At 31.7% G+C, this 72,089-nt stretch overlaps 4 protein-coding genes across 4 annotated transcripts; 3 read left to right on the plus strand and 1 right to left on the minus strand.

Moving 5' to 3' along the window:
• The first annotated feature begins 3,543 nt into the window (after window positions 1–3,543).
• On the plus strand, window positions 3,544–7,897 carry LOC25500781 (BAG family molecular chaperone regulator 6). The gene is made up of 3 exons (XM_013589272.3): window positions 3,544–3,724; window positions 4,315–6,071; window positions 6,208–7,897. The coding sequence occupies exons 2-3, from the start codon at window positions 4,395–4,397 to the stop codon at window positions 7,774–7,776; spliced, it is 3,246 nt and encodes a 1,081-aa protein (XP_013444726.1). The 5' UTR covers window positions 3,544–3,724; window positions 4,315–4,394; the 3' UTR covers window positions 7,777–7,897.
• Window positions 7,898–34,788: 26,891 nt separating this feature from the next.
• LOC112417309 (L10-interacting MYB domain-containing protein-like) lies at window positions 34,789–37,591 on the minus strand. Its single transcript, XM_039828509.1, has 4 exons — window positions 37,446–37,591; window positions 36,556–36,722; window positions 35,808–36,131; window positions 34,789–35,580 (listed from the first exon to the last, which is right to left on the minus strand). Exons 2-4 carry the CDS (start codon window positions 36,700–36,702, stop codon window positions 35,332–35,334), a joined length of 720 nt encoding a protein of 239 aa, XP_039684443.1. The 5' UTR covers window positions 36,703–36,722; window positions 37,446–37,591; the 3' UTR covers window positions 34,789–35,331.
• Window positions 37,592–46,158: 8,567 nt separating this feature from the next.
• Window positions 46,159–50,299, plus strand: LOC112417211 (uncharacterized). The gene is made up of 3 exons (XM_024772470.2): window positions 46,159–46,565; window positions 49,005–49,355; window positions 49,450–50,299. The coding sequence occupies exons 2-3, from the start codon at window positions 49,005–49,007 to the stop codon at window positions 50,089–50,091; spliced, it is 993 nt and encodes a 330-aa protein (XP_024628238.2). The 5' UTR covers window positions 46,159–46,565; the 3' UTR covers window positions 50,092–50,299.
• On the plus strand, window positions 47,052–48,803 carry LOC112417210 (protein ANTAGONIST OF LIKE HETEROCHROMATIN PROTEIN 1-like). The gene is made up of 2 exons (XM_024772469.2): window positions 47,052–48,265; window positions 48,347–48,803. Exons 1-2 carry the CDS (start codon window positions 47,482–47,484, stop codon window positions 48,796–48,798), a joined length of 1,236 nt encoding a protein of 411 aa, XP_024628237.2. The 5' UTR covers window positions 47,052–47,481; the 3' UTR covers window positions 48,799–48,803.
• Window positions 50,300–72,089: the final 21,790 nt, after the last annotated feature.

Genomic DNA, 72,089 nt, shown 5'->3' on the forward strand with positions numbered 1-72,089 from the left:
TCAGCTGCACTTAGCTTAGTTAATTGTTAAAAGAAAAATTGGTGGTTGACGAAAGAAGAAAAGGAAAGGGAGAATTTTTGTCCAAAAGAAAAAATAATTTAAAATTCGTAAACTTTGCTATCAAATCATATTTTTTATAATATACAAAATCAGCCAAAAGCTTTTGTGACCAACTTGTTTAATCTTTTCGAGTCTCTTCATTTTGACATTTATGTACTCCCTTGAGTTATATATTGCATGTATCAATCAAATTTTGTCTATATTTGAGTCGGAATCGGAATGTGTTTATATACACAAGATTGACCCATTTACAACTCTACAGGGATAAGTAATATTGTAGTTGGTGACATTAATGACATTAGCCAACCACAATGTCATAAATGTATAAAAATAAATAAAAAAAACTTGTGAAAGAAAAAGAAAAAATTATTTGTAACGTTGTGTTAACCAATATCATCAATATCACTAACCATAATGTCACCCAATGCTACCTATTGGTAAGTTATTACCTACTTTTAAAGAGTAAGTTATTAGGTACATATATACTTGTAGTTGTAGTATAAAAAATGTGTAAGGAGCTATAAATAGTTGTAACAATTAATTTTGCCGGTTGAATATAACCTAAGAGAGTAATGATATTTGAACAATTTTTTCGCTACAATTTTTGGGACAACTTTGTTGTGCTATTTTTTCATTTCTCAAAAACAATGGAGAGAAAAAAAGAAAGAGAAATAATAAGAAGATAATGTGAATATAAAAGAGAAAGTTGTACAAAAGTTATATAAAAATAGTTGTACAAATATCATTTCTCAACCCAAAAAGAGTAGTAGAAGAGAGGTGGTAATTGGGTAGTGATACATAAATAACAATCTCATATACCACTTGTACACCCACATATAATTGTGACATGTGTCCATGTGGTCTCTACACACACAAGAAACTCATCTTTTGTGTCTCTCAAACACTCTCATATGAAAGTGGTACAATGTGTGTATAAAAAAAAGGGTGTTCATGATTATCCGTGGTAATTATAGATGAGATGATGAGAAGGTATTAACTATTAGAGTTGTGTTATTTGAACAACCATTTGATTGACAACTTTTGGGACATGACACAAAAACCAAAGCAATAGAGAGAGAAAGTAAAAACATAATATAAATATGAGAGAGAAAGTTGTCACAAAAGTTATCAAAAAATGATTGTAAAGATATCATTTCTTTAACTATTAACGTAAGCGAAAGAGTGGGGCTGGGGGCTGTTTGCATTGCTCTACAGATGAGTAAATTAATGCAGAGTTCCAGCGCCGTTGCGTCAGACATGAAATCACAATCCCATCTGTTCCATGCAAATGTTACGTAATCCATTGTTTTCGTGTATATTTCTTATTGGTTTACACCACTTCCATTTTATGTAATTACTCCATATTTCAATCAATCACACCGTGTTCTGCGCTCACTTCTCATCAACCACCACTTTACACAAACACTACCCTCAATCCTCATTGCCAACCAACATACAGCTCTATCTGTTACTCTTCCTGCCCCCTCCTCTTATCTCTTTTTTCACCATTCAGATTTGAGTCCTTTCCATTTTCCTAATTCCCTCCTTTCCATAATCAGCTTTTCTTTGGTTTCACGTTTTGCAACACATACAAAAACACATTTGTACATTTTTTAATATGTTTTTACCGCGATTTTTACAAGCTCTAAATACTAACTTCTTTATTAACATAGTTTTTTTTTTATCGTGATTTCAATCAAACTTCGTTTTGCAAAAGCTGTACCATATAAACACTCAATAAATATGCAACTCCCTTGAAACTACTGTTTGGATTTAAAATATAAACAATTTTTTTTTCTTTCACATTTATTGAATAACTCTCCGATTTCAAATATAAATGAAATTCTTTTTTCACATTTATTAATAATTTGTGTACTATAAATTAAATATATCAATTATTCAATGAATTTAAAAAAAAACATTGCTTATGTTTTGACAAAATTAGGACGAGTCCATTGTTTGGATAATAATTTGAAGAATTTTCAAAATGATTAAACTTTATGAAATATTTTGTTCAAGTTAAATTTAGAGAATTTCAAATAACACCTAAGAGTTAAGAATTTTAAAATTCTTCATTGTTATAATTTTTCAAATTTTACATTTTGGTCCTATTTTTTATTTATTTTCAATTTGACCCCAATAATTTTCAAAAAAATTGCAAATTGACCCCTCATTTTTTTTCAAAAAATTATAATTTGACCCCTAATTTTTTTTGAAATTTACAAATCAACCCCTAATTTCAATTTTTAAATTTGGCCCAAAATAATTAAATTTATAAAATTTGCCCAAAAATGATGACAATGAATTTTTTTTATTACTCCATCCAAACAAAAGTATTAAAAAATGAAAGTAATTTAATTGAATCATTTAAATTGCCTAGAATTTTAAATTTTTAAAATTTCTCAATTACCTCATCCAAACACACTCAAATGAAGTCTTATTCTTGTTTATGAATTTTTCAACCATCAAATAGAGCCAAAGTAGGAAGGCTTCTGTGGGTCTCATAACCAAAAACAAAGATCAAATTTACCATTCAAGCTTTTCCTCGATTACTTAGAGCATACAAATTTATTTTGCTAATCAAACCCTAAGAAATTCATTTCATCAAGGACAGAAACAATCCTAAACTTCAAGAAAAACAAAACGAGACATGTTGTCACTTACTTGTCGGATTTTAGAACAAATGTGTCAACAAATATGATTTCTTTGACGTTGATTTGTTAAAGATAAAGGAATGAATGAATAAATAAATGAGTTTTTTTTTCTTCCAATAATCAAGTTTGACAACTTTCAAACCAACAAATATTGTAACCAAAAAAAAAAAAAACCAACAAATACGAATATGCTCTGCCATTCTGTTTAGGCGTAAAAATGTTACGGATCCCAAGTTATCTCCCAAAATTGACCGAACTAGAGTTATCTCCCAAAACCTATTGATTCGTAACTCTGATTTACCTTTTTTTTTTTTGGTCAAGTAACTTAGTGGCTAGAGCTGACATAATTTAATTGTGGAGAAGTGGAGTGTACGGGGTTCGAACCCCGGCTCCTGCATATAAAATGCAATATCCCTACCAACTAAACTAAGCTCACGGGGGATAATGGAAATTTTAGAGGGCCTACATGAGTAATAAAAGGGTTAAAAGAGCAATTTTTCAAATAATAAAAGGGAAGATATTATTAACTATTCCAAGCCCAAAACTATACGTTTATTTTTATTTTTTTTTGAAAAATACATGGGCTACAAAAAATAAATTTCAAAGTGTTCCAATTTATTTATTTTTCTAAAGAAAGAACACAAAGAACATTCTGAGATGTATGCCTTTAACACGTGGCTGAATATGTGGGCCATATATTACCTGTTACGAAACATCTAGACAGAATTAGATTGATCTGCGTACTACTAGACAACCCGCGAAGCATCTCGAACACAAAGATTTTTAGTCATAACTTTGTTTTTGAAACATGTATATAAGGAACATGTTTTCAAACAAATTTCATTCAACATAAACATAAAGTTAAACGACAAAGCCTACAACTAAAGCACACAACTACACTTTTATTTAATCTCTTCTTGGGTTGGTGGTTTGATTTTGCATCGATAAATTTTCTTTTGGATTGTGTGGTAGGATCTTTGGCTGGATTTTTGTGTACCTGTTTTGTTAATGTAAGTCATGCTTTTCCTTGGCTATGTTATATCGTGTATAGTATAGATAATAGAATATAGGAAAGGTTTTTGTATGTTAAATTCCCTGTATAATAGCAGTACAACTTTGTGAACCAGGAATGTGTTGAATTTTGAAATTTTGATGTAGTATAATAGTGAGAAGCTCTAGAGATATTACCAAATTGTTTTGCCTATGTAATAAAAAAGATCCTCAGATGTGTTTGCTTCATATTGTTTGAATTGGAGGAAATGATGTGCTTGATGTATGCCTTATTGTTGTAACCAAAAAAATGCAGTTTTTTATGCCAAAGATGATAGGATATTAGGATCTATAGGACCAAGAAGAATTTATTGTTTTAATGTTGATTGTTTCTCTTTTCTATCTTTCTTGGTTTTTCTGTTATTGCTAACCAATAAAGAGAATCCGTGCAAAAATTCGTCAAAATCTGTCTTAGTTAATATAATTTATTTGTGTTTGGTCATTGAGCAGCAACGATATTTAACTGCAATTCACGTATATGCATTAGATATATACCAATGTTGCAATTGACATCAATCTTGTTATTAATGGTGCATTTTTTTGGATGCAGAGTTTGTGCTATAATAACTTTCCAAGATCAGCCAGTGAAAATCTAGTTCTGTCTGTTCTTGGTAACCTTTCCAAACAAACATGATTCCTGGATACAGAAACATGGACTCATACCCATTTCAAAGAAACCAAATACCATTCCCTTATTATCACCATCCAAGCATGGAACCTGTTCCTCCTCAAATGACCAAATCACCCTTCCCTTATGAACAACCTTGGCCTTATGCTAGCAATTATAACCACCCTATACCACCACATTTCTGCTATGGCCACAATAATTACCCTTGTTACAATAGTCACATACCTTCTTATCCTCCTCATGTTCCCTCTCCATCACCAATGTACTACTCTGGAGGTTGTCCTTCATTCTTTGGCCCTTATTATCCACAATCACATTATAACATGGAGCTTCCGAGATACGAGTATGATAAATATATGCCAAGGGAACATCATTGTTGTGGCTGTTCTAATCATTCATGCAGCCAAAAGGAAGACAAATCTGTGAAGGTGGAAGAGCAAAAACCTGATGTTGGTAAGAAAGAGAATGATGCTATGGTTCCAATTCAGTTTAGGAATTTTCCATACCCTTTGGCTTGGATTCAACCAGAGTATTATGGTAACAAACAACCGGAAAGTTTTAAGGTGGATGAGCAGGATAAATTGTTACATGATAAAAGGCCAAATGCTGATGTGCAGCCAAAAGTTGAGCCAAGAATGTGGAGTGGATGGTTGCCCTTTGATGTGAAGGGTGATCCGAACATGTTTCGTGATGGAGATGGAATAAGAAGCCTTGAGAAGGAAACTGATAGCAAAAAAGAGGAGGCTGAAAATGGAAGAATGGAACAGAAACATCAGAGTGATCAAAAGAGATCCGAGTTTCCATTTCCGTTCTTTCTGTTTCCTTACTACAATAATCAAGAGGAAGGAGGAAAGGCCAAATCAGATGATGTTAAATTCACAGACAGAAGTGTTTCGGATATTACCGAGAAAGCGAATAACCAGAGAAGCATTCCTGTGAAGCAGATAGAGTCAAATCATGAGAAAAATGACTTACATGGAAGTGGGAAGAGAGAAATGAATGATGCCAAAGAGAATGTGACAAAAAAAGACTCTAACTCGATGAGTAAACGACGACCAACATCTCCGCCTAAGGGATCCAAGTTACCTCCTGTTTGTCTGAGAGTTGATCCATTGCCAAGGAAGAAAAATGGAAATGGGAGTTCAAGGTCTCCAAGTCCACCTGCTTCAAAAGAACACTTGAAAGCAACATCTTTTGGATCAAAGAACATTCCTTTGAGAGACATCAAAGACAGGACTGAACCAAATTCAGATAGTAAGAGTGCACCAAAGGCTAGTGAGGAGGTTGCACCAGAGATGAAAACTACTCAAGCGTGCCAAAACAAGACAAATGATAAGAAGGAAGAGAAAGGGGCGGAAAATATTACAGGGGAGTCTTCAGAACACTCTACAGAAGATAGAAACACAACAACTAATGAAGGTGGTAAAAGTGGAAGACGAGTTCTGTCGGATGCAGATGCTGCTGTTTTGATACAAGCTGTTTATCGCGGTTATCTAGTAAGAAAATGGGAGCCTTTAAAGAAATTGAGGCAGATAGGTGAAGTCAGTAAGGAGGTGACCGATGTTAGGGCACATGTTCAAGCTTTTGAAGGTCATTCTGATTTTCAAAATGATAACAAGCAAAAAATTGCAATTGGTGAAACTATAATGAGACTGTTGCTGAAGTTAGATACTATACAGGTATGTGGGAGCGAACAAGCTTTACTCCAGATAGCATAAATTTATTTTGCATATGATGTTTGATATGGTTTTTCTTCCTTATTGTTTTTTACTCAACATAATGTTATACTAAATGCTACTCGACATGTATTTTCAGGGTTTGCATCCAAGTTTGAGGGAAATCAGAAAGTCCCTGGCAAGAGAGCTTGTGACTTTGCAGGAAAAGCTTGATTCTATAACGGTTAAGAATCCTTGCCAGCAGCCCCATGAAGATGCTAAAGATCCTGTTGAAGTCACTTCATTGAATGTTCAGAATGAAAAACTTAATCAAGAGCAACAAGAAGAGAAAGTGGCATCAGAAAAAGATTCATCTGAAGGTACTAGTGATGGAAGTCCCAAGGAACAGTTCTGTATGAAGGATGATGATGGTAGAAGTGAATCTCGGTCGCATGTTGATTCTGCATCAAGTGAGAGAACAAAGCCGCATGTTGATTCTGCATTAAGTGAGAGAACAAAGACCACAATGCTACCAAATGGATTAATCAATGAGGATAGCAGTCCTGTAATGGCTGCTGATGCATCGGATTCCACAAGTGATCTTGTTGACAAAACGGATTTGGAATGCAAATCAAAGTCAGAGGTCATCGACATTCCTATTGTGGTTGATAAACTTGATACCACTGCTTTGAAAGACTCACCTGTGGGAGCTAACGATGATAATATCAGTGACAATTCTGCAAGTGAAGGGTTAGATTCTGATATGCATGCATTGAAGGAGCTTCCAGTTGGAGTGCTTGATGAAGACACGGCTACATTTGAAGGGACTAATACATCTGGAAATGTACAAAGTGAAGTACATGCTGAAAACGAGGTATTCATTGAAGAACTCCCAGTCGGAGTGCTCGATGAAGAGACGGCTATATCTAAAGAGACAAATACCTCTGAGACTGAAGTACAAGCCGGAAATGAGGTATTCATTGAAGAACTTCCAGTCGGAGTGCTCGATGAAGACACAGCTACATCTGAAGAGACTAATACCTCTGAAAATGAAGTACAAGCTGGAAATGAGGTATTCATTAAAGAACTCCCGGTAGGACTGCTTGTCGAGGATCCGGAGAAATTTGAAGTAGAAATATCTAAACATGATGCAAAAGATACTCAATTAGAGCAACCACGGGTCGAAGAAAAAGAAGATGTTAAGTCTAGTGAGGAATCAGATGGTTGGGTAAAGATTGAGTTCCAGAAAGAAGATGATGGACACATAGCAGATACACCAATAGACACAGAAGAATCAGGAATTGGAATTGACTCTAAGTTACCACCTCTTGAAATTTCTGATCATGGGAATCAAGAAGCGAATGATCTAGATATCATAATGATGAATGAAAAGGAACCAGAAGAAAAGCTTGCACAGCAAGAAACAAAAGCTGATGTTCAAGACACTGCTGACAGAGAACCAACCGGTACAAAAACGAAAGTATCTGCAGATTTGAATGGTGACATGAGATTACTGGAAGAGAATGAGAAGCTAAGGAAGCTGATGAAGGAGTTGCTTGAAGCTGGGAATGAACAGATAAGTGTAATATCAACTTTGACTGGGAGAGTAAAAGATTTGGAGAAGAAACTAGCCAAAACTAAAAGGAGTAAGAAAGTGAGGACAAAGAGACATAAACCAGTAACTCCCAAAATGTCTTGGTCAATGTCTTGTTCAAACTCTTCTGAGTAATCATGTGAATGTGGATTTTGTATGTAATGGCGGCATGGTATGAGTCTTGTTGTATTGATAATGATGTATAATTGTAATATTTGTGGTATGAATAAATGAATGTTAGTTTTATTGCTATAAATATAATTTAGAGAACGGTTAAGGAATAGTAAAGTGATCGTGATCAGTAAGTAGTCAATAGCAAATAAATTGTTTTGACACAAATAGGAATTGCAAATGATTAGGTCTTTTGCATCTCTTCTTCTTCACAACCTGATAATTATGTTCAAAAATCACAATTGTTTGTTTATATTATGATGAATTAACAAAATAGTTGAAATTAATTTTTTTTGTTTCAAACCCTTTTCAATGATCACAACTTTCTAATGTCTTAGGTGAACTCATGATCCTTCAAAATTTGATCGAACGTTAATTCTCAGAATTACAGTCATGTAATTTCATATTTCTGAAGCCATTATTGATTGAACAATTATATAGATCGAGTTTCAAAAGTTACGTTTAATAATCATTTGTATTTTAAATCAATTCACAAATTTGATATAGTTCAAGTAAATCTAAAGAAGTTCATCTAGTGACATAATCTAATAAAATAAGGTGCTCAGGATAGAAATAGACATAACAAATAAATTGGAACAAGTATACAGAGATCAATGATGAACAAGGGCATTTAAGCTTGTTTCCAAGGTGAATTATGAGCACGCTTCTTTAACTGAGTTAAATGTCTTTCTCCGTCTCTTCCGTTTTGAGAGATAAAAACAAGTAAAATATAATTTAATGATGTTGGGACTTAGTAGTAGGATCTACAATTTTTTTTGTGTGTCTTATCTCTTTAACTCTGTGCATTATGAATGTGAAAAAAACACAACAAAAAAAAAAAGAGGCTTGAATTATATTTGACGCTTTCAAAACTCTTTTAAAAACATAAAATAACACAAAGTAAAATGATAAGATAAATAGACAAACACATAATTTATCCTGATTTACCGCACAATCTGAGTAATCCGTCTCGTTGTACTTCTAAGAAATTTTTCCACTATAATCAAATCCTACTTACAACAACAATACTAAGACAACCTTGTCCTAGATTTCCTTGTCTCAACCCAGAGGACTTCTAAATCTCATTCCAGAGATTTACAATAATAGGTTGTTTTACAAAAGATAATGTTTACACAAACTCTAAAAGTAGTAAACAGATATTAAGCATGATACACTAAGAGCGTATCCCTTATAGATGTTTCTTTTGACTTTTGCAAGATAAAGTATATATGATCATGTTAGACTTTATATATACTTTGATTATATATAATCTGATTTGTATGTAATCTGATTTGTCGATCTACCTTTACTTTAATGCAATGCAATTTACCTTTACTTTAAGTTTATGTGTTTTAAACTTTTAGCTTTTACTTGCATTTAGTGTGTTTTCTTTTGTTTTATCCTTTTTTCTGTCGAAAGATACCACACAGATTCATCTTGTTCATAAAGTAACCTATGAATTTGATGAAAGCTCGCTCATTTTATGGAAAAACATTACACAACATGTCCTACGATTTCTGCTATGATCATGCTTGTAATAACCAAAAACCAGCACTTCTTGTTTACCAAAAACATCGGTAAACAATATCTTAAACAAATATAGTATGTGCATCATTCGTTCAATTTCTTCAATGATGCCAATTAAGGAGCTTTATTCCCTTGCTTCAATCATAACAAACTTTCCTTAAAATTTAGGGACCAACACCACTATTAATTAATTAATAATAAGGTATATAAAAGAAGTTAATATCTCTTGCTAGTGCTGTTCCAGCTGCAGCAAGTGATGTTCCAGCTGCTGCCCAGCCGCGGTGGCAGCCTCCCGAGCATGGCCGTATGAAATGCAACGTTGATGCGGCGTTCTCCAGTCAACATATCAAAACAGGCGTAGGCATTTGCATTCGTGACGAAGATGGAGTCTTTGTTTTGGCTAGAACAGTCACCTTTATTGGTGTATATCCGGTTGACATAGGTGAAGCTTTAGGCCTTTACCATGCGCTTCAATGGGCGAGTGATATGCACTTAGATAATATTGATTTTGAAGTTGACTCCAAAACCACAAAAGACACTCTTTGCTCAGGTCGGGAAGACATAACTGAATTTGGCAACATCATCACGACTTTCCGGTCTTTGCTCTCGTCCAAGTTTACCAACTCTCAGGTGGAGTTTGTTCGGCGACAAGCTAATGTGGTGGCTCACACTCTCGCAGGGGAAGCCACATTTCTCGCTAGTCCCACTATTTATCTTCATATACCCAATTATATTGAAACTTTGATTACTAATGAAATGCTATAAGCACTTTTCTCTAAAAAAAGAAAAAGAAGTTAATATCTTTTAAAGAAAACGAACTTAATAAAAAAAAAAAAAAATTGCTATGTTTTTTTAACAAGGTAAAGTTGAATATATTAACTAAACAAAAAGTTCTATCTAACACAAGAAGTGCACGGTACAATATGATAGTTCATAAAATCAAATACAAAATAATGTCACATCTTCCCTCAAAATAAAATAAAAAAATAATGTCACATCTCACATCAACAAAAAATTTATAACTTAAGAAACAATGCCCAAACCCATAAAAGGGTTCAACCACCAATGATAAAGATCAAAAGTTGTAACTGAGTTTTTTTCTTTCTTTCTAAAATAAACTCATAATAAAAGAGACAAAGTGATATTAAAAGAGGGAATTCTCATTGAATAAATAATCCACATCCTTTCTTTATTTAATAATTACAGGGGAAATATTGCATTCATATAAATATATGCGTATAACTTAGATAAACCACACCACCCTTCTTCAAATGATTTATAGTTATCCGCGTGAGCTTAATTCAGTTGGTATGGACAATGCATAATATATGCAAGATTCGGGATTCAAACCCCGGCCACAACCAAAAAAATGATTTCTAGTTAGGATGAGAGGGGGTCCTTTTTTGTTTTATGATGGTCCTCAAATTCATTGTTTTGCTTAACAATTAGTGTAGGATGATTTTATTTGTGAGTCGAGTAACTCTTATACTTATGTCAATACTCATCGTATTTTTTTCCCTATCTTCTAATAAATTCATTTGATCTTAAAAAAATCCACATTATTAACTTTTTTTAGGGGACCTTTTATTAACTATTTTTACTAACTTATTAAATTATATACTATAAGTAACAAACTATATATTCCCCTCTTGAGAAATGAGACCCCTTGTCACTTAGGACTTATGAGGCTTCTAGATGCACAATATCCACCTGGTTGACCGTACTATAGTGATGCTTCTATGAGGCCAACGACAAACCTAACACATCACATCTAGACACAACAATTGAAAAACTACAACACAAGAAAAGGACAACATGAAAATCACACGTAGGTTTTTAATTATTCAATACGGAAGAAATGGAGGCACCACCCTTCTCTTCCTCATATGCTCACCACGTAGGGTTTTGATGATAAATGCCACAACATGAATAAGAAACCATATTGTATATGTAATGCATTTCAATGATTCTCCCCAAGTGTGATTTGGTAGCAACATTAACACCAAAGAAATCAATGAAAGTGAACCAAAAATTTCCATAAGAGTGTTAACTCGTATAGCAAACTTAAGCCTAACCCAAAAGAGCAAGCAATAAGCAAGAAAGCTAGCAATGGATACAATAGTGGTGTTAGAATGGATTTGAAATGGGGTGGGATTTTGAGGGTATTTTAATTGGAGGAAACCAATGAGTACAAAGTAGGTAAAAGGAACAAGGGTATGATGAGGACATTGAGGAGTATTGTTTTCTACAACCATGGTAAATAGTTGTACATTGTTTAGGACATTGAAAACCACTTCATGCGGTCTTGGTCTCACTAAACCAGCCATATTGTTGAATTAAAAATTTGTAGCATTTCTTGTTGGTAACTCAGGGTGGAAGCTAGTTTATATACAGACCGACCAAGTGAGATAAGACACATGAATTGAGCTACGACGAGGAGGTATATTCTATGTATGTACGTGGATCTCCAACAGCCTCTATAGTCGTAATGCTAACTAAAGGTAAGACGTATTATTTTGTTTTCTATTCAGGTGGATATAGACTAGAGAGCCACATAGTAAATGTAGTGATATATTGAATATAAACTACTTTCGTTATATAAAAGAGAAAATTGAATTAAAAAAAAAATTAGTATTTCAACTTTTGTTGATTTCACTCTCTCTCTATCTATCTATCTTTGAAATTGGAGTTTAATATTGAAAAAATAATGTATATTATTGACATATTTAATGCAAAAACAATTTTTCTTAATTCTTATGTTTTTTTTTATCAAATGAGTCTTATATTATATATGCACGGAGCTGCTCCATCCAAAATGATTTATAAGTGAAATTGGTAGTTAAAAAGTCAATGAATATAACTAAATATTTAGTTCAAATACGTCAACTTTTGAACTACCCTTATAGTTTATATTTCATTCCAAAAGGAGCTAATATTTGAGTTGGATTGATTATTTAAACCGACATTCTTACTAGTATTATAGGTTTGCTGCTACCACTAGCGGATCTCTATAGAGACCCATATGTGCCACAGTATCCCTCTCAATTTTTTTTATTTTGATTTTTTGTATTTAGTACATTATAATATTATAGTTAATTATAATATTATAGTCAATTATAATATTATAGTTAATAATTACAGCTCCCCTTATATTTGAAACAAGATGTTTGATGTCTTGAAATTTTGTTTGAGCTTCTTAAATCTACACCGTTACAACTTCAGAATTGATGTAAGTAAAGTAGTTCCGAGGTAATATATTACGTGGGCAACTTGGAACAAGACAGAAATTTTGCACAAGAGTAGGTAACATGGTGAATGGATATGCCAAGTTGTGTGGTGTGGGAACATATAGTCAAAGACGCGCACAAATTGAGTCTTACGTTTGGTGTAAGAATACAAGTCATTTTATTTTTTTGAATAATTAAACAACGTGTCTAAATTAAGACATATTATAATTTTTATTTACAAAGGAGGTCTTGCATTGTTAAAAAGAAATTATGGAGAAGTAGACTTGTAAAGGAAAATAATAAAGAAATAGAACCAAGCATGGAGTTACTTATCGGGACAGGTCCCAGAAGGCTACAACTAAAGCAAGAACTTTAGATCTTTAAAAATTTTAGGTTTTGTATTAGGTCCTAAAAATACTTCCTTAAGTCTAATTATGTAAAGATGCTCGTTTCTAACTCATGTTATAGGTTGATCTCAAGACTTGTTATTTAATTGGTTATATGTACTTTAAACTCTTTGTTTTTTCTTTTCATAATTTATATTAATTTGATATTTTTTGTTGAAAATATATTAAGACAGGTAGTGTGCAATCAAAGTTTGCAAAAGTATAAAAGTAATTTATATAATAATATTATTTCTATTTTAAGGTCTAACAATTGATAAATAATGTCTATAATAAAATTTTAACATGTATTATAAAAAATAGTTCTTGCACTAATGGAATTGAGTCTTAGCAAAAAGGGGTAAACTCTCATAATGTAATAAACCTAGGTTCAAATTTTGATTGAGATATTCATATTAAATGTACGATACACCTCAAATAAAATTACTTTCAACCAAGAAACCTATTGAAAAAAGTATTAAATATTAAGTTATTCGTGCACGACATACTTAAAAGATCTCAATTTTAAACCCATTTGGAATGCCATGGTGGTGTTGGCTTGAGGATCTTGGAGTTTGTTCCTTTCAAGATCTCAGATTCGATTCTCCGTGACGTCAATTTTAGTAGACTAGTTTATCTTCTTCTTAGCTTCCGCTTGGTTTGGCGTTTAAATCACAATTCTCGCATCCCAATGCCATTTTAACGTGACTTTTATGAAGTTGAAAATTCTAATTTTAGTCTGGACGTGCTTTTTTTGGCTGCCCACCGCTATTCCAAACACTTCATTATTCTTCTTAAAAAAGAGGGCTCAATTTTGAATTCTCTTTAGGTCTACACACATATTAGTCTGACCCTGATACTTCCTTAGGCTTTGTTTGAGAGTTTGGAGAGGAGGGGAAGAGAAGACTTTGAGAATGGGAAATATATGAGAAAGTCGAAAAATCTTCTACATTCTTTTTGAAATAGTATTTTTTTTAAGGAGAAATAGTATTTTTTTTTTAGAGAATGATAAATTATTATTTATGATTAATATATTTTTAATTTTAGGTATATTAAAAGAACGTACAATAAATTTAAAGAATTCATATAAACTCTCGAAAACCCTCATCCAATACAATATTTGAGTTCCTCCAAATTAAGAAGATTTTGTATTATGAAGAAATATGAACTTGTCAAAGTCTTCCCTTCATAGTATCTTCTATTTCTTCCACTTGTTCCTTAATTTTTTTTTTTAAAACCATCACTTCCCCATCCCTTTCAAACTCAAAAACAAAGCCTAAGCAACAAAAGAAGGGAGTGTAGGTGGTATGAACTTTCTTCACCATATTGAAGATAAAAAGAGTGGGTAAAAAAAAACAAGGGTTAAATATGTTTTTATTCTCTATAAATATACAAACTTTTTCTTTTAGTCCCTCTAAAAATTTTCTTTGACTTTTAGTCCCCTAAATGTTTTTTATTTTCACTTTTGTTCTCTCCTTTTAAATAAACTCATATGTAGAATTCATATTTTTGAATCAAATTTTGCAGAAAAGTTTATAATATTTTAAGAATCTCTAAAAAATAAGAATTTTTTAACAAAAAATGAATTTTTAAAAATTCATATTTAATTCATGTTTTGTTAAAAAATTCTAATTTTTTGGGAGAGATTTTTACAATATATTACACATTTCTAGACAAATTTATTAAAAAAATACATGACCCCTAATTTTTTGGTAAATTATAAATCTACATCTCAATTTTTTTCAAAAATTATAAAGTGACCCATCAAATTTTCTGAAATTTGCAAATTGACCCTAATTTCAATTTTCAAATTTGGCCAAAAATAATTGAAATTTATAAAAGTTGACCAAAAATGACGACAATGATTTTTTTATTATTTCATGCAAACACGAATATTTAAAAATTAAGGTAATTTAATTGAATCATTTGAATTGACTAAAATTCTAAATTCTTCAAAAAAAATTAATTACCTCATCCAAACACACTTTTAAGTCTTGAGTATGATTCATTTCCAAGATGTTGCTGATAATGGTACCTAACTGAGCTTGTAAGTATTAGAAGAAAACACTTTAGATTTATGCAAGTTAATTTTATGGCTTGAAGCAATATTAGAGAAATCCCCTCCATCATATAGTTTTCTTTATCATGATAGCTTGATCAATGGAGGCTTCCTCTATGATCACAAGGTCAACTGTAAGAAAAAACTATGAGAAACATTGTAACATCCCATTATCCAAAATCAATTAAAGTTAGTGAATAATTCATACATCAGAGTAAATTCCAAACGGGCATGTCACACTATATATTCAAAATTATGTTAAATAGAATATAAAAATTATTTAAATAAACATCCCTCGTAAATTAACAACAATTTTGCAGCGGAAATATTTTCTCAACCTTAAATAACCACAACATCCAACATATTAATTCTCCAATAAAATACATCTTGGCATAAAAGCTTTATCAACATAAATTCAATAACCAACCAAAGGGCTACATCATCAAGTTCCAAAAATTGATACATAAGGAATGAAAAACAATAAATAAATCCCATCCCGTACGTATCAGAGCCCTAGACACTTGAGCCACCACCTACTACTCAGGATCACCTGCAAGTTACCCATAGGAAGGGCAACATTTTCAAGCAGAAGGGGTGAGATTCACAACAATAAATATAGATAAATAATTCATCAATTTGAATCTAACACCCTATCATAATAATAATCCATCAACATATATATAATATCATCATTATCAGCATCAACATCAACAATAAATGGTAAATAAGACCAACACCATCGACTCATGCAACCCACAACCGCTCCACTAAGACCCTTCTACAACACTCATGCATGTGGTACCATAATCAGGGCCGGAGCCCTCACCGCTAATTGAATGGTTAAAGCATTCTTTTTCAGGACATAAGTCCTCACCGCTAAACACCGCGTTGAACAACAAGGTGTTCCACCGCTTTGAACGACAAGGCGTTCCAGGGCCAGAGCCCTCCCGCTTTTATGCTTATGCAACTGACTCCACTTGTGTATATCTACATACAACTCCGACAAATGCATATGTATTTATATGACTCACCACTCCATAATGCCACATCATGTATGACTTAATTAAATAGAAGCATACATCCCAGTCAACAACAAATCATTATAATCAATCCAACAATTTGTATAATTTATTTAAGTGTAATTATACATAAATCAACAACTAGTCATGCTCTTGGTAAATAATATAATCATATATAATCATTAGCACTACCAAAGGAATCAAACAAACAATGCGTACAACTGGGTATACATAACTCCAAAATATGGTTCAGTTCTGGGCACTTTCGCCAGGCGAACTACTAAACTCGCCAGGCGAAATCAACAAAAATGGCTTCTCGCCATGGCGAATGGCTACTGGGCACTTTCGCCAGGGCGAACGAAAGGCGAAGGAATGGCGAACTAAGTCAGTGTTCTCTGGAATTCCTACTGGGCAACTTCGCCAGGGCGAGCAAAAGGCGAAATTTCGCCAGGCGAAAATATTCTTCCGCCAGGCGGATCATAACAGATTCAGAATCGTGAATTTGCAGTTTTTTCACCAAAAGTCCCAATTTTCCCCAATTCAAACCCAAAACGGTTTACAGTAATGTTATGCAATCCTAAAATCGCCCGGAACATAATTCTAACACTAAAACAATGGTTCCTACACTCATTCCATCCAGAATTCGAAGAATCAAAACCTAGACCCCAAATTCCGAATTTCTACCAGAACTAGGTTAAACTCAAAATCAGAATTATAATCCATACTATTGAAAGTAAACCTCACCCTTACCTTAGTTTTGCAGAAAGAAAAGCTCTCAAGATCAAAATCTCCCTTCTTGGTTCTCCCCTTAGCTTTCTCTGGTTTTTCTCCCAAAACTTGATTGTACGTGAAAACTGTTTCTCTGACTTCTCTTTCTTTTCTTAACTCCCCACAATGCAACTTCCCTATATTTCATTAAACCCCCCTTAATTCTATTAAATTCTATTAACTCCTCAACCTCCAAAATAATATTAAATTCCCACTTATTATTATTATTATAAAATAAACTATATAATAAAATATAATACACCACATAAATCACAAATATTAATTAAAATAATTTAAAAGACTCTAAATAATTAAAATAAATAAATTAACGGCTAGGGCGTTACAAACATGAGGAACATTTTCTCTACCAAAATGGAGGGGATTTCCATGTACCATTATCCACCAAGTCTTTAATTTTGTGATTGGGGTCTCTCAATGACAAGAACGAAAAGGTAAGTGTACGTAGGCATGGCAACGAGGCGGGTTTAAGTATCCCCGTCTCTGCCCCTGCTTTTATGCACCCATCCCCAAACCATATTGAAGGTAAAAATTGAACATCCAACGGGACAGGTCTCCCAGCCCCGCCTCCACCGCGAAAACTCTATTTTTTATAAAATATTTAAAAATGCATATATTTTCATTTTTTTTCATAGAAACAAAAAACAATAATTATATTAATAATTAAAATCTAATAAACTTTTTTCAAAAGAGCAAAATAATTATAATAAATATGTTTCTAAAGTGTAATAATATACTCAAATAGGTTGGTGCTTATGGAAATAAGATTATAAAATTTAATAAAGTAAATTTTAAAAAGCGGGTGCGGGCGGGGGTGGGTGCGGGGCGGGTATAAGCATCCCCCAACCCCGCACTAAAAACCAAAATTTCCCCCACACCCGCACTCAATTAAATCGGCTTTTCCTCGTTAAATTCGGGACGAAGCGGTTGGGTTTAGACGGGGGCGGGGCTTGTTGCCATGTCTAGGTAAGTGGAGATAAGACCGCCTTGACAAATTCCTCTAGAGGCTTGGAATGGAAAGAAATACTATGAGACTCATTAGCATTGATACACATACTAGTCGATTAGTTGTATAAATGGTAGCGGATATCTAAATCTACTTTTAACATACTTTACCAAATATATCTCATATTTACCTAAGCCATGTTATAACCCAAAAGACTTAAAAGTGTGTGTTATTGTATTGAATTTGACTGATCGTTTAAAATCTTTCAATATATGGTAAAATGATCTTAATATGCCGATTGAGTGGTTATCCAACACACTTTCTACAGAGAATTGGTGAGAGTGTGAATAGAGAATTAGATGTGGTTGAATCTTTTGAGTTATCTCTCTGCGTGTGTTGCGATTGAAGTCTTGGAGAATGGACGTGATAGATTAGTTAAAAGGTGAAAGTGAGACAAGTAGATGATGTAAGCACCGAGGTAGACTAAAGTTGGAGAGGTATGTTACTCTACATATTGTACTTTGAGTATGGTTGTTTTTTTCACTTGAAGACGAGCAATATTTTAAATTTCAGGGCTGTGCTAACTCATCACTATAGCATGTATTTTAGTGGTTTAAATAGTCTTTTTTTTCATTTTATTTTAGTTTTTTTGAGGATTCTAGTGAGTTACTCATAGTTTAGGAAATAGTATGTAATATATTGATGAAAGTCATTGGTAATCTTGTATTTCTCTAACCAAACAACTTTATAGAGTTTCAGTCTTTTTGGTATAAAATAGTAGTTTGATCTGATTAGAAGGAATAATTCTTAGGTAGACACATACTAAGCATGAAACATATGCCACATTAGAATAAAAAAACGCTCCCTACGCGTGAAATTATGCACGCCGCACACATGATGAGTAAGTAAGTCTATACATTGAATTTTTTTTGTTGCAAAAAGCAAAGGTTTCGAATTTTGATGATCAATAGGCTTAGAGTACGATGTCATCGACCTAAGGTTGTGATTTTCAACCCTTGGGAACAAGATTGAAGGCTTATATCATCCTAGTTGCATGCATTGTTTTTATCACCTTTGATTATGTTTTTATTCACTGTGAGTGGCTAAAGTTTTTAAATTTGGATTGAATGATGAACCTCTATGATATTGTTTGAACCATATAATCTATGAATTCTCTATTAATGTAATTTGAGCTATGTTTATTATTATACCTTGTGTTTAATGCTTTCCAAGTTATTATTTGCTATTAACACTAGGTTTTGTAACCGAAACAAAATATATAATGTTCTCGAATAAATTTATGTAGACTTAGGAAATTAAATAGTGTGGCTTATATTTTAACGACCAATCAAACTTTTGACAATATCAGTTTGACCTAGACATTATTGTTCTATATTAGATAAACAAAACCTTGAGCCCAAAAATTGATCTTAGTCTAATTTTGTTAAAATGTCTAGTTATCAAATTATTATTATTATTGTCTAGGACCTAACATTACCAAACAAGAACACGGATGGGATTTAGACAATCCTAATCGCATGACGTCATTATTCTAAATCAAGTTTTATTTAATTTAATTTAATTTGTTTAACCAAATCTTATAAGTGATTATCGCTCAATTCTTGATTCTTGAAGGTATCACAAGGAAATACTGAGATCTAGGCCAAAATTCAAGAAAAAGACAACAAGAATAAATAAGCATGTATGAAGAAATTGGACACGCATATAAGCATATTAGACAACTCTCCACAGTCTTTATGAGTTTAGCTTAGCTGATAGAAACAATGCATAATATATAATAATACTCATGGCTACGCTGGATTCACATATAATAATACTCATGACAACCTAAGAGTGACCCCTTTGTGGTCATTCAGTTGAGGAGTATTGGAAAATGAAAGTGAAGAAACAACATTAGAGGATTCATTCTATCCGCCGTTTATCTTTGCACTTTTAGAGGAGAAACAAAAAGTGGACAGGTCCGTTATTATATTTTAATCTCTCTTCTTTGTTTCTCACATGCCTCAAATAGTAGAAATTGCACGTTTCTCTGATTCCATTTTTACTGATTAATAATAGAGACTATAGTTTAAAAATATATTCTGAATGATACATTAATATGTTAGAATTCAACATATAGTTGAACACAAGTTGAAGGATAACTTAAACATGGTTATTAACGGAAAAGACGGCTATGCAAATTTGTTTAACTTTCATAAAAGTACGATCACTTGTATTATTAATTAAGAAAATGATAACTTAATAATAAGAGACAAATAGAGGAAAGATTGCATACATCCTCTACATACATATACACACCATATATCTTATATCTATATATATATAGGTGGAGTTTAACATGCCTACCATGGGAAGTGTGTTTTTTGACCTTAGATATAATAATAAAAAAATTCAATGGTTGGGATCTTTTATTTGCTACCCTTTTGCAACTTTTTGGTTTTTTACTTCAAACAAAAATTGGGACCCCACAACATATAAAATAATGTTAAGTGAAAGGGTTTTTTTTACTGAGTGGGCCGATTCTCATTGTGTATGAGATGTTATGTTCTTTAATTCCTTTCAAACAAATTATGTTTTTTAATTAAATTTGTATAAAAAATAATTAATTCAATTTACCGATCAATTTGCATTCTCTCTAAAAAAAAGTTTTAATTAATTTGCTAAGTAGCATATCGTTTATAAGAATTTATCCAATTTGCCAAGCAGCAAGTCATATCTAAATTTATAGGAAATAAATCTATTCAATTTGTTGTATTTACTGTTTATTGTATTTAATATTCATTATAAATAATTTATGTCCACAATATTTTCTGTCGTTATTATCAAGTATATGATATGATTTAAAAGGAGAGACCAAAAGAGCGGATGAAAAAATTTACGAAGATTAAAAATTGATGAAATGTTTTAGGGAACTTAAAACGAAAATTTTAAAATATTTAAATGGATCAAAACATATTTGATATAAATGTTCATTGCCATTGCAAGAAAAAAAATAAGTTACATCATATCAATAATTTCATACTCACTCTTATCAAAAAGAAAAATATAAATTCATTTATTTGCAAACATTAATTGCAAACGTCCCTAAAACATTGCAAATGTGGTCAAAACCAGTAAATTAATCCCTTACCATAAAAAAAAAGTTTGTCAAATTTAAAAAAAAAAGTTAGATAACAACGTGAAAAATCATTTAGGTGAAAAATCATTTATTTTTAAATAGGTGAGGTGCATATATAATTTCATAAAAACAAGGGGTGTATTAGTAAACTAGTTAATACTATTAAATATTAGCTTTTTTAATCTTTGAAAAAACAAACAAAATAAAAGCAACTTGTTTGACCTATACATGGAGGTAAAAAGCTAACTTTCCCATGGTGGGAAGGTTATGTGAACACATACCATATATATAAGCTATAAGTTAACCAACTATATATTTCCTTCTTCAGAAATGTGACACTTTTGTCACTTAGGCTTCCAGCTGCACAATCAACTTGATCTAACTGGTATGAAAGGTCGACAAAGAGACAAAACCTAATACATCAGATTTTGACACACCAATTATAAAACTACAATACAACGTTCCATATATTCTTTCCCTCTTCCTTGCTTTTTAATGCTTTTGCGCAATTTCCCCACAACTACCAGTATTGTGACACTTTTATATATATATATATATATATATATATATATATATATAAGATTTTTATTAAGGGTATATATAGGATTGCTAACAACACGCATTTTTTAATACATTCTCTTTTATTAGTTATAATTCAGATGGATCTCAACAAATAATGTGGTCTCATATAAATTATGATTCATGAATTTCAATTAATATAAAAGAGAACGAGCCGAAAAAAGTGTTGTTAACATAATTTTCATATATACGGAACTCATTGAGCCATGGCCCTACCACTGATAATTCAGGACATCAAACTTTTTCAATTTAATAGGTAAATATTGGTAATTAGTTATGTTACTATTTTTTTTACACCATGATTTGAACCCATGATTTTTAATTTATCAACTCTTTCAATCTTTAGATCAAATCAATTGAGCTACCTAATTGGAACCTCGAATTGTAATTTTGCAATTTGTTGTGCGTAGTTGTGATATGTTATAGGTTTGTTTTTCAAAGAAAAATGACTTACAAATGACAACTAGTACATAATATTTACTTAGTGCATGTTTGCAATTTCGATGAGTTTGACAAAATTACTTATGCAAAAGTGTAATTTTTGTCAAAACTACAATGGCATACCATTATTTTAACAAATTCATCGTTAATCGAAACCTCTACACATAATTCAATACGGCAAGGGAGGAGGCATCACCCTCCTCGCACGTAGGGTTTTGATGATAAAGGCTACGACATGGCTAAGCAACCATATTGTGTATGCAATATATTTCAATGGTTCCCCCCAATAAGTGTGATTTGGTAACAACATTAGGACCATGGAAATAAATGAAAGCGACCCAAAGACTTCTAAAAGAGTGGTAATTCGGTGTATAGCAAACTTAACCCTAATCCAGAAGAGGAAACAATAGGCAAGAGAACTAGCAATGGAGACAAAAATGGTTTTGGGATGGATTTGAAATATGGTTGGATTTTGAGAGTATTTTAATTGAAGAAAACCAAAGAGTAAAGAGAAGACAAAAGGAACAAGGGTATGATTGTTTTCTACTGACATGGTAGTACATAGTTGGACATTATAGTTTAGGACATTTAAAACCACTTCAGGAGTTGATGATGATCTCCGAAAATGATTTCTTGCTCTCACAGCATCATCCATATTGAAAATAAACTTTGGAAAACTCAATAAAACAAGAGAAAATTTTAATGGGAAATTTAGGTAAACCGGGAGGAACAAGTAATGGTGAGCACTATATTTATAGTAGAGGGACCAAGGGGAGATGCATGAGAAACTGATCTACGTACGTTGACCTTCAACAGTCTCTATACTTTGGCTTCTTAAATGGGGCAAATAAAATAATGCTTGATATCATGACATGTGGACGGATTCAGACGTGTCACCCATGGACTCAACTCCCTCCCTCGTGCATACATTTTTTTTTGGTATATCTCAACCCATACTTAGGGTGAATCTCTTTGGAGACCTATGGGAACCATCCCCTATATTTTATTCAAAAAAGCATTCCTGTATGGACTTGAATCAGCTCACCCACATTAAAATCAAAATAAAGTGATCACTTTATCTAGTAATCGCTTTTTGTTATATATTGAAATGGTTCTATATATATTATTACATACAATTTTGACACCCTCAATAAATTTAATCAAGATCGGCCATGACCCATACTTTCTTTGTATCGCTACAAGAAATTTACAACAAATTTGATTTTTTGTGACGGCCGAATCTATCATTATAGGAAAAATTTATGTAGCTAAATCCTTCTGTCACTGCCAAGTGGCTGTCGCCGCATGTTTTTTAGCTTTACCTACGGTTTTTTCCGTAGGTAAAACTTATCTTTGTTTTATTTTGCCTAGGCTCTATAAATTTTCTGACTCCGCCAATGGCTAAGTGAACAATCCCAATACAGATTTTTTTCCCCAAGGAAAACTTTTTCCACGCCTATACTTTTCACTCTTCCTTCTCCATTCATTTTTTTTTATTTCTAAATATTTATTAATATTTTCGTTTCTTTTACCCCCAAATAGATGAAATGAGAAACATATTTTCACTTTTCCCAAATGAAAACCCTAAAGAGTAAAGCACCGTCTCTCTCTCTCTCTCTCTATTATATAATGCACAACAAAATTTGAAGTTTCAAGTTTGTGTACCTAATTTTAATTTCAATAATTTTTTATAACGTGAGACTCTTTAACATACCCTTCATGACCAACATTATTGCTCTCTCTCTCTCTCTCTCTCTCTCTCTCTCTCTCTCTCTCTCTCGCCAACATTATTGGGCTTGGTTCGTGGACACAAATGGTGGATGTTCCGATAGCAAAAACTTGATTGCAGGTGGTCCAATGGATCTTGGAGAGGCTATGATATCATCTTATAAATCGTGGTTGAGCCTAATACAACCCCACAAAATCGGCTTGTGAGGTGAAGATTACCCCCATTTGTAAACACATGTTCATGTCATATTTTATCCGATGTGGGACTCTTTAACACACACCCTCACAACCAACACTATTGGACTTGGTTCGTGAACATATATGCGGAAACTTAGCAGGTGGTTCAATAGATCATGGAGAGGCTCTGACACCATCTTAGAAATTGTGGTTGGGCTTAACGCAACCCCACAAAACTAGCTTGTTAGGTGAGGATTGCCCATACTTAAACACATTCTCAAGTCATCTTTTGTCTGATGTGGGACTGTTTAACGCTTTGTGAGGGTCGGGTTAATTAGGAATAACACTAGTCCTACATTGAATATATAGGACTCTTGATAAGAGTTTGGGCGCTCCTCACCTTAGAAGTTGTTGTTAATCACATTGGAAACCTAGTCGTCTCTTTGTTCTTTATTGAAGTCCTATATTATTAACATGGTGATTTTGTGGGGTTGTGTTAGGTCAAACCATAATTTCTAAGATGGTATCAGAGCCTCTCCAAGATCCATTGTACCACCTGATATCAGGTTTCCGCTATCGGGTCACCAACTATTTATCTCCACGAACCAAGTCCAATAGTGCTAGTCGTGAGGGTGTGTGTTAAAGAGTCCTACATCGAACAAAATATGACATGAACATGTGTTTATAAGTGAGGGTAATCCTCTCCTTACAAGTCGGTTTTGTGGGGGTTGTATTAGGCTCAACCACGGTTTCTAAGATGATATTAGAACCTCTCTAAGATCCATTAAACCACCTGCTATCACGTTTTCGCTATCGAACCATCTACCATTTGTGTCCATGAACCAAGCTCAATAATATTGATCGTAAGGGGTGTGTTAATGAATCCCACATTATAAAAAAATGTTGAAATTAAAATTAAGTACATAAACTTGAAACTTCAAATTTTGTTGTGCATTATATAATTGAAAATTACTAAGAATTGTGAGATGCTATTATTTTAAGGAAAGAGGTAGAATGAATGGATGTCATTTTGCTATGAGGTCTGCAACTTGATTAATGCATAAAGTGAAAAGGGATAAATTAGAAAGAGAAAGACCAGCTTAATTGAACGTCAAAATTACCTTGTTACCCATCTCTTTACATTGCTTTAAAAAGAAATGGTTTCTTGGCCAAATAAAAAGGCGTGCTTTTGTTAAAATATTCCTTGAAAAATATAAGTGGGTATAGTGTAACATTTCCATATATATATATATATATATATATATATATATATATATATATGGGTTTGCTAGGATACACCCACTAGTTTTTATTAAGGTGTGTTTTAGCAAAGATATAACTAAAAAGTTGTTAAATATACATTAAGGTGAATATTGCTAAAACACACCTTCTAAAAAATAAGTGGGTGTATGTTAGCAACTCCTATAGGCATTTGCTAGGATACACCCACTTATTTTTTAGAAGGTGTGTTTTAGCAAGTTATAACTAAAAAATAGTTAAATACACCTTAAGGTGTAGTTTGCTAAAACACTCCCACATAAAAACCAGTAATAATTTATGGAATTTGCTAGAACACACCCACTAGTTTTCCCATGTATACACCTTAAGGTATATATATAAAGAAAATAATTCCCTTGTATATATATTGAAATTACAATTATTATCTAGTAATCATTTATTATGTATATGTGAAGTATTGTTTAGTGGTCGCAATATTTTGAACACACTTCAATCCAGTGGCAAATCTCTTTGGTGATCCATAGGAGCCACTGTACCCCCAATGTAGAGGACATGTGTTTCTTGTGGGGCTTGAATTGCAGTCGCTCAGGTCACAATTTAGCAAATGAACTACCACACCAATTCATAATTTTGATTAATTCTTAAAACTGTTTAATATTTATTCCATAAATATTTGGCACCTCCAACAAAATAATTCAAGATCCGTCACTGCTCATTCAACACAACATGCATGGTTTCAAGTGGTTGGAGGTGAAGTTTGCTACTATTCCTTTCAACTATCATGGTTGGTGGCTTAGTTCGTTCGCTTTATTAGGCATAGGCTAATTTCTGTTGTTTCCTGAGCTGTTTTGAGGTGATGGCTCTTTCATTGTAAATATTGTTGTAACTCTGTTTTGTCTTTGGTGTTTCTTCCTTGGCATTCCTTGTGCTAGGAAGGCCATTGTTGTGTTAATATAATTCATTTTAGTCTCTTAAAAAAAAATTGAAATTGACATTTAAGAAAAGTTATCGATCTTTTGTAGATCCAAACCACATATATACTCCCTCCTCCAGAAATGGGCTGTCTCTCCAAAGACAAGGGACAAAGACGGTTAACAAATATTCATTTTTCAAATGAATGAAAATATGAAATAATATTCATTTTTCAAATGAATGAAAATATGAAATAATTAATGTATGTAATTTATAATTTAGTCTAAATATATAATAGTAATTATTCATTGAATTTAAGAAAAGAATATTTAAAAAAAAAAATCAGATTCCTTCAAAAAACTTATAATAAAATCAGATGGAGTAGTATAGGCGTTGGGGTGGTCATGCCGCTCCTGTTCGGCTTGTCGAGGTGGTGTTCTTTTCCTTTTATTTTGTCTTCCTTGTTTCAGGATGGTAGTAGTTTGGTGTTTTTGTTTTATTTTTCTGGAGTACCTCTGGTACACCGAGTTTGGGGCCTGATTTATTGTGTACTGGATTCTGTTTCTTTATCTTTGTACTTTTTGGGACTAATTCCCTCCTTTTATTTATATAATATTATTTTGCCATTCAAAAAAAAAAAAAAAGATGGAGTAGAGTATAAACCTCTATTATGCATCAAGAAGTCCTAGCTCAACTGACAAAATGCCGACATTGTTAGGCCGGATGTCATGACTGGGGTTCGAACCCCGGTCCTCCACTTGTATTTGTGAGTTTATAATGACTTTGCCATTTCGTCTATCTAAAAAAAAAAAAAAAACCTCTATTATGGGGTATGACGGTTTTTCTTAGGAAACATCGCATATGAATTTGGTTTTAAGTGGACTTATAAATTTTAGTAATTTTTTTAAGGAAAATGCTAACCGGTGCCTCTAGGGCACAGGTTAAGGATATGAAAAAGAAAATTATATAGTAGTTAATGCAATTAAATTGTGTAATTAATTGATAATAAAGTCAGAATAATTACCTTTTATGGTATGCTTAACCCGTGTCTCCGGGGCACCGGTTAGCAGGACCCTTTTTTAAATATTATATTTGGATCAACTTTTATTAATTCCCAGCACCTCCATTTATGAACCTTTATCTTGAATGATATAGTGGTAAAGTTGCTTCTTTTATTTCTATTAACATAATATTTATTTCATTAAAAATTACAAGAGCTCACCAATTAATGCATTGTAAACATAATTAATAATAATTATAAGTAGTGCAATCTTTGCACAGTACTTTTGCTATAGTTAATTAATTTCTCAAAAGTAATAAAATCTCTAATTCTTTTGGTGGTGTAAAAACTCTAACTCTAATAAGGGACAGAGAAATACATATATTTTAAATAATTAAGAAAAAAAACGTGAATACATTTTTTTTTCATACATTGATGCATGAGTTTTTTAAGTAGAGCCTTCAATTTTTACCAATAACAAAAAAGGTAGAGTCTTCTATTTCTTTCCATTATTATTGGATATGAACTTATTAGTATAATATAATAAATAACTGTCCCGGTCCCTTGTAGGATATACTATGTTTACTTTTTCTGATTCTCTAATAAATATTTTATTGGTCTTCTCTTTTGTATGCTGCTAGCTGCACTTTTCCTTTCTTGTAAGGGTCTGTTTGGGAAACCAAAAAAAGAGCTTTTAGTTTTTAGCTTATAGCTTATAAGCTCGTTTGATAAAAAAAGTTTTGTTTGGTAACACTTTTTCACCATGAGCTTATAGCTTATTTCACGAGCTTATAAGCTATTTTTCAGAAGCTATTCCAAGTAGCGTTTGAGCTTATAGCTTATAGCTTCTCACTTTTTCTTCCAATTTTACCCTTATTATTTCATTTAAATTGTATTTTTATCCATTATAATTTTTATAATAAGCTACGTAATAAAGACTACTATCCCTTTTTCCAATTTTTGTATATATATATCAGCTGGCCTTATTTTTTTATTTTTTTGAAAAAATATATACCTTCATTTTTTTTTTTTTACAGAACAAAATACTATTATTCTATTAGTGTTACTTTTTTTTTTTTTTTTGAGGTAAGTAAGTGTTATTTTCTTTATTCTCTGTTATTAGTATTACTCTATTAGTGCTACCTTTTTTTTTTTTGTTTTTGAGGTAAATGTTATTTTCTTTATAAAGTAGAAACACTTAAATGATAATAAATATAAGATAAAATTTTAGTGAATAAAATTTAATTTAATTTATAATACATAGAATATATTAAATTAATAAATTTAAAGTATTTTTTTAAAGAAAAATTAGTTTACAAAATTACAAATACTTAAATTAATGATATAATTTTTATTATGAATTAAGAATACCCTTTATGTCATTTTACATTTATCAGCTAGTTGAACCGCTATTTTTACCAAACACTTCAGTTACCTTATCAGCTAAAAACTATCAGCTAGCTTATCAGCTAAAAGCTATCAACTAGCTTATCAGCTAAAAGCTATCAGCTAGCTTATCAACTATCCGCTATTTTTACCAAACAGAGCCTTAGTCTTATTTTCTTCCTAAGCTTGAGCGGATTAGTGTTTCTACAAGCAAAAATTGTATAGAACAAGACAGTGAATCAGTCCACCCATTCAAAAACAATAAGTTTTTGTTGCAACCTTCTCTATAAATAATGAAGATCATGATAGACATTTAAAACCACACCTCCAAAAACCATTAAATATTATTGTTTCGTTTCAACAAAATACACCATTAAGCGATCGCTAACCTAATTAAGTGTTGCTAAAAAAAAAACTAATTAAGTGAGGCACATTTTTTTTCCTTTTTTTCCCTCTACAAATTGTGTTAAATTAGACCCAACTTTTGTCCAATCCAGCCAGTAAAAGATTTTTTTTTTTTATGAGAGAAGCGGGTCAAAGATACCTAAATTTCCAAATTTTGGAAAATGTTTGATAGACACCGAAATACTATTTTAACATATTGAGATTTGAGAAAGAAAGAAATAGATATATTAATGTGATATATATGATATGGTGGTGATGTGATAGAAATAGAAAAATAATATGATGAATATATGTGCAAAATGTAAGGTGTGAACCCTACCCATCTTTTTCCTTTCCAAATTTCCCAAGTCTTTGGATATTGCATGCAAGTGGCTAACTGTCTTGATGTCCTTGAAACAAAATACCTACTGTGTGTTTGGTTTTATATTGACAAAAATTGTTTTTGTAAAATTAATTTTGATTAAAAATTTGAATGTAAAATAATTTTTATTTGAACACATTTTCTTAATGCGAGCTAAACAAAAAAATATAAATGTAAAATTACGTTTGAAATCAAAAACTATAAATCTCTACTTCCAGTTAAAATCAATTATGGAAAAGAAAATTACGCCTTCAAAATCAATTTTGGCATCACAAAATAACAAAACTTGTGGCACTTTTCCTTTGAACAAAATCTTTTTGCACTTTTTTATGCAGTTATAGGGGACAAAAAGAGAGAAATTTGGCAGAAGAGAAAATAACCCAGAGATTGAAAATGCTTGGGAGGGAACACAATGAGTCACACAGACAGGCATTTAACGGAAGTCACATAGTAAAACAAATTAGTAGTGAATTGAATCCAGGTCATTTGCATGCAACTTGCATCGTTATTAAGATTTGAGAGTGACTTAAAGATTGTGCAATAATAATACGAACATTCTTAGCAGCCACCCATAAGGACTTGTATGCATATTTTTCGTTTTTTGTGAATAAAAATGGTCAAGGCAACATATGACTTGAGAGATTCTACAATAATACGAACAACTTGGTTAGAATATTCTCTGAGAACAATACACGCTAATTAGAACTTTTTCTGTAAGCAATTATATAGAAATTATCATATATATATATATATGGAAAATGTTACATAGACATCTTTTATTCCCATACATCCCATATATTAGGAAGAGAGAAGAGGAGAGAAAAGAGAAAGTGTGCTTGTGCGGGATCGATGTGGCTACGTGTCAGATTTTTGTGTGGGTGTCAAAGGGTGTATTACCACCTAAGGATGTCTATGTATCATAACCATATATATATATATATATATATATATATATATATATATATATATATATATATATATATATATGCATGTATGTATTTTTTTAATAAGGTAAACTAACTCATCTAAATTGATAGCGGAGAGAATCAAACTTGAGACTTTGAGGTTCTAAGTCAAGGTTCCAGATCAAACTTGATCAAGTAGCCTAGCGGCGGAAGAAATTCACATTAAAGGTGAAAAAATGGGGTGTCCGGGGTTCAAACCCTGACCCCTGCATACATAATGCATTATCCCTTATCAAGTGAGCTAAGCTCATGAGGATAAATATATTTATATTTCTAATAGTTAAAAGTTTTGAAATTTTAAGATGTCTATATTTTTAATATTTTAAATGTTTCACTTTTATTAGAGGAAGTATCAAATAATTATGTAAATCAACAAAAAAAAAAAAATAGAATTCCCCATCCATTCTTAAATACATGTTGAAATTTTTAATTATCGATGTAAAACATTATAAAAAGATGATATTTTGATAACATTCATTCAGATTAATCGAACAATATCTAATACACTAATATTTGTCTTTATGTATTAATAAAAAAATATAGTCCAAATAAGTTATTTGTATAGTACACATGGTCAAACAGCGACATGTATTAACAAAGGGATAAAGTAGTGTGTGTTAGTTAATAGCTAGTTATATTGAATTTTAGGATAGGCTCGCCGATATAATATAAAGGGAATTGCTTGGTATACCGAGTTTATTCATCGTAACACATTAAGATAAGTTTAATCTTGATATTGTATTTAAGTTACCAGGCTTTCCATTTTAAGGGATTAGTCTTCAATTAATGTTAGATTCTCATCGTAAACATAACAATTGGTGTTTTTATTTAAGAGTTAAATATTATGAGTATGCTTTGCCAGTAATTTGTGATGTTTAAGGATACCAGGATGTTTAAATGCCACTTTAATGCAAGTTCATGCTCTTGGTTTATAAAAGAAAAAGTTAAACTATGAAAAGGGCTACCTACTTATTGTTCAATTTATGAAAGTTTTATCTATGCATTATAAGGATTCACAAATGTTTCAGTTGTAAAGCGTGCAAGGCCTTGAACGCAAATAATTTAACGGAGGCAAAGGTATTTGTAGAAGAACCTTAGGTTGGATTAAGGTTCAACACTGTTTACCCATCAAAGAGTAAAAGGTCGCGGACGAGTTAGTGCTGATATGTGAATTTCGTCGTTGTAATAAACTTTGAGAATGTTATTACTCTCGTGTTGAGTATATAAGAAAACTAAATGTGGTATTAAGTCAAAAAGCTTGTAACACTTCAATTTTCAAAGATACCTTAACTTCCGAGGAAATAACAAATCAAATTCAATTGTCTAAAATTGTCAATTAAGTCACAATTATGTCTTTAAACTAACATTTGAGGGGTCATATTTTCTTGTTTTGTTCGGTTCTTTCAACGTTACCATTGTTCTTCGTCTTTCTTTAGAACTCTGTTAGGTATAATCTCAAAATTAAAATGTTCATTTGAACAGTTTTTAGGGTTGGGAGTAGGGAAGCAAGGAAAATAAGTGGGTAGTGTGGAATAACATGGGGGTTTAGGTATAAATTTTTTGAAGGTTTTTAACTTGAATCTTTTGGGAAAATTGTGTTGGATATTGAAATGTGAAAGAGATAATCTTTGGTATTGTTGTCTTAGGAATAACCATGGGGAGATGTTGGGAGGATGGGGTAGGTATATAGCTCATTATGGTTGAGAGATGTGCATAAGGTGGAAAGTAAGTGTGGGAAATTTAACATAGTGGTTTGTAGGCAACATAAATAAAGTGTTGGGGAATGAGAGGGATACATACTTTTAGGAGGAAGCCGAGTGGGGAAACATAGTCGATTGTTGTCGATGTCGATGGACAGAGAGAGTGTTGTTGCCTATTAAGCATGCATTCCGTCACAGACACCTGAAACAACACTTACATAGATTCGTCGACATCGCTAATGTTAAGAACATAGGACATCGAAAAATACATATATGTTCATCTAACTTATTTATAGAAGGTCTAAAATGAAAATAAAAATATGAATATGTGAATCTAACTTGAGCAACTTATTTCTTTCAAAGAAATTATAAAACAAGATACCACAATATCTTACTTTTATTTATCCATTTAGTATCAAAAAAGCTAAAAACATTGTGACCAACTTTAATGTCTATAACATATGTAACTCTTGTATATGCCTCTATGGAAGCAAGAGAGAAAAAAATGTTTTAGAAATTTGTCAAAGTTGTTCGACATGCCTCGTATGAGTCTTATATAGGTGTCGAAAACCGGAAAGGAATGTCAAAATAAAAAAAAAATAAAAAACTTTATTTATGAAACTTGTCTTAGTTGTCTGATATGTGTTGTACTAGTGTTATAGAAATGCTGGATACCGCGACATGCCTAGTCTTAGAGCTATGTGCATCATAGGTTGTGGCGCATATATATGCAGCTGTGAGGTGGGGATGAGGTTGGGAATGGAAGATGGAGTTGTTTCAAGGGGAGGAAGAGTTAGATAAACAACTTTAGTCGGAGTTCGGAGAAGTGCGTTTTAGAGAAAATGAGGAGGACAAATGAGTACAAGTATTAATTGGTGAAGACGAGATCACAAAAATGTGGCACAAATTCATTATGGTGTACCAATGTATACATGGAGTCAAGGCGGTGTTCCATAATGACGAGAAAATTCATTTATGCAATTTTCTGGAATTTGTGAAGGGTGGCAGGGTCTCCAAAGAAAATTTATATACGGGCTTGTTTGGAACACTTTTTGTTTTTAGTTTTCAAAATATGTTTTAAAAACTAATTTTAGAAAAGGGATTTTAAGAAGAGTAAAAGAAAAAACTTGTTTGGTAATGTGACTTTTCAAAACTGTTTTAGAAATGAAAAAATTAGAAAATCCATTTGGTGATATAATTTTCAAAAACAGTTTTAAAAAATAGAAAATTAGAAAACTTGTTTGGTAATCAAATTTTTAATTTTTTTTTTAACCTATATAAATTATATTACCTTTTATATAATTGTATTTTTCTTACAATTTTATCCTTAGTTACCAATCAAATTAAATTTCAAGTACTATAGTTAAATGTAGAATTTAGTCACAAAATAAATAATTTTTTTAGATATGAAGTCATAATTTGTTCAAGCGATACAAAATTGTAAAATGTGAAACACATAAAAATATTATAGCATATTAATGTCGATAACATAAACATCAAATAAGCAAACAAAAACAATCATCCGCAAAATAACTAACAAAACTCCATACTCCATTGTTGCATATAAGAAAATCTAAAAAAAAGTGTAATTAGTTCGATTAATTATGACGATGTACCCACATCCTATCTCTAAGATGATTCCTATCCATTGCCATCTCAGTTGCACCTTCATTAGATAACCTTGTTAAGTTTTCAACATTCAAGCTCATCCCTTCAAGGTTAGGAACCTCGTTCACCGCCTCAAGTTCTATATCATCCATTTCCTCCCATATCCTAAACAACTCATCAGGCAAATTCCACTTGCGTATGTAATTGTGAATAGCACAACAAGCAGTTACTATGAGTCTTTGCCTTGAAGGTTTGTAGGAAGGCATTAACTTTAAAATAGGAAATCTGTTTTTCAACACCCCAAAACAACGCTCTATTGTCATCCTTAAAGACGAGTGTCTGTAGTTAAATAACTCTTCTGGACTTTTTGGTTGTCTACCTTGACCTCGATATTCTTACGCATGATATCTTTCACCTCTATAAGGGGGAAGAAAACCTCCGGTACATGGATACCCAGAATCAACAAGATAAAATGAACCTTCATCAAATAAAATACATGTTAGCTCTACTTGTTAATTTCCTCAATATAATTGTATAACTTTATGTTAGATATTAATACTTACCTTTAGGTGGCCAAGGAAATCCTGCATTTGGATTTGTAATTGCATCAAGTAAAACTTTAGAATCATGTGCACTTCCTTCCCACCCCGAATATACATATGTAAATATCATGTTGAAATCACAAGCACACATGACATTCTGAGTGATTGTTGCCTTTCTACCTCTACATGAAATTTGTTTCTCAGCAGGAGCCCATGCACTTATTTGTGTACCATCAATTGCACCTATGCAATTCTACAAGGCATAATCCAAATTATACGGATAATTAAACAACAACCAAATATCTTTGATAATATGAACGCATAAATGATTAAATTATGTGAAATAAAGATACAACTACAATAACAATAATATGAATTACACACATACCTTGAACCAAGGATAATATTTTGGATTATTCTTAATTCTATTAGGCAACTCCATAGACTCTTGTTTTATCAGTTCTTTTCCTAATCGACACACTGCCCTTAATACTTCCTTGAAATTGCGTGAGATTGTTTCTGTGGAATGTTGAAAACAGTTTGAAGCAACTCTGACGAACATTATGACCAATTATGAATAAGAATGTAGCAACTTTCTCTTCAACAAGCACATCCCTCGAGTCACTTAAGTAGTTCTTGTCTCTCAGTTCATTACATAAATTAAGAAAACACTCTTTTTTCATTCGAAATAGATCAAAACAGCTAGTTCCAGAACCATTTAACACTTCAGCAACAAACTCACGACCAGACAATGAAGATGTCAAAACCTTTGATTTGTCAAAGTGTTTCTGATGATAGTCATAAATGATACCACATAAGACAAAGTCCAAAAATTCATCATCACTTGTATCAGAAGTAGAATCATCACTTTTTTCAATATCAGTTATAGTTATAACCTGTCATACAAAGTAACAATAAAACTTAAAAACACGATACTCGATAAGAGGAAAATAAAAGGTTTTACAATATCAATTCTCAGCAACATCATGTAAATAAACACACAAGCAATTGTTCAAAAAATACTAAGATAAGTATGTCTAATCACTAAAGATGATAAGTATGTCTCATCACTAGAACCTAAACAAATACAGGTTATATCCTTAGAGCCTAAGTATCCATCCACGCTTCCTCTCATTAGGCATGGCGATAAACATTTTCCTCCAATCAGAATCCTTAAACTTTTCCAAAGCTTTTCCATAGGTATCATCTGAAATGTCTTCTAGTCCATCGAGAGCAGCCACACACTTGGTAAGAGAACAATCCAAAGTTACACGCGAAGTAGCCTCTGCACTCCTATCCCTTCTTAACCTATCAGCTCTTACCAAAGAAACTTGAGCCCATGCTGCAAGTGCCTCATTCATATGATGTGATGTAGACTCCTTCTTGGATCTCACATGAATCTGTTGCTTTTCACTGCGTGTGATGCGCTCAACTTCATGTAGATCATCATATGAACTATCCTTATCAACATGCACATGTGTTGATCAATCCAAAACTCATTTTCGTCATCTGTGTTTGGTGGGTCTTGGGTAGATGAATGATGAAGTACTCCAGCTGCATTATTTTTGTTGAATATGATATCCAGCAACTTGTAATGGTCACACCCTTTCTTTTGAAACTGTGCAGCTTTGGGATGTACCTGAAATGATATATGCATATCATCAATATTGAATTTATCAAGAATGAGCAAGAATCCAATATGTACCAAATGATTATATATACCGTATTGGATTTATCATAATTCCAACAAGGGTATTGAAATGTGATACACACATCATGTCACTAACAGAAGCATGAAAAACAATGTAACTAAGCAGCAAACATCATATCACCCATTAAAAGTGGTAAAATTCAATTAAGTCGTACCTTCAGATAATTTTTCCAGACTTCTTCAGTTGCAGTAACAATGTTTGTTTCAGCATTCCAGCCAAATCCTGTGTTCTGCTTCAGTGAATAGAAGTCACGATACATGGCTCGCAACCTATGCATCTTTGCCTTTAGTTTATCAGCTTGATACAGTCGTTCAGTTATGGTATTCAACTTATAGGTCATTGAGGACCATATTCTAGTATGAAACACACCATTTGGCATATTTCCTTTTGTAACTTCATCAACCATTATGTCAATGAAAACTTTCGTTACAAAATCAGGCCAAAGCTTTGTCTCATTAATGTCAACATTAGTTGCCATCTATCATAAAAATACGCATTACAATTTAGAATAAGCATTGAGTAATATTAGTTCTCATAACAACTTATGTCCTATAAAAGTAGCAGCAGAGGGAACAAATAAAATCAAGGTAGCAACAGAGAGTTCATTTGTGTTCTATTCCTTGTGTGCACAGTTTTATTAGACTCATGGAACCAAAGTTTAACGTACATTTTATAACTAGTTCATAAACAGACAAAAGTCTCATAATCAAATTGCTTGGAAATCGAGACTCAAGGGACTAGTTCATAAACATTTATTTGCTCTACTCAACCAACTAAGGCACATTTTAATTAATGACTAAACTGTGACGCCTCACTAAAACAAAATAGAGTCGCTGTAGTGCAACTGCAATAGATGAATGAGAATATTTTGCATACATGGGGCTGAGATGAAGGTAGGTTACCTGTGTAGCATCAGCAGCAGTGGCAGGCGTACCAGAAGAAGCAGGAGCGACCGAGGAGGAGGCATGCGCGACTGATGAAGAGGCTGCAGGCGCAACAAATGAGGAGGCAGGAGCAGTGAAACGTGGACAGTGGCTAGTGTTTTTCATACTACTTCAAATCCTTCTACCTGCACCACTTCAAATAATTAATCGTGATTCATGAAGTCATGTCCACTGTCTAGCACTAACACAACATTGACTCATGTTACGTTCAATTACTTCAGATTTTCAAATTATTTCCGTTGGCGAGTTTTGTATCCGGTATCCGTGTGATTATTGTAACTTATTAATGACATTGAAAGATACAAGTTGACAGAAGTCATAATTAAATAATGTTTAACAATTTTCATGAGTTGATTTCAACTTATATTCATAATTTGTTAGTTCTTTAATATAGCTTATAAAAACAGCTTATAGCAATTAGAAAAATAATTTAACGTTATTTTCTATTATTTTCTATTTTGCTATAAAAATAGCTTATGCTTATAAATAAGTGTTTATTATGATAAGCACTTATGTTATAAGCTGCAAATAAGTTTTTTATCTAGACAGGAACTTAATCCAGATCTATAAGCTGCAAATAAGCTGAAAATATCAATCATATAAGCTGCAAATAAGTTTTTTTATCAAAATGAAGCAGAGTTTATCAAACACAACAACATATAAAAAGCATTACAAATTTCGAATTCTACCACAATCTAAAATTTACAAATTAACCTAATATTGAAAATCATAGATCTAAACGCCAATAAACACAAAATCAAGTAAAATATCGCTATATTAGGTGCAAAATTCTGAATCAAAGAACAGAAAGCAATTCAAAAATGAAAAAATCAAGTGTGAGATGTAACCTAAAAAAAACCGCAGAGAAGAAGAAGCGCGGTGTAGATCGGAGAAAAGTCACGGCGGCGGAGATCGGAGAATCGCCATTTTCGTTCTCTGTGTTCTCTACGTGAGTGTTTCTGCAAAATGAGAGAGAAATTTTGATCCAAATATTTTTGATAAAAAAATAAAAATGCCCCTAGACTTCAAACCTATTTACAACTATGCCATTGGAGAAAACAACCACTTCTCCGTGTTTTCTCTTTTCTTCTTCTTCTTTTTTTTTTTTTTGGTACATTTTCTTCTTTTTTTCTATATTTTAAAAACTCAAAACTAAAAATAGAAAAGCAAAACACATTTTAGCTATTTCACTTTTTTAGTTCCCAAAACTAAAAAACCCAAAACACTTTTCAAAACTTATATTTTAAAAATAGGTAATCAAGTATGTTTTTATTTTTTTAATTTTTAAAAACTAAAAAAGTGTTTTTAAAAAGTGTTTCAAACAGGCCCGTAACATCTTCGCTTTTTTTTTTTTTTTTTTTTTTTTTAAGGATTCTACATCTTCGCTATTGTGTAGTCAATATGGAAAATGATCCTGATAACTTGACGCAGTACGGAAAAAAAAACTTGTGAGAATAGGGCTCTGGAATTCACCAAAAATTGAGAAAATTTTCTAAAATATTATTTAACGAATAAAAGTTGCATCTTAGACTACAACAGTTAAGCTTAAATAGGAAAATAACAAAACTCTAATGGGCTGAAAATAACAAACTGAAATAAAAACAGAATTGAACTAAAATAAAAATACATACTAAGGAAACCCTCCTACATCATAACTCCTTATGTTTGAATGATACTCTTTTTAACCTATTAAACACAAGAAAAGATGCAAAATTACATATTATGATATCTCAAACATAATTACTAAATATTTACAAAGATTGGAAAAAAAAAACAATGGTTTTCTATCAAAAGCTAATAATCAGGACCCACTCGTAAGCTTTTTAGACACAAAGGAGCGTTTATTATGGGTACATAGATCAATTTTTCAATGGTGTGGCGATTTTGGAGAGTTCATTCATGAATCTTTTATAGAACCCAACATGCTCCACAAAACTTTTGATTCCTCTCAGTTTTGTCTGAGGAGGAAGTTTTTCAATAACTCCCAGCTTATATTAATAATCTACATCAATGCCTTTTAGAAGAGATCTGTGCCCCCAACACAATGCTTTAAGTCACCATAAAGTGACATTTATTCGAACTAAGATAGTTAAAGATGGTTAATTTAAGAAAATGTGAAAACAAAATTTAGACATGGGATTTGAATAAGAGAAGATGGTTGTTTCAATGAGAAAGAGAACTCGAACTAAAATTGGAGTTAGAATTTGTGAATATTAGAACATGAGAGAGAGAGAGAGAGAGAGAGAGAGAGAGAGAGAGAGAGAGAGAGAGAGAGAGAGGTCTTGATAGTTAATTGGTCAAAAATAATAAGAAATTACTTGGGATACAAGTCAAAGTATATTCTATAACTTTTTTTTACAGTTAGTTATTTACCATTTTGTTGAGAGATACAACTATATCATATGATGTATAAATAGTGAATGAGAATGTGAATGAAGTAGTGAAATGCATTTGATTGATACTCAATATAGAATACTCTTTCCTCTCTCTCAAAAAATTCATTTTCTGTTTTATCTTCTTCTTCTCTGATAGGAATATAGAGAAATAAATACGAGTGTGGGTGTGTGAACAAGAACCGAGTGAAAGTCCTAAGTTCCAATAAGAGGATCAAGATGTTACTAGAATTAAGCATTATTAGCTTATTAGTGTATTTCAAATAATAGTTTATCCTATGTCATTTTACCCTTTTTAGTTTATCCTATGTCATTTTACCCTCATTAATTTGTTAAAATTCATATATGGGTTTCACCGGGGTCCTATATAAATTTAGTGGGTATAATATGAATTTCACTCAATAAAAGAGTGCATGTTAGATGCTTGATTGTTGTATCCCATGTGGGTGTTCCTCCGTTTTTATTTAAGTGTTGTTTGATACCTGATTTTCTGTTTCATTCAATTGTCGTTTGATTTTTTTAAGGTACAATTTGACAATTACACCCCTTATCAATTAGTCATACTCCTTTTTAATAAAACTAACTAGTCGTATGTATTTGAAAAATTCAAGTTATTTTTTAACAATGTTTTTATAAAACAAATTTTTGTTACCTGTAATAATGGATCCATCCTATCTATTTGAAGAATTTAAGTTTATCTTTTTAAATGAAGTTTGTTTTTTTTTTTTTTTTTTTCTAAAATAAATTTTTGTTACCTATAACAATTGATCCATGACGAATATAAATTCTATAAATAAGATTGAAAAATATTAAATAATTAAGAGTGAAACATATGTATATTTCTATGTGTTAGGGTTTTTTTTTGTCTTTAAAAGAAGATAAAGATATTCTAGGTAATTAATTTTAAAAAAAAAATATGTTATCTATTGATATCTACATATATATACATATATTGGTGGATTATCCATAAAGAATATCGTGCAGATTTGTGACAGACACGGATATTGTATTTATCTAACAAGGCGTACAAGGATTATCGTATTATCTGTGCCATGATTTTTTTATTTTTTATTTTTTTTTTTATTTTTTATGGAATTAAACTTAGTGCATTTTATTCATAATAAGAGTAGAGACACATGATGAAATATTAGTATAGATATGAAAACTAGTATAACATGGAGACATTCTAACTAAGCTTTGAGAAACTACATTTGATTTGTCTTCTAATAAACATCAGAGTTCACTAAATCAGAAGATAACATGCGGCTCTGATCATTGATAATTGTCCCAAAATTTGAAATGGCGCCATTCCTTCTGCCGTAGATATACTATCAGCTACTATTTTGGAAACCATCTCAAAATCCCTGTTAAACAGATGAAGGTCCTTAACCCATTGCAAGGTGGATAGCAGGCCTAGAGCTTCTCCTTTATCAACATCAAGTAATGGAGATATCCATTCCGTTTTGGCAATCACAAATCTCCTCTTCTCATCTCAGATACACATTACAAGGCTTGCTTTATTTTATGAATCCGAGACCGATGCATCAACATTACACTTGTACCTTCTTCACTTGATTTGCTCCAATTGATATGAACCCCTTGATTCGAGTGACTTGCACATTCAGACTAGCTGCTACTCAACAAAGAACTTGCTCACTCACAAATCTCCAAACTTTTTTATGCCGTATTGTTCCACGCTTTGCTATTTTTATGTTTCAATAAACTCTATTTTTATGTTAAAGGATGGCAAATATATTGGTTGTATATAATCAATATCCACATTCAGTACCAGCAATATGAGGTTTCCTAATCCTGTTCTTTCTTAACACAATATTATTATTGCAATCGAACAGTACTATATGGCTGATATCCTCATCTTGTTCTTCACAAACTGCACCGCACTAACAACCGGGCAATGGACACCTCTGCTATGAAGACGCGTCCTCATTGGTAAACAGTTCCGGCATACTCACCAGAAAAAATTCTTAACCTTTAGAGGTAACTTGAGTCTCCAAATGCTACTTCAATGACCTACCCTCCTAACCGTGTAACCACCAACCTTCTCAAACTTCCAAATGGTTGTAACCAGCTGAACCGAGTAATGCTATACTTTTTTTTTTTGGGAATATACCATGAATACCCGTTGATTAGTTTTTTAATCTTCCATTTAACAATTTGTAATGTGCAACACTCCTGATATTAAGAGTAAATACTCTTTCCGATTATTATTATAAATAAAATGTCATTTTTTATATTTATTGAATAACTTAAGTATTTGATCTATAATATATACTAAATATATCAATTATTTAATAGACTTGAAAAATGTTTTGTTTGTTTATAATAATGACAAGAGGGGGTATTAAATTAAATTTTCTAGAAAAAATTGAATTAGCTACAATAATTAAAGACGGGACGAAAGTGAGATATTTCTCTAGTATTGAAGACTTGAAAATTATGAGTCAAGGAAAAAAGACTTGAAAATTCGATACGAATTTTATTTTGTCTCTAAGCAGCTACATTGCTAATTCAACTTTTTATAGTACCAGACACATACATCAAATACAATTATTATCAAGAAAAAATTCAAACCCTAGGAAAAATTCAAGGGTTAAATAAGATTTTCTTTCTATAATTTTTTTTTTTTTTTTTACAAAAATAAACGATATTCATTCATTCCATTACAATTGATAGAGTACATTGATATAATACAAATTCAAATTCGCAAATTACAAAAACGATGAATCTGGAAACAAACTTACAACATTCATGTTAATAGCATAAAACGGTAGATTACATATGTCTAAAAATCTGACTATATATATATATATATATATATATATATATATATATATATATATATATATATATATATATTTAAGCCTCTGAAATACTGATGTTTTCGAGTCTGCAACGTTGACGACGCAAAAATCATTGATTGAATCTACACTTGATCAAAGCTAATCTTTCAACCTGAATAAAATAAACACCGCACTAAGACGGAAAATCAACACAATGCACAAAGACGAGAACTTAAAATAAACAAAGTGTGTTAGACAATGAAATCACAAAAACAAATGACCCCAAACCACCCATCTTCGGTAGATCACGAAGAAAAAGTGGTGATGGCTAGGGTTTTGAGAAGGAGAACAGAGAGAGCGCGTACTCTCCATAAAAACTTTTAAGTTTACCTTTTACTCCCTCTAGAATTTTAATTCAATTTTTTATCTTTAAAATTGTTTATGTCCTCACTTTTGGTCCTTACTTTTAAATCAACCCATGTGTACATTTCATATTTTTGAATGAGTTTTTTCTAGAATTATAAGAATCTCTCTCAAAAACATTAGAATTTTTTAATAAAACATAAATTAAATATGAATTTGTAATCTTCAAAAACATAAAATTCATATTTAATCCATCTCTTGTTAAAAAATTCTAAATTTTTGCAAGAAATTTTTTCTATAATATATATTTTTTTCAAGTGACAACAAACAAAATTAAAATTTTGAATGATACACATTAGATGACATAAAAACAAGGACCAAAGATGTTGACAAAAAGTATTTGTAGAATAAAAAAAATTAAAAGAATTTAGAGTGATTAAAGGCAAAATTTAAAAAATTTATTAAGATAAAAAACTTATTTAACTAACCCAAATCTATTGAAGTATTTGGCAAGATTGGTCGCAACTTCCTTCTAATATGTGGACGTAGCCCAATAATCATTACAAATACATGACTAATGAACCATGTTGTGTATATGACAATGTATCCAACTACTCCCCAACTTTTAGGAAAGAACATCATCACCAAAGAAATTATTGAGAGCGAACCAAACATTTGAAGGAGTGTATCAATTTTCCCTTCAAAAACCCTAGTAGCAAACTTAATCTTAATCCAAAAGGCCAAGCAATATAGTAAAAAACTAGCCATAGAGACAAACATTGTCTTTGGATGGACTTCAAACGAGGTTGGATTTTCTGGATATCGAATTTGGAGGAAACCAATGAGTACAAAAAAAATGAAGGCCATAAGGACATGAAAAGGATTGTTTTCTACTCCCTTGGTGTCATGAACATTAACAACTCCTATATTGATTGTCACTTCAGAACCTTGATTAAAACTTGATCTTAATCTTACAACATTTGCCATGAAATTTGAATTGAAACTTTATAGTATTTTTTTTCTTTCTATTATCTTGAGATAGAACGGTAGATTATATGGAACCTCTTTATACTATAGTATAGTCTTTCTTTAATGGGTCGTATCGATATCACTCACACTTACCATGTATTTTCCTATTTGATATGAGTCCTGTTCAATCAGTCAATTAGCTCAGCTACTTCTATGATTTTTAAATACAATATGGTTTATTATTCCAAATAGACTGATTAATTCAATTATTCGTACATGACTCAATTACTTTTTTGAGTAGTAAACTTCACGAGTCCAAATTTTATAAAAGGGACAACATAAAATTAACAAACAGAAAAGAACATAAGCAAAACAATGAAAAGGGAAAAAGAAGGAGCGATTAAACTTTGGGGAAACTTTTGAAAAACTTTTGATGAAATGCAAATGTATATACAATTGTGATAAGTAAAAAAGTTAACTCATATTTTCTAATTAATAATTCATGTAGTGCAGAAATAAAAAGGTAAGTTTTTTTTTTTTTTTTTAAGGAAAATAAAAAGGTAATTATTTTGCGAAAAAAATATTATGTGAGAGAGGTAACAATTTTAGAAAACTTTTTATATTTATTTTTGAAAGGAAAATACTTTATATTTAAATGCTGCGTACATTAATTTTTGAAATAATGAGGAGCCTCCGTAATTCGTAATAAATATTCCATTTTGCCTTGTTAAAAAAAACGAAATAAAATGCGAGCGTAGACCAAAATTTACTCCATAGAATGTTTGAATTTAAAATTTACTCGAAATTGACACATTTTTTATGATCCTTGTAAGGTGGAGGAAACACAAGGAAAGACGAATTCGAAATGTGTTACAAATATAAAGAGTTTGTTAAAAAATTTAGGCTTAAATGTGTGTTTAAACCCTGAATTTTCGCCTAGTTTTGACATTGGTCCCTACGCTTTTTTTTTGTTGGCATTGGTACCTGCACTTTCTAAAACTTTTGGCTTTAGTCCTTCCGTTAACTCTCCGTTAAAAAAAAAAAAAAAACTAACGGTGTGCCACGTGGCCCAATCATGACACGCCACGTGGCACACTAAAAAACAAAAAAAAAATCAATTTTTAATTATTATTTTATTCATTATTTTTTTACTTAAAAATATCATTAGTCCCTGCACTTTCAGCATTTTTTGATATTAGTCCATGCATTTTGGTATTAGTCCTTGAACTTTTTTTAAAAAAAAAAATACTTTCAATAAAATTATTATGTTTTAATTATTGTTTTGTTCATTATTTTTATTGAGAATAATCATAAAAAATTAAAATAAAAAAATCTTTGTTAAAAAAAATTAACAAAGGAAAATACATTATATATAGATATCCACAACTTATTGGATTCCATTATTTCAGATCTTACAACAACCTACAACACATAAACAACAAAAAATTATAAACTAAAAAGAGAGGTAAAGATAATCCACAATTCAAACCATTTAAATCACTAATTTACTTCATTAGCCATCACTTTTTGTGTTAAAATTAAGTTCACCTACAGGGTAAAAAGTATAGAGGAGCAATTAGTACTAACACGTACTTCTCTGAACGCTACACACATTTTTCAATAGATCCACTATGACACTATACTCACACAAATTAATAATAAAAAAAAAGGAAATATTAACCATTGTCCTTGGGGCATTGGATAAATGAACAAAAATAGAAATTTTGTGTTGAAAAATGATAAAAAGTAGCCAAGTTAACTTATAAAAAGTTTATTAATTATTGTTTCCAATGTAAAACTACTAATTTTGATTACCTTAACCATTACCCCTGAGAAGAATGGTTAACAAGACCCATAAAAAAATAAAGACAATTGTTGAAATAAGTAATGGTTTTTTTAATCTAAGAATCAACTGAATGTAACCTAAGACTAATCATTATTGCATGATTATCACCATAATGTTAGCAGTAGTGTGTGAATGAAGATATCGAAATATAATTTTTTTTTAGCTAAAGGATTGGGTAGGATGTTTGTGGTGTAGTTTGAATCGATTTTGAGGTAAAATGTCATCCAATCAAAAATAAAAATCACACGCGGTTTGGTTCGGTGTGGATGACTATTCTAAAAAAAAGTTGGAAGACTATTTATTAGATGTATGGTCATTCATTGCATGGGAAATACTCAATCATTTAATGTTTGTATGGAAGATGGAAAAGTCTTAACTTATGCTGGTTAGTTGAATCAATTTTGGGGAAAAAGTTGAATTTCAAACGTATGTTGTTGTGAGTGAAAATTAGGCGATCATTTAATGGAGTAATTAAACCAAAATTGCCGCAAAATTAGAAGGATTATGACTATGAATTTAGGGTTGCATTGTTAAGCAGGATTAGATAATAAGGATAAGGATATGGATATGAGAAATACTCCCAATTCATATACTGAAGGCTGCTTTTATAATTATGATATTCATGTCCTATAATTTTTCATGAAGAATATGTTTAGTTCTCTATATGTTTATATATTGTTGTTTCATGCTCCTTGTTCTTAAAAAAAAGCGCCAGAAATTTGAAAATAATTCGTAAAAATTTTAAGTTTGGAGCTTCAAATTTGAAATTTTGGGAAAAAAAGAATGATTCCAAATTTTTGTGGACAAAAAAAAAATGGAATGGTTATTCAAGTAGTAGTGGTTATTCTCGTTTCATTTTTTCTGTGCAATGGCCTTTCCAAGTTTACATTCAAGTAGTAGTGGGTAATTAATATAGGAAAATAGTGAATTGTGATTTCAATTATTAGAAGGGCAAACATGGAAAAAAATATCATTTGTCAACAAATTTAACAAAATAATCAACTTTCTTAAAACCCAGTGTTTTTTCTAAAAGGGTCCTATAATAAGGGACGGAGGGAGTATATGCATTGGCGAAATTTCAATTTAAAATAAAGACAAAACTTAGTAACGGTACCTTATGTATTGTTTTTACTGTTGCCTTATAAAAACATGACATATGGATTAAAAAACCACTTCCGATCCAAACCCTTTGGGGGTGTTTGTTTGAGGGTAGTAAAAATAATTCCAAGGAATCTAAGGTTGGAATTAAACATTCCTTTGTTTGGTAAGTGGGAACCACACAAGTATGTCCAGGAATGCAATTTTCCCAGGAAAGCCATCTACCCACGTTTTCCCCCATTTCTTCCCCACGTTCACCCTTTTTTCCATCCCTTTTATTCCCATGAGATAGCTTGGGAAAGTTTTATTCCCAGGAATTGGAAACCCATGACCTTGAATAAAATACCATATTTGCCCTTGCCATTCCCGCTAAATTTTTCTCTGCTATTCCCGCTAATTTTTTCACCCATGATCTTCTATAAAAAAGAAACCCATGATCTTTGTAGTGTTCATCAACTGCTTGCTGTTTGAGTTTTGGATTTCACTCTTCTCTTCAAGGTATCATCTAATTTCATTTTAATTCTTCCATTACTCAACATAGATTTGGTGATTTATATCATTTCTCTGTTTTTTTGTCTTCTGATGTTGCTTATTGCTTTGTTACTAAATGAATTTGTCATTTCCCTGCTTGCTTATTGCTTTTGATGTCGCATCATTTATCTTTTTGCTTTTTGTTCTTTTTTTGTGAGAATTTTAACCCAACTTTGTGAGAATTTCATGTACAGATTCAATTGTTTTAAATTGTAGATTTAATACTCAAATAAATTGCTAGTACGGGAAAATTATGTATCAGAATTTTAAACTGCAGATTTTAAAGTGTATGAACTATGAATTATATATCAGAATTTAACTCCTCTAAAATAAGTGAAAAAAGAAAATAGTTATTATATATGTATGTGGAGTATCAAAGTGCTCATAATCTCAATCATTAATGCATTGTGTACCTGGAACCGTGTAGCCATAGGATACAACAACTGAGCTCCTAGTTGTATTGTTAAAACTTAGCAATTTGATAGTGAAAATCTGCAAGATGTGGTACATAATCTAAGTCAATTAGAGGGATGCCTTCAGCAATGATTATGGAAGATTTTGGTATGTGTTCTGGAGATTGAATGAAAGGTGAACTTGGTTCTATTTCTATATCTCCCATGATTGTTTGATCATGTGATGTCGGATACAGAATGTTTAATCTGATGCAAGTGCAAGTACAATTCAAGATTGAGAATTATATCCAAAATAATATAAATTCAAGACTATGAAACATCATGTACTTACACCATAAAAAGGGGAGATCGAGTAAAATGAACCAGGACGGGATTCAATTCAGGATTCTGTTTTTCTTATGTATTTGGATGTTTGTGCTCTGTTTAGAATGTTATATATGGTGTAATTCCTATGTCTCTAATATAGTATTATGATGTGCAGCAATTTTTTGTTTTTAATCATGTCACATTTGATGGAAATACGTGAAAGGAAGAAAAAAATTATAGCAATGTTTATGATATATATGGAGATGTTGAATTACTTTATGTTGATGACAATTGTGTTATGCTACCTTGAGTTAAGTAAGCGTTCAAAAAAGCGAAAAAGGTCATGGGATTTTTATGAAAGAAGTTTAATTAGAGAAGTCCATTTTCGTAGAATTATTTACATAAGTGATTTGGCTTGCATTGAAAATACAAGGATGGATAGAGCTGCTTTCCATAAACTATGTGACATGTTGCAAGTTATTGGTGGATTGCTTCCTCCTCGACACATGTGTGTGGAGGAGTTGGTGGCCATGTTTTTACATATATTGGCACATCATGTTAAGAATAGATTGATTAGAAGACAATTTGTTAGGTCAGGTGAAACGATTAGTAGGCATTTCGGTAATGTATTATTGGCAGTTTTGAAGTGTCATAAAGAATTGTTAAAACAACCTAAACCAATTTTGGAGGGCAACACAGACGAACGATGGAAATACTTTAAAAATTGTTTAGGAGCTCTTGATGGCACTTACATCAAGGTCAATGTGCCGGAAGCTGACAAAAGTAGATATAGAACAAGGAAGGGTGAGATAGCTACAAATGTGTTAGGTGTATGCTCACCAGATTTACAGTTCATATATGTTTTGCCTGGTTGGGAGGGATCAGCTGCTGACTCTAGAGTCCTTAGAGATGCTATTTCTCGACCAAATGGTTTAAAGGTTCCTCAAGGTACAATAGTATAAATTAATATAAAAATAAAATATGTCTTGCATAGTTTATGGGTTTTAACTTCAGTTTTATTTATGATAGGGTATTATTATTTATGTGATGCTGGATACATGAATGGAGAAGGATTTCTTACTCCTTATAGGGGTCAAAGGTATCACCTTAGTGAGTGGAGAAATGGATTACAACCATCTACCCCTAAAGAATTTTTCAATATGAAACATTCTTCAGCTAGGAATGTAATAGAAAGATGTTTTGGACTTTTGAAAGGACGTTGGGCTATATTGAGAGAGAAATCATTTTATCCTGTAAAAACTCAAGGAAGAATAATAGCAGCTTGTTGTCTTCTACATAATCATATTCGCAAGGAAATGGCATTGGATCCTTTGGAATTGAATTTAGGAGATGATGAGTTCTCTGATGAAGTCATGTCCGGTGACATGATAACTACGGTGGAGCCAAGTACGACATGGAGTCAATGGAGAGATAGTTTTTCATTAGATATATTTAATAGGTGGAGAGGTGGAAATCATTGAAAATTTCATGTTTTTTATTTGACATTTCAATTTGATTGTAATTTTTATTTTTAGTGTACTGTTGACTTTGATTTAAAAGTTTTATTAATCAAATCTGTTTCTTTTTATGAGTTTTTATTTGTAAAATATGTACTTTTAATATGATTTTATTTATTGTTTATTGTTATATATTTTGACATGCACGCACTTGTTGAGTTGTTGAATAGATGGACGGGTCGTCTGAAAATCAAAATGTAAGAATCACAAAGCGACAATGGACTCCTGAAGAAGATGGAGTATTGGTGGAAGGTTTGTTGAAATTAGTGGACGAGGGTTGGAAGGCTGATGCAAACTCATTTAAACCTGGGTATACTAAAGCTTTGGAGAAATATATTCACAACAAATTCCCAGGTTGCACACTAAAAGCTACCCCACATATTGAATCAAGAGTGAAATTGCTTAAAAGACAATATTCTGCAATCAAAGATATGTTGGGTCCAGGGGCAAGTGGTTTTGGGTGGGATGATGCTAAAAAGATGATTAAAGTAGAGAAGGAGATTTATCGTCAATGGTGCAAGGTAATATAAGATATACTATTCCACAATTGATAAATTCATGATAATTTTTCTTGCATTAAAATTATATTTCTAAACAATTTTTCCTTTAATGCAGTCTCACCCTACCGCAGTTGGCTTGTATAACAAACCATTTCCACACTATGATAGCTTGGATATTGTATTTGGAAAAGATAAAGCAGTTGATACTGTAACAGAAGATATCATTGATATGACTATTGAGATGGAGAAGGAAAATGTTCAATCAACACAAGAGGGTGGATCAGGAATTAATTTGAATGATGATGATGATGATGAGAATTTTGAGTCGCAGATGCCAGAAACACCCACAGCTAACACTACTGCTCCGGGTTCAAATCCAACAAACCAGCCACAACATGATTCTACTAATTATAGGACCAGAAAGCGTGGGGGGAAAAGGGTGAAGTATAACGATGATGCTTATGATAGCATGTCAAATTCATTGAACAAATTGGGTGAGATTTATGCTAATGGTGTTGAGAATATGAAACAAGTCTTCACTTCTTGTTTTGTGCACGAGAAACACACAGCTGATAGGAGGAACCAAATTGTCTCTATTTTAAAAGAAATTGAAGGATTGTCTGATGCAGAAGTGGTAATGGCTGGTATGCTTATCACCAAAGACAATAACCTTTGCGACTATTTTTTCACAATGGATACTCCTGGATTGAGGAAGCGGTTTGTGGACATTGTTTTGAGTAACAATGGTTCTAGGTAGAATTTAGAATGTTCAATACTTTTTGAATTTGGTAAAAAAAACTCAGTAGCCGCTGTCTTTAATTCCTTTTATTATTTAGTTGAATCTATTATTATGGTCTTTATTAGTTGTATAATCACTTCGATTATACTTTAAATTTATTTACTCTATTGGATATGTTACAAGTGCAACTTTTGATTTATTTTTGAAAAAGTGATTTTGTTGGTCTCGTATTGGTTTCAGTTTATGCATAACTAGTTTTAGTGTCTTTTTTTAGTTTGTTCTTGTGGATTTTGCAATCTTCTTTAATAGTGAAGATGGGGACAGAACTGATTCTAAGTTTATGTGTAACATCAGTGGTGGCTGGTGTTATTTCAACAGGTTGTGGCTGGTGTATAATTTATGCAAAGAATTACCTAGTTTATAATTTTTGTTGTCACTCTTTAGTAGAATTGGAAATTGGATCAGAGTGGTTTGTGCAGGTTCTGAGTTGAGTATAGGAAATTTGTGTATGTGAAGGCTTTCTGGTTTCATTTCAGTTATGTACCAGCTTTGCTTTTGCTTTAATTGCATTTTTTTTTGTTGCTGCCATGTGTTTTTCTTTAGCACTGTTGTATTGTAGTTTTTGCTGATGTTTGTTTGCTGCATAGAGTGTTTTATGATGTTCTAGTGTCTGTTGTTGCTTATTGCTTTTTCTCAACATTGAACCATTTGTAATTTTTAAGAGCTGATTTGATATTTGCTTAGATGCCTGAATAGTTTTTAGCAAAAATGGTTTGTTTGACCTTGTTGATGATTTTGATCCTGTTGAAGAAATGTGGGTGTCATTATCATCATGGTTATTGTGTTTGTGATTTTGCTATATTTATAGTTTTGTAATAATAATTTAACATTAAGTGCAACGATGATTAGTTTTGGCTAAAGCTAAATCCAAAAGCATAATACATGACAAACAATTATGTTAGAGTATTGGTGAGGTAAGTTGTTCATCTCTATTTTTAGCATATTGAGGATCCAGTCCAGGAGCATGCAAAAGGGGTTGATCAGAGTATCGGTGAGGTAAGTTGTTCATCTCTATTTTTAGCCTTTTCAGCTGAAGTAGAAAAGCTAGAAACAGACTTGTAGTGCTATACCTGTTTAAATAGTTTGACTTGCTTGTAAACTCTATTTTGATTGTTTTGTTAGCAATATTCTTCAGAGGAATCATATGCATATAATATAAGATGAATATTTTAATCAAATAAGAATTCATTATAGTTCATGAATGTCAGAGGTTAATCTACCTTATCCCTACACTGTGATCTAGTTTGTCTACTTTTTGTTAACACAAGCATTGCCACTTTTATAATGATTCACATTAAATTGTACATGTTTTACGCTACGTTGCCACGTTTATTGAACTGGATGGAGAGTGATGGATTTTATACTTATTATGAAGGAAAAAAGATCTTGAGGTTTAAGTCTTTGATTCGTTTAGTTTATGGAAAAAATAGTAATAATAATATTAAAAAAATGGGGGTAAAAACTAAGTTAGTTTGATCCTTTTAAATGAGATGTAAGGTAGGCTTAGTGAGGATAACATGATTTCTGGTATGGGCCACGTGTGTCTTGTGCTTGTGTGTATCCTTCTTAGTTGTGTGATTGCTTTTATGTACGATTTTTGTATTATAAGCCTATTGGGTTTGTACGTATACTTGTTAAATATCAGAAATATTTCAATAAGAACCGTGTATCCTTCTCTGTTTGGGTCTGTTTTGGTGTCTGATTGGTGTTGTTGGCTGCTGGTCCCGAAGTTATGGCAGGCCACTGTTGGATTTTTCTGCTATGGTTTGTCTGTGCCTGGACGGCTGGTTTTTCTGCTATGGTTTTGGTGTCCAATTGGTGTTGTTGGCTGCTGGTCCAACAGTTATGGCAGGCCAATGTTGGTTTTTTCTGCTATGGTTTGTTTGTGCCTCGGCTGGGATTGGCTTTAAGGTCCATTTAGGCGTTTTTTTAGGTGGTTTAGGCGTGTCAGTATGTTGTGTGGCAGCAGCTGCGTGCTGTTGCTGCAGCTTCTGTTTTGGCCTCTTCTGTTGTATCGTTGCCTCCCCGTTTAGCACGTCTTGTGTGGGGCTTGTGTTAATGTATTATCTTGATTCAAAAAATAAAAATAAAAATAAGAACCCGTGTATTTTTTTATGATTTCTCTGAGGATTTGTATTCAGGCCTGAGTATATGAATATTTGTAGAGTTGTTGCTAATCTCTAGTTTAGCCCTATTTTACTTACAAGACTAACCGATGTCAATGTCGTCACACTAAGCATGAATTTTAAGTTGCTTATTTGGCCTCTATTTTACTCTTTATATGATTCAAAGAAAAAGAAGAAGAAAAGTTTCAGGCCTCTATTCTTTAGAATGTCACTGTACACAATTCAAAGAAGAAGAAAAAAAAAGTTTCTAGCCTTTATATTTGAGATCATGTTAATATCACTATAAACAGAGTGTGTTTTTGTTACTTGTAATAATTTATGCTTGTCTTAATTTCGTTTATCCTTTTCATTTCCAATTGCTAACCTATATTTTGATAACCAAAACTTGAAATTGATTTATATTTTTTTTTTTTTACCAAACTTTTATTTTTGATTCTAGGAACAAGATTTCCAGCTTTTGGATCCAAGCTTATGATTTTTTCTACCGATTATTTACTGAGCATATTCATACTTTTATGATTTTTTAGGTTTTTGTGCCTGCTATTGCTTTTCATTTAGTTTTGAGGCTGGTATGTCCAATTTTTAGTGCAGGTTTATGCGTTGTTTGAGGGTTACAACGGGGGCATTTGTGTAATTTTTATGGTTTATACAACGGGGGCATTTGTGTAATTATAATGTTCATTCCCAGGATTCTACATCGCAAACCAAACCTATTTTACTTGTTCCCTGGAATTATTTTAAAAAAAGTTCCCAGAAATTAAACAATTAACCAAACACTTTTTTCTATATTTTCCTGGGAATAAAATTTTAACCTTCATATTCCTGGAAAAGTTGATACCTGGGAATAGATTTTGTAACCCTCAAACAAACGCCCCCTTTATTATCACTTAACCGTTGTTAACACATGCTTGATATTCCTAACGAAAAAACTCTCGTTAGACAAAAAAATGGTTATGGGTGTTGATTGATACATGCCTCAAGTTCGCAGATCCAGGATTGCTATGCTTTCAAACATCATAAATTGGTGAAAAATGAATTGTTTTGCATGTGGCAAAATGATTGGTTTTAATTCTTTAAGAGAGTGTGAGAAAGCGACTACATCTTGTTAGATTTTCTTCTATGAATTAATTGAGTAATTATAAACTATAAAAACAATGTCACTGATTACTACTTGTTTTCAATACCTTTGATAAAATTAGTTAGGCAATTGTCTTGGTAACCAACACTCTTTAATTGGTCACACTCCTTAATTTCTTAGGTGAGCCCTGACCAATATGAGGTGTGTTATTTGAACAACCATTTGATAGACAACTTATTTGACAACCATAAATTTACAAAGGAAAAGTAGGTTTTGGCACGAAAATTAAAGCAATAGAGAGATAAAGTAAAAACATATGTGATTATGAGAGAGAAAGTTGTCACAAAAGTTGTTACAAAATGGTTGTACAAATATCATTTCTCGACCAATATGAAGGTTTAGGAATGTCAAAGTAATAGCAATTATTATTATTTTATGTCTAGATCTAATCAATAACCGAATGGTTAAACTAAGTCATGCCAACAAAGTTAGGGTTAGTACTCATTGTGACTTTTCATTAGATTTATATACCAAAGTTAGAGTTAGAACTCATTGATCACATAGAAAACATTAAGAATAGATTGACCAAATGAAAACAAAGTAATCGACCAAATATTCATAGAATTATTTAGAGTTACATGAACAAATAATCGTAGGTAATTTCTCTTTCATGACCTGACCTGGAGAGGATTTATCTACTCGTGAGTACTAAACTCATATAATTATACATGAACAAAAGAACATGAGAAAAGGATCACCGATTGATGATTCATTGGCTTTCTTATGGCTATGGTCACTCCAATCCTTCAAAAATTGTGCTTATGCTTTTGCCTGCTCATCAAAATATGTTTATCCGCTGACCTAGGGGGTCGTGTACACACTCCTTTCTCTAAGTTTTCAAGAAAATTTATCGCAATGCAAGCCTATTTCTCACGATGTGAAATAGGCAGAGAGCATTTACTATTGCATTAATTGCTATAGCACACGATGTAGAGCTCATAACCCGTGATGTGAGATTGACAATAGTTATCACCTTGAGTTCCATCATATTATCGCGGTGTGAGGTAAATAATTGTTGACTCTTTGGTTTCTTTATTTCTTGCTCCATTTCTTCTCATCAGAACTTCTTTAATTACCATGCCCCAAGCTTAATCTCTGGTAAACTTCTAAAAAAGCATAGCACAAATTACAAAGTTGTCTGGATGGGGTGGCTTCCATGGTTTTAGTGCTTTTTCCCGTCTTCAGATATTTCATGACTTTTTGAATGAATTCTAGACCGAAATTTATGTAAGACTTCTTATTTTAATGATAAATTGATGACTGGAAACCTATATTATTTCTTGTCATCGCTTGCCTTAAGATAAGTGAGAATTTATTTGTACAATTAGTAGAGAATTGGGTAAGAATATCAAATTTTAGAGTCAAGTATACTTGGTAAATTTCAACAAAACTACCTTAGCAACAAAATAAAAAAGAAAAAAAAAGGGAAGAAAAGAAAAAGAAATAAAACAAGTTGTTAAGATAGTTGAATTTCAAATTAGTATCACAAATGGGGGTTTTTTTTTTTTTTTTATATTTTTTTTTTTTAATTTTGAACAAATGGAATTGTAAATCCTTGTTATATAGAATGGGTTTTTTTCTAGATTACCTTTGAAAAATAGTGGGTAATTTACCCACCAACCAATGAAAATGAGCAATTTGTTGGTGGGGTCAAGATAGTTCATGGATACCACTTAAAAATGTTCTTATGTGGCTAATGTGTATTGGTTGGGGTAAATTACCCACCATTCTTCCATGGGTACCCTAGTTGTCACCATAGAATGGTACATGTTGCAAGTAGGAAGTAAATTATTGTATATGTTTTGTACATTTATAAAAAGGTAATAAATGTTCCCTTATTCTTAGGCCTTTTGAAAATTTCCTAAAAAAACAATGATTCTTTGAAAGCATAGTGATGATTAAATTTTGCAAGTGCATCAAACCGTTTCAAGTGATAAAGTAATAAATAAAATTGGCAAGTTGTCCCTCAATCACCTTAAAGTTCAAACATGCAATACATGTATATGGTCGTCTATCTTATAGTATTTCGTACATGGTTAGATACTTCCTCCGTTTCAAAATACATGTCCATTTTGGAGAAATTGCAGTAACCAAGGACAAGCTAGTTTGACACAAAAGTTCCTATTATACCCTTGTCTTTGATTTCCTCCATTTTACATTTATTTACCCCATCTCATAATTACTCCCAATACCAATACCAAAATTAATTAAATTGAATCATCCTTCAATACCAATACATACTGGCAATACCAATACATATGGTTCATCTAGTAAATCACATTGTTTTTGCTGCGGTTATGTATTGAAAATAGCATGCCAATACAATTTTTTTTCAACTTCTCTTATCATGCTTCGGTTATCAATTTTTTTTTAAACTCAATTGAAAAACTTCCCTCCAAAATTTATACTCTAATCTTAAAATGTTTACCACCAAAGTTAAATTAAAATTTGTTTTTCATTTTTTTTTCGGTAGTTTTAATTATAAAAACTCAATTTTTATAAACAAATTAGAGAGTCCAATTAATTAGGAGTAGTTAGTTACGATGGATTAGAGTGCAGTAGTCATGGGAAAATAATTTCTTAGGAGAGTGCATGAGTAAATCTACTTAAAATTGGGTCAACATTTATTAGTGGAAAATAATTATTGTGGAGAAAATCTAGAATCCAATTAATTGGTAGACAAGGGTAAAATAGACAAAATGTATCCTTAAACTATGAAATGGACATGTATTTTGAAACGGAGGAAGTAGTTATTAAGGTGGGGACTTAACTCTCTCATAGGTAATTGAAACAGAATCATAGTATATATTCCTAAATTGTCATCTAAAGAAACCACTTTTACATATGAATCTTCAAATTTCACCACATACCCTTGCTTGCCCTTGATGGATTAAATAGATAGGCCTAACCCTATATTATTAGAGGAAGAGAATAGAGTTCATATGCAACTAACTATACTGAATATAAGGCAAATAAACTTTTGTAACTTATTTCTATGTTCAATCTTACTTCCTCACACTCCCCAGCGTGACACCATAAACCCCAAAATACAATATTCACTATTTAAAGTTATATATTCAATTTATGAAAGGATAAATTATGAAATTTAGAAGAAAAAAAATCAAGGCGAAGGATATCATAACTCATATGTACATCAATTCCAATCGTATTTGAAAAGTAAATTATAAATAACTTTGGCTTAATGTCTAACATTTGATAACCACAAAATTTATACAGATTTATTTGTTTATTTACAAGTACAGAGTTATAATAAAGTACTTTTATCCCAACCCAATGTCATCTATCATAGCAGACAATACTCCCAAAATAAAGGATGAACTAACAATCAAAGGCTGAATGTCATACCATATTACTAACTTTATATAGTAAACTAGGAGTACATGTGCAACGTCTCTATTGAAGTAACACCTCACTAGTTAACTTCGGTGTTTCACACATTCACTAGTAAAATATTGTTGGGTGACTAGTCAAGGTTGCTCAACTTTCAAAATTGACATCGAGGGATCAACACAAGTCACTCAGGAGTTCCACAACAGGCATATAGATTTTGTGAATCACCCACAAGGCCTCGTAATTGGCCTCCACTGTCCCAATTCATATATATTATCCCCCGCCGAATCATTCTCCAATATATGATGCATGTTACACACAATAAATATGATCAAACGACTCACCCTTACTCCTCAATACCTAAGTGAGTATTATAGTCACCTCTTGCAAGCTAAGTACGTTCAAATAGGACATTAACTACGCACTATTTTCGTCCCTCGCAGGCTAAGCGTCTCTTCTCAATAATGTCCATAACAGAATTTATATAATTCAAACTTATTTCTACATCAGTTATAAATACAAATCTAGTTTATTAAGTATAATTTGTGCTTAATGCTCTTATGTTCTAATCAAATATAAATTAACTTCATAGATTATATGACAGTTGACACCAGCTTATAACTTAGATCTAATATATTGTTCAACTTAACGAACGGTCTAGGGATAAAAAGTTGTGAAGTTGTGATTTTTGAATTAACGAACATATAAACATTTGATCGTTACGGGTTCACCTAAGGGATTGGGAAATTATAGTTAGAAAAGGGGGCTCTGAGTCAAGGTATTGACCTGAGTGGACTGTCAATCTATCCTTGCGGGCACAAATGCCTTCCAGAAGGGCTCACGCGCCCTGCCAAAGGGCTCCTGAAACCCTAGGCGCACCCCCTAAGGGTGCCACCTCAACATGCTTATCGAAGCGTCTAGAACGCTCTAGAGTGACTTAGGGTCCAAGCTGCTTGGGGATTAAGTCACTGAGTTACAAGCACACGGGAGGCTATAAATACCCCTTTTCAGAGCATTCTCAGGGCATGACCAAAACAGACTAAACCCTAGTTTCTAATATTTTACTCACTGCAACCATATACAAATGAACTCACCATAAGATGCATAAACGATAGATGCTACCCACACTCCAATGTCTAAAGCAACTTTACGACTAACCATTTTGCCTTGTCCCAAGACTTGAGTTTGGGGTGCTAAGGACAACCAACTTTAGAGCTAACCACTTCGCCTTGTCAGAAGACTCGTGCTCTTGAAGCCCTAGGAAAGTCCCCCCTATGGGCGCCGCCTCAACAGGCTTCTAGAAGCGTCTAGAATGCTTTATAGTGACTTAGGACCCAAGCTGCTTGGGGCTTAAGTCACCGAGTTACAAGCCCATAAAAGGCTATAAATACTCCTCTTGATAGCGTTCTCAAGACATGACCAAAACAGATTGAACCCTAGTTTCAATATTGTATTCATTGCAAGTACACCGAGCTATTTTGTTAATTATCGTAAACTAGAGGGACCATTATAGTGTTTAGGTTCAGATTATCAATTAGTGATGAACATATGATTCAAAAGACATGATATTTTCTCTTAAGTTTTTTACACCAAGCTTTATCTTGAAGTTATTAATTCTAAATTGCAACTAAAACTAATTGCATCATGCACACCCATTTAATTTTATCCTGAATATTGATGAAATTGCTAAGAAGAGATTAGACTAGTCCTTGTGGATACAAATTTAATTATTACTTTGATTTAAATTAGTATACATGCTAAAATTTTATCAAGTTTTTTGTGCAGTTGCCGGAGACACTGTTGAATCATTTCGACAGGGCAATTTCGTTCTTTTTAGGATTTATGTCATTTATTTTTTATACCAAGTTTATATCATACAAATTCAAAAGTGTTAAAGAGTCTTATTATGTGTTGTATTTTGTTTACACTTTTGATTGTATATCAAGTGTAAAAACCAAATAATATTTTATTTTATTAAGTTAGATTGTAAGAAGTCTCTTTCAGTTGTGATTGAGCATTAGAAGTCTCTTGCTTTTGTGCTTAAGCATTTGGAAATCTCTTGCTTTTGTGTTTAAGCAATTGTAATCTTTGAGATTATAGTAAAACTCCCTTGAAAGTGCAAGAGGTCCGGGCTACTCTCATATTGTGAGAGGAACCATTATAATTGCTCTCTCTCTCTCTCTCTCTCTCTCTCTCTCTCTCTCTCTCTCTCTCTCTCTCTCTCTCTCTCTCTCTCTCTCTCTCTCTCTCTCTCTCTCTCTCTCTCTCTCTCTCCTCTCTCTCTCTCTCTCTCTCTCTCTCTCTCTCTCTCTCTCTCTCTCTCTCTCTCTCTCTCTCTCTCTCTCTCTCTCTCTCTCTCTCTCTCTCTCTCTCTCTCTCTCTCTCTCTCTCTCTCTCTCTCTCTCTCTCTCTCTCTCTCTCTCTCTCTCTCTCTCTCTCTCTCTCTCTCTCTCTCTCTCTCTCTCTCTCTCTCTCTCTCTCTCTCTCTCTCTCTCTCTCTCTCTCTCTCTCTCTCTCTCTCTCTCTCTCTCTCTCTCTCTCTCTCTAAAAAGTTTGAAAAAGCCAACACAATTCAACCTTCTTCTTATTTTTTCCCATCGTCACCATCAAAGTTTGTTTCCATCATAGTCCTAAAGGCTTGATATATCTTCATATCAAAGCTCTTACTTTTTGTTGACATTTCTTCACATCATAGTCTTAGTCTTAAGAGCTTCTATTGAGTACCAAATGCATTTCTTTACATTTAGAGCTTGGTGTTTCAAAACCAACAAGTTGACTTCAAAGTCATAATTTAATTTTATGGTTCGGCACATATGAACACACATTAGAGCATCCAATCGTTCTTTCATTGATTATTATCATAAAAGAGAAAGACTTGCTTGGACACAAGCTTTTAAACACATCATTTAGGCACTCACACACAAAAGTATATTTCATTTAATTATTTAAAAAAGAAAATTATTTAATTATTTTCTCTCTCTACAATTTTTCATTTATGTATGTGTGCTCAAACCAAGTGCTCAAAACCTTGTGCCCAATTAAGTATTTTCCATCATAAAAACCTTAGACACATTGTTTTAAAACTCATTTTAGTTCAACAAATGTAATCCATTATTTATAATGTATTAAGTGGAGCGTACAATTAGAAAGAAAAAATTAAGATTGCATTTGAAAAGTGAAAATGACATTTATTTTAAAACACTTTTTTTTTTTGCTAAAGTAACTCTCATTTTAAAACAAATGAGTATATTATTTGTTATTTAATATCTTATGATAATTATATAATCATTTACATTTCTGGCTTTCCACAAAGTACTAGGTTGGCTTATATTAGTTTATTTGACTTATTGGAAAATTTGCCACAAAGTGTAGTTGACTGACATTAGCTGTATCGAACTAAGTCTTGACAATTATACGATTACACACGCGTGGGGACCGGATTAGGTCAATATCCTACTATGGGTCTGTCCGGTAAAACCTAAAAAAGAGTTTATAGTTTATAAGTTCGTTTGATAAAAAAAACTCTGTTTGATAATACTTTTTCACTACAAGCTTATAAGCTATTTTTTAGAAGCAATTTTAAGTAGCGTTTGAGTTTATAGCTTATAGCTTCTCACTTTTAATTTCAATTTTACCCTTATTATTCTAACTAAATTCTATTTTTTACCCTTAATCATTTATTATATTATAATTAAAATACATATGTTTTAAATATGAATGCTATTTTTTTAGAATGAAAGATCCTTTTTTTCTAATAATTTTTTTTTACAGTTACGTTTAAGTTTTTTTCGTTGCAATTATTACGTTTTTTTTTTGTGGGACTATTTTAATATTTAATGTCACCTTTTTTTTTCTGCGAAATGACACAATTAGTTTTTTACCTTTTTTTTTGCGAAATGACACAATTAGTCTAATATAATAGGAAAATTATTGATCAACAATTAGTTTTTTTTTGGACAGATGATAAACAATTAGTTATCATGTCTTAAATAATAAATATGGTGAATATACAAATTGGATCCTCTCATTTCCTTTATTCTCTTATTCTCCTACTATTTGTTTCTATCTCTTCCTTCACCTTTTCTCTCTCTTAATCTTCTTTTTTTTACTTTTCTCTTTTTCTTAATTTAGAAAGGAATGCTAGCAACATTCACTTTACACTCTCTCTTTAATTGGATGAAATCAATGTATGTATGTTCAACCATTTTGAAATGTGAGTATTAAAAAATGAGTGTTGCTAGCATTCTTCCATAAAAGTAATGATAAAAACACTCTCTTAAAAACACTCTCATTTATACCCACTCTCTCATTTGTTTAAATTATTATGGACATACACTTTGAAAATTAAACACACAAAAACAGTGATGCTAACGCTACTCTTCTCTAAAATTTAGAGAGATAGATGCAACTTGTGGAAGGAGGGAGAAGAAGAGAATGTGCAAAAAATAGACCATCCAAATTCGTGAAAATGGGTTAAGCTAACTGACATGTTCATGACTCAATACCTCATATTCTGCTTAAACTATAATTTATTTAAATAGATTAAATTATAACATTTTTAAAAGTCTATTTAACTAAAGAAAAATAACCAATCATAACATAATATTAGCATAGTAAAAAGTTAAATTAGCGACGAAAATTATTAACGGAAAAAATGAAATCTTTTATCAATTTCCTCATCATAAATTTAGTAACAGAGATGACTTTCACTTTTTTAATTTCTTCTCATTTATCTTGATAATTTTTACTTTATTAGTAGTAAATTATAATTTTTTGAAAAAACTAACATTGCATATCTTTTGCACCAAAAAAACATTAACATTGACTTGTATCAAAAAGAATAAAAACGTGATGATTTTTTCTTTTTTAATAGTAAATTATTTAAAAAAAAAAAACCAACATTGAATATCTTTCGTACCAAAAAAAAAATTAACATTGACTTGTATCAAAAAGCATAAAAAAAATAAAATAAAGAAGAATTATACAGTAGTAAATTTCTCTCTTAAAAATTATTCACAAATAATACCATTATCCATTATTTAATTAAGGGTCTTGCTAACCAGTGCTCTCAGGGCAATAATTAAAGAATCTATAAATAGAAATTTTGTCTTATAAATATAAGGGGTGAAGATCCTCTCCATTTGGTAAAATAAATGGTGTTTTGCAAGTTGGAGAGAGATAGATACAAAAAATTGATGGTGGGTCATACTACTAATTGGGTCCCACCATCATTAATTATATTTTTACTTTTTTTCAAAATTTTATGTGTTTTATCTCTCCAAATTGAAGAAATGAAGAAACACATAAATGGAGAGGATCTTAACCCAAATATAAGATGCTACTTGATAAAGTAATGATTACACAACATTTTCATAAAAATTTACTTGTTTTAAATATTTAACCGGTGCCCTACCATTGTCATTAGGACACTATTTAGCATTCCTTTAATTAATTAACCATACAAATATGTCATCAACTTTTCCAACATATCTATCAAAACCAACTGAAGTTTAGAAGCTAAAAAAGTCCTCTAAATTCCTAACTTTTATAAAGCATATAGATCGTCGGATCTTGCATGACAGATACATCATATGGGAAGGTGTAGATTTAGAAGAAAAATGAGTCATACTTTAGAAGAAAAAATGTTTCATAAAGAAAAATAAATTCAAGAAGGCAAAGACATGTTTGTTTGCATGTGTCTCACAAATTATCTTCATTAAAATCAGGACTCGCAAAAAAAAAAAAAAAAAAAATCAAGAAGGCAAAGACATGTTTTTTTACACTATATATCTAATTTTTTTAGGCAAATGAAAATAAATATAATTTAGGAATTAAAAATTATTTTAATAATAATATTAAATTAACAATTTTTAATTTTTAAATATTTTAAACATTAATTAATATAAACTATATTATGAATTAAAAATGTCCTTTTATATAATTTTACATCTATCAGTTAATTGAACCGCTAATTTTACCAAACACTTCAAGTAGCTTATCAGCTACTAGTCATCAGCTATAAGCCATAAGCTATAAGCTATCAACTATCAATCATCAGCTATAAGCTATAAGTTATTGGTTAACTTATCAATCATCCGCTATTTTTACCAAACAGAGCCTATATAAGGAGGTCTGTCCTAACATAATAGTAAAATTATTGATCAACAATTAGTTTTTTTGGACAGATGATAAACAATTAGTTATCATGTCTTAAATAATAAAGAGTTGTGATATTTGTACAACCATATCTAACAACTTTGATGACAACTTTTATTTACTCAATTTCTATTGGTCCAAAACAATAGAGAGATAAAAAGGAAAAGAGAAATTAAGAATATAATGTTAGTATGAGAAAGAAAGTTGTCAAAATTGTTAAAAAGTGGATGTATATATATCATTTCTCAATAATAAATATGGTGAATATACAAATTGGATCCTCTCCTTTCCTTTATTGTCTTATTCTCCTACTATTTCTCCTACTTCACCTGTTTCTATCTCTTCCTTCACCTTTTCTCTCTCTTAATCTTTTTTTTTTTTTTAATTTAAGAAGGAATGCTAGCAACATTCACTTTACACTCTCTATTTTATTGGATGAAATCAACGTATGTTCAACCATTTTGAAATGTGAGTATTAAAAAGTGAGTGTTGCTAGCATTCTTCCTAAAAGTAATGCTAACAACACTCTCTTATACCCACTATCTCATTTGTTTAAATTATTATGGACATACACTTTGAAAATTTAACACACAAAAAAAGTGTTGCTAACGCTACTGTTCTCTAAAATTTAGAGAGATAGATGCAACTTGTGGAAGGAGAGAGAAGAAGAGAATGTGCAAATAATAGACCATCCAAATTCGTGAAAACTGGTTAAGCGAACATGTCAATACCTCATATTCTGATTAAACTATAATTTATTTAAATAGATTAAATTATAATATTTTTAAAAGTCTATTTAACTAAAGAAAAATAACCACTCATAACATAATATTAGCATAGTAAAATGTTAAATTAGCGACGAAAATTATTAACGGAAAAAATGAAATCTTTTATCAATTTCCTCATCATAAATTTAGTAACAGAGATGACTTTCACGTTTTTCTTCTCTGAATTTATCTTGATAATTTTTACCTTATTAGTAGTAAATTATAATTTTTGAAAAAACTAACATTGCATATCTTTTGCACCAAAAAAATATTAACATTGACTTGTATCAAAAAGAATAAAAACGTGATGATTTTTCCTTTTTTAATAGTAAATTATTTTTTAAAAAAAACATTGAATATCTTTCGTACCAAAAAAATATTAACATTGACTTGTACCAAAAAGCATAAAAAAAATAAAGAAGAATTATACAGTACTAAACTTCTCTCTTAAAAATTATTCACAAATAATACCATTATCAATTATTTAATTAAGGGTCTTGCTAACCAGTGCTCTCAAGACAATGATTAAAGAATTTATAAAGAGAAATATTGTCTTATAAATATAAGGTGTTAATTGATAAAGTAATGATTATACAATTTTTTCATAAAAATTATTTGTTTTAGAAATTTAACCAATACCCTACTAGTGTCTTAGGGCACTGTTTAGCATTCCTTTAATTAATTAACCATGGAAAGATGTCATCAACTTTTCCAACATATCTATCAAAATCAACTGAAGTTTAGAAGCTAAAAAAGTCCTCTAAATTCCTAACTTTTATAAAGCATATAGATTGTCGGATCTTGCATGACAGATACATCATGTGGGAAGGTTTAGATTTAGAAGAAAAATGAGTGATACTTTAGAAGAAAAAATGTTTCATAAAGAAAAAAAAATTCAAGAAGGCAAAGACCTGTTTGTTTGCATGTGTCTCACAAATTATCTTCAAAAAAAATCACGACTCTCAAAATAAATAAAAAAATCAAGGATGAGACAATCAAGGAATACTCAAATAAATGATGTATTATATTGCTAAGAAGGTTCGATTACTTGAAGGATATTAAGCTTTTATAGCCACCTTGAAGAACATAAAAGGATTTGTCTATGGTCACGTTTTGGCAGAGGTGTTACATGCATTGTAGACATAAAAGGAAAAGAGACTTATACAACAAGAGAAAACTGTGGAAGGTAAACATCTAGTCAAATGGAAGAAAAACAATGGTGAAACAATGAAAGAAAAAAGAACATTATTAAGAATGTTTTCTGAACACTCTTTAAGAATTTCAAATGAATAAATTATTCATTAAAAAAAATCAAATATTTCAATTTCAATATATTGTATTCATAAACTTTCATAATAAAATTACTCTTTAAGATCCTTAAAAAATATTTCAGGAACACTTGTTATCATTTTCCTTTCAAAAATAAGGATTAAAACAAAACCTTAATCTTTTCCACCTTGTTTTTATTGCAAGAAGAGTTCATATTACTGACGAAGAAGAGAAAAATGAAGATCCGAATTCAAAGCGGATCATGAAAGATGCATGAGTTTTAAGTTTTGCGCTAAATTCAACGAAACCAACAAAAAATTATAATTAACAAATGAAGGCTAATTTTTTAATTATTTAATTTGTGCTAGCAACTGCCCCTCGTTGATTAGTTATTTAATCTTTTCTTTGAACAATTGTAACGTGAAAGACTGAGAATGAGAAACTATCATTTTAGGATCAATAATGAATCTAGCTAACTTGAATAAAATTTGAGACTCGATTCGATAATTGATTTGTTAAACTTGATTCATTAATCAATTGAATTGAACTTGAGATTTATATATTTCGATTCGTTTGATTTATGAATGGACTCAGTTATATATAATGCTTAAAAAATATATATTAAAGAGTGTGAACATAAATATACAGTCAAAACAATCAATTAAATTTAAAAAATGTTACGCAATACTTTGTCAATTAAAAGGTTTGGAAGTGGAACAAGACTTGCTCTAATATTTATCTATGTTGATTTAAAGAAACCACAAGATGCCCTCGTGAGCTAAACTCAATTGACAAGGATAATACATAATATATGCAAGGTCTGGAGTTCAAACTCCGGCCAAAAAATAAAGTCAATAATAAGATAAAAGTGAGTCATATCAATGTTGATATGTGCGTTTAGTTTAAGCTTTGAAGCAAATTGCCCCACATCAATTGCTAGAGTGTGTTTGATTTGCTAAAAAATGAAGGACATGTCAGAACAACCTCAATTGTCCAGTATTTGATTTGTAAATCTTTTTTAGAGACATGACAAACTAGAGGCAAAAGACAGGACAAAAACTGAATTTTTTGTCCTTCACAAAACCACAACACAACTTTTTGTCTCACGTACAAATTGTCTAAAATATCAAAATAACAATTTGTCCACAAAAAATCGTATAAAAGAAAAAATTATTCAATAACATAAAAATTTGTCATACGTTGTTATGTCTTGTGTTGTGTTGTTCTCTCTTGTACTATTATGTTCAATATACTTATTGTTTTGCAAACCAAACGCACTTATGTGGTATTCTCGTATAGTTTTATTATTACTAATTAAACACCAACATGTGGGTAAAAATTTAAGACTTTGATTTTTGAATTATGTGTCTCGAGCTAGAGATTCGATCAGAGTTGTTTGTAAAATTTAATTTGAGTTGAGTATAGACTTAGACAAATGTTTGTCTCAAATACGAGTTGAATTTTGAGTCGAATAAAATTTTATCGATAAAATCTTATCGAGCCAAGCTCAACTTTAAAATGAATGTTGAGTTAAAATTGCTAGAAAAATATTGAATTAGGTACACAAAATTAAAGACAAAATAAAAATGAAATGTGTCTCTAGTATTTAAGACTCTAAAACTCGATACCAATTATACTTTTTCCGTAACTAATTATCATTGTTAATTCAACTCTTTATAGCACTAGTACAATTATAAAGCAAAAAATAGAGAGTAAAATTGTGTAATTAATTCATATCCATTGAAGTATTTGGCAAGAGTGGACGCAACTTCCTTCTCATTTGTGGACGTAACCCAATATAGCAGAGTCTAATCATGATAAGTACATGACAAATGAACCATAATGTGTAAATGGTAATGTATCCAAATAATCCCCATTTGTTTGGGATGAACATCAACACCAAAGAAATTATTGAAAGTGAACCAAACGCTTCCATGAGGGTATCAAGTCTTATAGCAAACTTAAGCTTAATCCAAAAGGCAAAGCAATATAGTAGAAAGCTAGCTACAGAGAGTAGCATTGTCTTTGGATGGGCTTGAAATGCAGTGGGATTATTTGGATAACTAATTTGAAGGAAACCAATGAGGACAAAGAAAAGGAAGGTCATAAGGCCATGGAGAGGATTGGTTTCTACTCCCATGATGTTATAAACATTAACAACACTGGCAACATTTATGGTCACCTCATGACCTTGATTAAAAGTGGATCTTGGCATTACAACATCAGCCATGCAATTGAAACTATATGGTAGAATAAAAACTTCTCTATCACCAAATGATGTATATATAGCGGAGAAGGGAGCCAGGGGCCCACCTCAACATTTTCAAATTTTATACTATACTCGCCGTCTTATATCAGATGACTTAGTTGACTCCGACACATGTACCAACACATATGTTTTATCTTTGATATCTTCAATTCTCTACTAAAAAAAATTATAAAATTTAATATTTTAAAAATATTCATTTAGACGAATCCAACAACATCTTACATAATATTATTTATATTTGTTAATTAGTAGAAAAATATGGTCAAAGTATGTTAAGTCAATAATGTATATTGTCAAATAGATCATCTATTGAAGGACGGAGGGTGTATATTATATACTATGTGGACTAGACAAACACACAAAATAGCACCTTTTTTTTAAAAAAAAAACAGACACACAGACAAAGTATAGCAAACATTAACAAAAAGTAAAATCATATCTTTTATTATTATTATTATTATTATTATAAAAAAAAAAAATTATTTTGTATGTGCCTAAACACCATACATTTTGTAAAAGTAAAATAAAAAACACTCTAAATTTGGTCTTAGGTTAGGACCATGCAACATTAACTCTATTTTGATCACATATAAAAAGAAGCATAAATATACACATTAAAATAAATAAAAGATTTCCCCCCTTTTATATTGAGTTCAATGGTGATGAGTTGACGGTCCAAAATAACTTTGCATATATACAAAATCAATCAAAACATTTAGATTCATCACAACAATTAATGTTTTTAATTTACGTGTCAATTCGAAATGTTTTGATTGGTTGTGTGTGCAAAACTATTTTGGAACATCAATCCACCACCATTAAATTCTTTATATTATAGATTTAACGATATTCATTGATAGTGTAAATATTTTGTACACTATCAATTATCAACATGCAATTATTTTTAAACACTCCATTTTGCCAACTATTTTTTTAGGCAAAATAGAAAATATAATAAATAAAAAGAAGAGATACAAAGACTATGGGGAAATTAGACCTGACTTAGGAATAACCCAAACAGAAATACAATCGTGATAAATCAATTCAAGTGGATCAACTCTAATCTATCCTAACAAAAAATTCACTAATCATAGACCCAACTCAGCGAACCCGCGTACGGGTTCGAAACCAGGTTACAAAAAAAGAATGAAAAGTAAACATTCACAAGAACAATTAGAGTATAAAAATGGTGAATGGATCGACCACCAACACGGTAACAAAATCCAAGTGCCAACAACTCCCTGATGAACAACAAGCATAAATGATCTTTCGAGCAAAACAACGCGTAAGAACTCAGATCGAGGGATGAGTCCAATACGTCAGCAACCAGACTCTTTCAGGTTAAACGAACCAGATCCTTTCGGGTTATTGAACACACCAAACCCTTTCGGGTTTACGAATAAGTCCACAACAAAAAGGCCAAATTTGATCCCACCAGTCTAAGTACAACAACAACAACAACAAAAACAAAACACAACGCAAAACCTAAATAACGAACAAAAGCATCCTCCAAAAACTCTGACGCGATGGCAGCGGAACCCCAATTTTCCTAACATTCATTCAACACATCATTTAATCTTTATCTCTTTTTCTATTACATCATCAATCTATTCCGTCTATCATACAACTCCATTTTTCTCTCTCTTAAATTGTATCCACTCATATGCGATATACATCAAACCCTAATTTATATCATACACGTGGAAATTAATAGAATAAGAAATAGAAATAAGGTTGTTAGGTCTGAGAGTAATTATGAATTTCTAGATTTCTTGTTATTCAAGATGAAGATGATAGTAGAATATGAAAAAGAGGTAGTAATTAATTGAACAAAAACATAAATTCTTGTCATTCACTTAAATCACGGGACAAGATTTTTTCCAAAGTATAGACTATCAAAAATTTCAAATTTTTTTTTTTTATAATTTATGCTACCTCTCTATTCTCTCTTAATAAAATATTTATTTCAATCATTTATGTATCTATTAAGTACATTAAAGTCATCAATGTCACAAAAACTCAATATCACATAAGTATTTTCCTCTTTCTTCACTCCGTATTCTCTCATCCTCCTCTCTCTTATCTCTTTACTCTCATGGCTCTCTCATTTTCTCTCTACCCTCTCATAAGAGAGAATGAGTTTTCTCTACCCTCTTATATGAAAAAAAGAGAGAAAACTCATATAAATGAGTGAGTGTTGTCTGACACTTTGACGGTGTGAATGAAATAATTTAAAATTTAAATTTACGTTTTAAACGAGTTAACATTTGAATTTGGGGTGGACACTGATAACTCATACCTAAAGCCAATCAAGACCAGAAAAACCTTCTATCCTTGGGTGCTGCCGTATTGGGGGCTGAATGATTTGCTGTGAATTTTCCTATTTGACGTGAGGCGTCATGATGAATCAACACAAGCCCCACCATTTACATGAAATTTCAAGAACATAAAAAAAAATCATATGTCGCGATTTCCATCATAAAAGAATCATAGTCAAGTAACATATATATTTTTTATTAATCAATATTATTTTTTGACAAAATATATATATTATATTTACCGTTAGAAGAATTCTTGGACGGATATGTAGACAGATATCTTCTAAATAGACGATTTTGTCAAAAAGAAATCTTCCAAATAGACCATAAAGTTTTCTCAGACGCGTGGGATCGATTTAATTATACAACTCTGTCTCCAAATTTTACAGAAGGGACAAAAAAAAGTAGAGATAGGGATGAGACAATTTCTTTTAAATACTTTCTTTATCACTTAATATTTTTATTGGATGAAACTATTATATATATTATCCACCACTTTGATTGAAATTTATTTTCAAAGTGTGAGAATCATCATAATTTAAACCAAAGACTATCTATTATACTATAAATAACTAGCGTTAAGATGGCGTTCACTGGTGTTTTAGGCGAACAATACGTGTTGGTTTTGATTATTACGAGCAGGACCAAACCAGAGATCCTAGGACATTATGTTGTGCATTTTGTCTTCGTGCGGTCATCAAGTTCATAGGTTGCTTTACAAACAGGACGATACTGTGCGGCGTCTTTGGACAGAAAAGGGTTTTAAAAGCAAAGTAAAGACATTAAGTTTAAATTGCAGGAAGTTAAAGGAAAGGTGAAACGCAATGCATTCAAAATAAAGGTGGTTCGACAAATCCTTTACATTAGGGGTGTTCGCGGTGCGGTTTGGTTCGGTTTTGAGCATAAAAGTCATCCAAACCGCGAGATAAAAAAGCATGCGGTTTGGTTTGGTTCGGTTGATTTTTAAAAAGTCATCCAAACCAAACCAATGCGGTTTGTATTGGTTCGGTTTGTGCGATTTATCGCGAGATAAAAAAATATTACATTAACTGTAATATTGCCAACTTGTTACAAAATAAACATAGGACATTTTATTTTGTTGTTTATATGATAAAATATTAGGTAAAACTTATATCAAAATAGGTAAAATTAAGAAGAAACATAAGCATGAAACAAATTATTGGGAAGTAAAGGAAACAAATTCTTCACTGGAAATGAATTGAAAGAGTTGGAAATGAATTAGAATCGAACATGATGGTACAACAATGAAAAAATCGAATCAAAAAAGATAATTCTTGAGCTATGTAATCGGGCTAGTACATGTTTAAGATATATTCATTATCCTTGCGGTTTGGTTTGGTTTAGTTTGGTTGCTGAGATGCAAACGCAAACCAAACCAAACCGCGTGGTTCAGTGCAAAAGTCATCTGAACCAAGTGCGGTTTTTTACGGTTTCAGTTTGGATTGGTTTGGTTTGCGGTTTTTCTATTAGGTTGGTTCGGTTTTGAACACACCTACTTTACATACATTCTTTATGACTCTTTTTTATCGCACCGGTACATTGAGAGTTTTTAGAATTCTGTATAGGTGATTTGCGACCTGTTTTCCCAATGGAAAACTCTTATTTATACATAGAAAACAACTGGAAAGAAACTAATCCCACGATCAACACTCCTTCCATTATGGACAACCACTTGTCTCCCACGTTCTCCATTGAGGAAACCGATTCTCTTTTGAAATTCGAACATTTCCGCTTCAAAGGTAGTTGTTTGACTTCAACAGTTTTGTGTCCTTGATTAGCCTCTTGTCGAATGCTGAGCTCCTAAGCCTTTTCATGTTAAGTCCATGTCTTCGTCGAACTCCTCAAATTTAAATGGAAAAAGACTTCGAGTCCTGCAAGAGTAAAAGTCAACTAATGTTGACCACATTAAATGAGTCTGGTGAAATTATCAGCTAATAGATGGATATGTTGTCTTCCCGTTTATGTTGATAAAAAAACGATAAGATAGTAAAAATTAATGTGAAGATGGGCGAGCCACTTTCCATTTTATTGACAAATTTTTTTAGTTGAACCCCTCTCTATTTTAACTGATCTATATGCGAGTCAACTAAAAGATGAATAATTATTCATTGACACCCTTTTCTCCATACCCTTTATATACACCCCCATGTGGCATTAGGGATATTTTTGTCACTTTAACTCATTATCACTCCTCTTCTCTCTCAAAATAGACCTCTCTCGCTCTTTGTCTCTTCTCTCAGAAACCTTCCACCCACCCTCCACCACCACCACAACAATTAACCACTGACCGCATTCTTTGCAACTTATGGCACCCTCACGTCGTTCTCTTGCCCTCCCATCATCACACTTCCTCCAGTAATTATGCAACCAATTGTTTCACAAAGTTATGGAGACCCAGATTTGAATAGCCGAGTGGTTGTCATCGCCAAAACTCACCTCTCTCTCTCTCTCTCCAATCCTTCTTTACATCTCTCTATCTCTCTATGAGTCACATCTGAATGTGTGTGGTCATGTTGAGATGGCATGGTGGTGGATGGTTCC

Source organism: Medicago truncatula, chromosome 8 (assembly GCF_003473485.1).
Source record: "Medicago truncatula cultivar Jemalong A17 chromosome 8, MtrunA17r5.0-ANR, whole genome shotgun sequence".
Lineage (NCBI taxonomy): Eukaryota > Viridiplantae > Streptophyta > Magnoliopsida > Fabales > Fabaceae > Medicago > Medicago truncatula.

Coding starts and splice junctions, on each gene's coding strand:
- LOC25500781 (XM_013589272.3), top strand. CDS start 4,395: ATGATTCCTGGATACAGAAACATGGACTCATACCCATTTCAAAGAAAC. Junction 6,072..6,207: donor TGAAGTTAGATACTATACAG/GTATGTGGGAGC, acceptor ATGTATTTTCAG/GGTTTGCATCCAAGTTTGAG.
- LOC112417309 (XM_039828509.1), bottom strand. CDS start 36,702: ATGAAAAACACTAGCCACTGTCCACGTTTCACTGCTCCTGCCTCCTCA. Junction 36,132..36,555: donor CTGCTGCTGATGCTACACAG/GTAACCTACCTT, acceptor TTTTTATGATAG/ATGGCAACTAATGTTGACAT. Junction 35,581..35,807: donor TCTGGAAAAATTATCTGAAG/GTACGACTTAAT, acceptor ATATCATTTCAG/GTACATCCCAAAGCTGCACA.
- LOC112417210 (XM_024772469.2), top strand. CDS start 47,482: ATGATGTGCAGCAATTTTTTGTTTTTAATCATGTCACATTTGATGGAA. Junction 48,266..48,346: donor TGGTTTAAAGGTTCCTCAAG/GTACAATAGTAT, acceptor TATTTATGATAG/GGTATTATTATTTATGTGAT.
- LOC112417211 (XM_024772470.2), top strand. CDS start 49,005: ATGGACGGGTCGTCTGAAAATCAAAATGTAAGAATCACAAAGCGACAA. Junction 49,356..49,449: donor TTTATCGTCAATGGTGCAAG/GTAATATAAGAT, acceptor CCTTTAATGCAG/TCTCACCCTACCGCAGTTGG.